The 72,089-nt window shown below is 40.7% G+C and overlaps 1 protein-coding gene and 1 long non-coding RNA gene across 2 annotated transcripts; both read left to right on the top strand.

Annotated features, from left to right (window-relative positions):
• Window positions 1–32,990: 32,990 nt before the first annotated feature.
• LOC124111064 (glucose-dependent insulinotropic receptor-like) lies at window positions 32,991–50,171 on the top strand. The gene is made up of 2 exons (XM_048391507.1): window positions 32,991–33,149; window positions 47,384–50,171. Exon 2 carries the CDS (start codon window positions 47,844–47,846, stop codon window positions 48,828–48,830), a length of 987 nt encoding a protein of 328 aa, XP_048247464.1. The 5' UTR covers window positions 32,991–33,149; window positions 47,384–47,843; the 3' UTR covers window positions 48,831–50,171.
• Window positions 50,172–64,808: 14,637 nt separating this feature from the next.
• Window positions 64,809–67,247, top strand: LOC124111049. Its single transcript, XR_006857375.2, has 2 exons — window positions 64,809–65,259; window positions 67,068–67,247. It is a non-coding gene; the product is annotated as an uncharacterized LOC124111049 (long non-coding RNA).
• The last annotated feature ends 4,842 nt before the right edge of the window (window positions 67,248–72,089 follow it).

Genomic DNA, 72,089 nt, shown 5'->3' with positions numbered 1-72,089 from the left:
ATAAAGCAAAACATATGTTTTGATCAATTAACCATAACATAGGTTTCATCAATAAGCCATAACATATGTTTTATCAATAAAGCATAACATATGTTTTGATCAATGAGCTATAACATATGTTTTATCAATAAAGCATAAGATATGTTTTGATCATTAAGCAATAACATAGCTTTTTTCAATCAAGCATAGCATAAGTTTTTATCAAAAAGGCATAACATAGGTTTTATCAATCAAGCATAACATAGGTTTTGATCAATAAGGCATAACATAGTTTTTTCTTTGTTTTTGTCTAGTTTCCATTATCAACATCGCCTTGATAATCTACAGATATGGCGGAAACCTTTTTGTGTAGGGTCACATTATTTATGAGTAGTAAGCAGTACATAGGATGACGTCACTTATGACAGTGGTGTTGTGTATTAATGCGCTACTGCAATCATGAGAATAGACAAAATGCATCGGTTCGCTGTTAATAAGATGCGATTTGTGGGTGTGTAAGTAACAGATTACTGCACTCGTGCCTGTCAGATACCATTGATCATACAACTCGTTGTTACAAAGCGTATCTAACTCGCTTTCGCTCGTCATATGCGTTTTGTAACAACTCGTTGTAAGATCAATGGTATCTGACAGACACTCTTGTAGTAATCTCTATATCCATAAATTGTGTCAACGTTGTCAGCACAAACATGTATACAAGCGGAGAGGTTTTGCGACTGATATACTTCCATTTTAGGTACCAGAAATTGGTAGGTAAATATCAATATCTGACAGTGTACTTTGTGTAGTTCTCCCGTACGGGTACCCATGCAAATCCCACTCATGGAATACAACTTGCTTAAGGTAGAGATGTAGATTCAGGCCTAGATGTGAGTGTCAACATAACAGTCATTCATTCGAACACTCGTTGATTACAAATAATTGTGAGTTCAGTGGTGTAAGAGGGGCGGTGGGGTAGCCTTGTGGTTAAAGCGTTCGATCGTCACATCGAAGACCCGGGTTCGATTACCCACATGTGTACGATGTGTGAAGCCCAATTCTGGTGTCCCCCGCGATGATATTGCTGGAATAATGCTAAGGGCGACGTAAAAACCATACTCACTAACTCATTCACTCGTCGCTTATGTGTGAATATGTATTTTCATCGCTTTTACGAATATTCCACCCATATCAATGCGGGAGACACACATACAAACATACATACATACATACAGACAGACAGACATAGTACTCTTGTGTGGCATCCAATCTGCTAATGATTTAAAGACAAAGCTATCCCCACCGCGACACATTGTGATGATGTGTCTAAAGAGCATTGCTTTTGATATCATGACTTTCGACTTCGTTGTTGTCACACGAGTTACCCACTAATAACCCTATACTCGAAATGGACTGCCTCCGTGGTCTAGTGGTAGAGCTGTCCGCCCGGAGAGCTAAAGGTTCGGGTTTCGATCCACGGCCGCGTCATATCAAAAGACGTTAAAAGATGGTACTTGTCGGCGCGGAGTCAGTGTATTGTTTCTGAGTGGGGTATTCATGTTAAACTGCGGCATGGTATCTCACTTTTAAATCAGCATTAGTCCGAACTAGTACAAACAGGCGACGTTAAACCCCATTTCACCTCACCAGCTCACTCGAAATGACCCATCCCTTTCATAGCTATCGCTCACACACATAAATGTATGCTCATGATAAACATACATATACATCGTGGGGCGGTGGGGTAGCCTAGTGGTTAAAGCGTTCGGTCGTCCGGGTTCAGTTCGCTCACATGTACATCGTAAAATCGATTCAGATTTTGCAGCGATTATCTCATGGATATGGAAAGGATTTTGTTACTTTTATTTACCTTGTACTCAAGTGACCCACCCCTTACACTTCATTGGAGTCACCCAACACTTACACTACACCCGAATCATCTTCCATTTACCCTACACTCGAGTCTTCCACAACTAACCTTACACTCGAGTCATCCACCACTCAACCTACACTCGAGTCATCCACCACTTATCCTACACTCGAGTCATTCACCACTTACACTACACTCGAGTCATCTTCCACTTACCCAACACTCGAGTCATCCACCACTTACCCTACACTCGAGTCATCCACCACTTACCCAACACTCGCGTCATCCACCACTTACACTACACTCGAGTCATCCACCACTTATCATACACTTGAGTCATCTTAAACTTACCCTACAGTCGAGTCATCCACCACTTACCCAACACTCGAGTCATGCACCACTTACCCTACACTCGAGTCATCCATCACTAATCCTACACTCGAGTCATCCACCACTTAGACTACACTCGAGTCATCTTAAACTTACCTTACACTCGAGTCATCCACCACATTACTTACACTCGAGTCATCCACCACTTACCCAACACTCGAGTCATCCACCACTTACCTTACGCTCGAGTCACCCACCACTTACCCAACACTCGAGTCATCCACCACTTACCCTACACATGAGTCATCCACCACTTACCCTTAACTCGAGTCATCCACCACTTACCCTACACTCGAGTTATTCACCACTTACCCAACACTCGCGTCATCCACCCCTTACACTACACTCGCGTCATCCACCACTTATCCTACACTTGAGTCATCTTAAACTTCCCCTACACTCGAGTCATCCATCACTTACCCTACACTCGAGTCATCCACCACTTACCCTACATTCGAGTCATCCACCACTTACCCTACACTCGAGTCATCCACCACTTACCCTACACTAGCGTCATCCATCACTTACCCTACACTCGAGTCATCCACCATTTACCCTACACATGAGTCATCCACCACTTACCCTACATTCGAGTCATCCATCACTTACCCTACAATCGAGTCATCCACCACTTACCCTACACTCGAGTCATCCACCACTTACCCTACACATGAGTCATCCACCACTTACCCTACACTCGAGTCATCCATCACTTACCCTACACTCGAGTCATCCACCACTTACCCTACACTCGAGTCATCCACCATTTACCCTACACATGTGTCATCCACCACTTACCCTATACTCGAGTCATCCATCACTTACAATACACTCGAGTCATCCACCACTTACCCTACACTCGAGTCATATTAAACTTACCCTACACTCGAGTCATCCACTACTTACCCTACACTCGAGTCATCTTAAACTTACCCTAAAATTGAGTCATCTTAAACTTACCCAACACTCAGTCATCCACCACTTACCCTACACTCGAGTCATCCACCACTTACCCAACAGATTCAGATTTTGCAGCGATTATCTCATGGATATGGAACGGATTTTGTTACCTTTATTTACCTTGTACTCAAGTGACCCACCCCTTATCCTTCATTGGAGTCACCCAACACTTACACTACACCCGAATCATCTTCCATTTACCCTACACTCGAGTCTTCCACCACTTACCCTACACTCGAGTCATCCACAACTTACCCTACACTCGAGTCATCTTCCACTTACCCTACACTCGAGTTATCCACCACTTACTATACACTCGAGTCATCCACAACTTACCCTACACTCGAGTCATCTTCCACTTACCCAACACTCGAGTCATCCACCACTTACACTACGCTCCAGTCATCCACCACTTACCCTACACTCGCGTCATCCACCACTTATCCTACACTTGAGTCATCTTAAACTTACCCTACAGTCGAGTCATCCACCACTTACCCAACACTCGAGTCATGCACCACTTACCCTACACTCGAGTCATCCATCACTTATCCTACACTCGAGTCATCCACATCTTAGACTACACTCGAGTCATCCACCACTTTCCTTACACTCGAGTCATCCACCACTTACCCAACACTCGAGTCATCCACCACTCAACCTACACTCGAGTCATCCACCACTTATCCTACACTCGAGTCATTCACCACTTACACTACACTCGCGTCATCCACCACTTACCCTACACTCGCGTCATCCACCACTTACCCTACACTCGCGTCATCCACCACTTACCCTACACTTGAGTCATCTTAAACTTACCCTACAGTCGAGTCATCCACCACTTACCCAACACTCGAGTCATGCACTACTTACCTTACATTCGAGTCATCCACCACATACCTTACACTCGAGTCATCTACCACTTACCCAACACTCGAGTCATCCACCACTTACCTTACGCTCGAGTCACCCACCACTTACCCAACACTCGAGTCATCCACCACTTACCCTACACATGAGTCATCCACCACTTACCCTTCACTCGAGTCATTCACCACTTACCCAACACTCGCGTCATCCACCCCTTACACTACACTCGCGTCATCCACCACTTATCCTACACTTGAGTCATCTTAAATTTACCCTACACTTGAGTCATCCACCACTCAACCTACATTCGAGTCATCCATCACTTACCCTACACTCGAGTCATCCACCATTTACCCTACACATGCGTCATCCACCACTTACCCTATACTCGAGTCATCCATCACTTACCATACACTCGAGTCATCCACCACTTACCCTACACTCGAGTCATATTAAACTTACCCTACACTCGAGTCATCCACTACTTACCCTACACTCGAGTCATCTTAAACTTACCCTAAAATTGAGTCATCTTAAACTTACCCAACACTCAGTCATCCACCACTTACCCTACACTCGAGTCATCCACCACTTACCCAACAGATTCAGATTTTGCAGCGATTATCTCATGGATTTGGAACGGATTTTGTTACTTTTATTTACCTTGTACTCAAGTGACCCACCCCTTATCCTTCATTGGAGTCACCCAACACTAACACTACACCCGAATCATCTTCCACTTACCCTACGCTCCAGTCATCCACCACTTACCCTACACTCGCGTCATCCACCGCTTATCCTTCAATCGCGTCATCCACCTCTTAGACTACACTCGAGTCATCTTCCACTTTCCCAACACTCAGTCATCCACCACTTACCCTACACTCAAGTCACCCACCACTTACCCAAAACTTGAGTCATCTTAAACTTACCCTACACTCGAGTCATCTACCACTTACCCAACACTCGAGTCATCAACCACTTACCCTTCATTGGAGTCACCCAACACTTACACTACAACCGAATCATCTTCCACTTACCCTACACTCGAGTTATCCACCACTTACCATACACTCGAGTCACCCACCATTTACCCAACACTCGAGTCATCCACCACTTACCTTACACTCGAGTCATCCACCACTTACCCAACACTCGAGTCATCCACCACTTACCCTACACTCGAGTCATCTTCCACTTACCCTACACTCGAGTCATCTACCACCTACCCTACACTCGAGTCATCGACCACATACCCAACCCTTGCATACACCACTTACCCTACACTCGAGTCATCTTAAACCTACCCAACACTCGAGTCATCCACCACTTACCCTACACTCGAGTCATCCACCACATACCCAACACTCGAGTCATCCACCACTTACCATACACTCAAGCCATCTTAAACCTACTCTACACTCGAGTCATCCACCACTTACCCTACACTCGAGTCATCTTAAACCTACCCTACACTCGAGTCATCCACCACATACCCAAACACTCGAGTCATCCACCACTTACCCTACACTCGAGTCATCTTAAACTTACCCTACACTCGAGTCATCCACCACTTACCCTACACTCGAGTCATCCACTACTTACCCTACACTCGGGTCACCCACCACTTACCCTACACTCGAGTCATCTACCACCTACCCTACGCCCAGTCATCTTCCACTTACCCTACACTCGAGTCATCCACTACTTACCCTACACTCGAGTCATCCACCACTTACCCTACACTCGAGTCATCCACTACTTACCCTACACTCGAGTCATCCACCACTTACCCAACACTCGAGTCATCCACCACTTACCCTACACTCGAGTCACCCACCACTTACCCTACACTCGGGTCACCCACCACTTACCCTACACTCGAGTCATCCAACACTTACCCTACACTCGAGTCATCCACCACTTACCCTACACTCGGGTCACCCACCACTTACCCTACACTCGGGTCACCCACCGCTTACCCTACACTCGAGTCACCCACCGCTTACCCTACACTCGAGTCACCCACCACTTACACTACACTCGAGTCACCCACCACGTACCCAACACTCGAGTCACCCACCACTTACCCTACACTCGAGTCACCCACCGCTTACCCTACACTCGAGTCACCCACCACGTACCCAACACTCGAGTCACCCACCACTTACCCTACACTCGAGTCACCCACCACTTACCCTACACTCGAGTCACCCACCACGTACCGAACACTCGAGTCACCCACCACTTACCCTACACTCGAGTCACCCACCGCTTACCCTACACTCGAGTCACCCACCGCTTACCCTACACTCGAGTCACCCACCGCTTACCCTACACTCGAGTCACCCACCGCTTACCCTACACTCGAGTCATCCACCACCTACCCTACACTCGGGTCACCCACCACTTACCCTACACTCGGGTCATCTTCCACTTACCCTACACTCGGGTCATCTTCCACTTACCCTACACTCGAGTCATCCACCACTTACCCTACACTCGGGTCACCCACCACTTACCCTACACTCGGGTCACCCACCACTTACCCTACACTCGGGTCACCCACCACTTACCCTACACTCGGGTCACCCACCACTTACCCTACACTCGAGTCACCCACCACTTACCCTACACTCGAGTCACCCACCACTTACCCTACACTCGAGTCATGCACCACTTACCCTACGCCCAGTCATCTTCCGCTTACCCTACACTCGAGTCACCCACCACTTACCCTACACTCGAGTCATCCACCACTTACCCTACACTCGAGTCACCCACCACTTACCCTACACTCGGGTCACCCACCACTTACCCTACACTCGAGTCACCCACCACTTACCCTACACTCGAGTCACCCACCACTTACCCTACACTCGAGTCACCCACCACTTACCCTACACTCGAGTCATGCACCACTTACCCTACGCCCAGTCATCTTCCGCTTACCCTACACTCGAGTCACCCACCACTTACCCTACACTCGAGTCATCCACCACTTACCCTACACTCGAGTCATCCACCACTTACCCTACACTCGAGTCACCCACCACTTACCCTACACTCGAGTCACCCACCACTTACCCTACACTCGAGTCACCCACCACTTACCCTACACTCGGGTCACCCACCACTTACCCTACACCCAGTCATCTTCCACTTCTTCGCCGGATCTCACGTATGTACATGTACGTGGTTCCCTTACCTTGCACCACATGGTGTGATTCCTGGACCTACAAAGCTTGACTGACATGGTCAATCAGGAGACGGGCCCAGATCATCGATAGAAGCGGACGGATCCAACGGCTGGTCGTGGTGTCGACCACGAAGAAGAATAGCCGTCCGACTTTCTGCCTGTGTGTAAGTGACAGAGCGGGTCACCTCTGAGTTTTGTCTACCGTCGTCCCACAGAGCTACCATCCGAGGGAAACACTTACGCTCATGGACAGAAGCATAGATATGTTATATCTTCCATACAGGTATGACCGAAAGCGAATGAGTGAGTGAGTGATTTGGTTCGGCCTATTTTCAGTTATATGGGCGTTTTGTGGAAGGAAAGTGTGAAGTGATTACTTCTTTGTTGACCATACTACGGAATATTATCAATACGATACCGGAACTCGAAATCTGACAAGAGAAGCGTCTCGAGCGGTTGAGACGACCTGTTGACCAAAACTATTCGCACAAAGTCCCAGCACCTATTGAGCGATGTTTATGGTTATACCACAAGTAATTAGTGTCAATCTATCTGGATTCTTAATGGGCCTTAATCACTACTACTACTACTACTACTACTACTACTACTACTACTATGTTGTTGTTTCTTTAAAAAGTTTAAAGGTCGCCTTTTGTTTTATCAATTTCCCTTTTGGGACTCATGTGTGTGAATAGGGTAAACATATCTATTGTGAGTTTTAGTATTCATTAAATTTCTGTTTTTGTATTGATAAGATTTCTATTTTCGTATATTGATATGATTTCATTTTTTATCTTTTGCTTCTCTGTTTATCTACGTTCGAGCAGCTGTCCATCTCTCAGATTTAGAGTTAGTTTGGCCTTCGCTATTGCATCCCTTGAATGTAGGAGATCAACGACAGATAGCAGACCCAACTGCAGTTCTTGTCATGACATTCAAGTAACAAATGTGCAATGGATGCAGGTTGAATGCAAGAAGGGCGTGCCTTGTCATAGTGCTTTTTGTGACCGAGTCTGATGCATGCTGTCGCTGTTATTATTAGTAGGCGTTAGTCACTGTAGGCATTAGTAGGCCATGCCGTGAGGAGTTATCATTATGATTGGCGTGAAGATTACGTTGATGCGAAGGACTTGTCATCCCTCACATTTGTTCTTTGACTACATACACTCAGCTGAACTGATATTAAAAAGGATGGGATAATTATGTCTGTGTCTGCAAATATTTTAACACCAAGCTTTAATTATAACATGGATTGATATTTTAGCACGTCGATTGCTCTAGTAGTATAATGTTAATATTGTGTCATTATCAGCGGGACTTTGTGTCTGTAACATATGTCGTTCTTATCTTATCTTACCATCCTGCGGATGAACCGACTACACATCCCGTGACACGACTGAACGTAACACACACCTCCTCCACACAATGTATGCTATAACCATCATAAAAATGCATTGCTTCATAGACAGACGTCAACGCCACAGAATAATCATTATCTGCCGAAACAGATAAACAGAGCGTAAACGGAAAACAATAATGAAATTCTAACATTGGATCGCGAAAATGTTAAGCTCTCGTGTCGTGTTCTACCGGTGTTTGTAACCTAACGCCGTACTCTTGCCATACGATGGCAGCGTGTAAACAATCGAGTCTGGACGAGACAATCCAGTGATCAGTACCGCAATGATCACGTGTAGAGACGTATGACGTCACGCTGTCAACCATGTCATTGTTCCGTCTCACTCCTGGAGGGGATCTGGGATCAGATTACCCCGGGTCGGGAGTCTCACTGTTGGCAGCTCAGCTGTCGTTATATTTAATGTTCTTGACTATTGTGCAGAGTTGCGTCCCTTGGGCACGCCAGAAACCTATGATTGTGGGTTCGAATCCCGGTTCGCCCCGATTATGTTTCTAGGTTTGTCAGCACCATACCCGTGCTCGTGGGGTTCCCCGAAGTGGTAAACGTCTGAGAACTGCATCACTTCGGGCTTTTCTCCAACATTAAGCTGTCACGCCGCGATATAACTGGAATACTGTTAAAAGCGGCGTTAAACCCAACTCACTCACTCACTCACCAAATTCGCGAGTTCGCCTGGATCACTTTGCAGTAACTGCCCCAAAAACATTTTTTCTTTAAGACATTCTCAAATGGCTCCGCTTAGCTCCCGTCTATTCATATTCAAATAATTACTTTTAAATGCAATTTGTTCACCCCTAATTTAATGTCAGCTGGATACAAATTATTACCAAGTAAGTGTGTGTAATAATGATTTAAACATGACAGAGCAATCCACAACCGTCTACAACTCGGATTTGTAAAGGAAGCAAAACGACTCTTGAATAGTCTTGAATGAGTGTTCACCAGTCATTTCAATTTTCTTCCTTCAGAGGGGAAATTGGGATCCAGGAATTCAACGTACAGTTTGTTGTAGAAACGCAGAAAAACAAAATCCAAACCGATCCCCTTGATACTTTATCAGACCAGATATCGATGTTTCGGAGCCTTGTGCATGCAATTTATTGTAGGGCACTGGCCACTGTGACTGTATTGACGGTTTGGATGGCACCATAAACTCCACTCTAGAAACCATCTGTAAATGTGTCCTCGTAACATGTAAAACATGTAAACTATCCACAGAGATTTGAAGGCTATTACGAGGTCAGATTTGCAAACAATAATGAAGCGGCAGGAAAATCTCTAAATAAAGCTATAAAACTCATTCCATGATGATGAGAAACAGCTGCTCAAAGCTCCATCCATGTGCGATTCCGATCATATCCGCGCATGTGTTTCTGACTCACTATCACAAAAGGGGTGATACCAGGTGTTCGCAGCATCTTCTATTTTGTTGCAAGTTCTTGGCAAGTTGTGGTCGAATTTCCAGACATTCTTATACCATATCCCTAACAACCTGAACAAATGGTTGTACGTACCAATGGTCATATACTACTGGTTTAACACTATTTATATATGCGTGACTTTTGACGAGTTTTGTCACATAAAGACCATTCAACAAACATTAGTTAGATGATGTTCTTAGTACAAGGTATCTGTATACGTTGTGTCTCGTGTCGGTGTAAACCTTACGTCTCACTCTTGTAACTCACTGACTTATCTCCATTACTATATTATATTGTACTACACGTGGTGAATTTATATGATTTGTTTGTTTGTTGTTTAACGCCTCACTCAGCAATATTCTAGTTATATGACCGCGGTCTGAAAATAATCGAGTCGGGACCTGACATTCCAGTGATTGACATTATGAGCATCGATCTACGCATTGGGATACGATGACATCCATTAACCAAGTCAGCGAGTCTGACCACCCGATCCCGTTAGTCGCCTCTTACGACAAGCATAGTCTCCTTTTACGGCAAGCATGGGTTGCTGAAAACATATTCTACCCTGGATTTTCACGGGTCAGAAGTGATATGAAATGGGGTTTAACGCCGCGTTCAAATTTATTACACGTGCATGTACGTCTGCAGCACGTTGAACTAGTCTGGATGTAATCCGATTTTATCCCCTTCATGGTGAACGCCAGGAAGGGAAACAACAAATACCATCGTCAACGTTTAACAAGGATCATATCAAGTTTCAGATCCTGCAAGTAAAAAATATTTCTGAATTGCGTATATGCAAAATGTATGTATCTTGCATGGACTACAACTGAACATAGCATGTAATATGCAAGGAATTGAACTGTTAACGTACCAACTGTGCATCGTATCCAAGTGTACACAATGCTCATATTTGAAATGAAAACACATTGTCATCAACATAATAGGTAAGTAAAGTTCCACTGCAACGTTCAGTGAATTTAATGAGCTTATAGGTTTTACCACATCGGTTTTATCGACTTTATCCAGAAACCCGAAGAATGGATAACTGCAAAAGTGGTTCTAATTTAGAAGGGCCAGTTTCTGCAGTCCTGGAGAAATGATATTATATATTCTTCTATTCCTTTATTAAAGATTCACTATTGTTTTAAAAGTGTGTATTACTCACAAACAACATCATACAAATGCATATGCAGATTTATTGAATATACAGATGCATATACAGATGAATGGGATATACAGATGCATATACAAATGAATCGGATTTACAGATGCATATACAGATGAATGGGATAAACAGATGCATATACAGATGAATGGGATAAACAGAAGCATATACAGATGAATGGGATCAACAGATGCATATATAGATGAATGGGATAAACAGAAGCATATACAGATGAATGGGATATACAGAAGCATATACAGATGAATGGGATAAACAGATGCATATACAGATAAATCGGATAAACAGATGCATATACAGATGAATGGGATATACAGATGCATATACAGATAAATCGGATAAACAGATGCATATACAGATGAATGGGATAAACAGAAGCATATACAGGTTTATTGGATAAACAGAGCATATTCAGATGAATGGAAATTGAATGCATATACAGATTTATTGGATAAACAGAAGCATATACAGATTTATTGGATAAACAGAAGCATATATAGATGAATGGGATAAACAGATGCATATACAGATGAATGGGATATACAGATGGATATACAGATGAATGGGATCAACAGAAGCATATACAGATGAATGGTATAAACTGACGCACATACACGTTTATTGGATAAACAGATGCATATACGGATGAATGGGATATACAGATGCATATACATATTTATTGGATAAACAGAAGCATATACAGATGAAGAGGATAAACAGATGCATATACGGATGAATGGGATATACAGATGCATATACAGATGAATGGGATAAACAGAAGCATAAACAGATTTATTGGATAAACAGATGCATATTCAGATTTAATGGATAAACAGAAGCATATACAGATTTATTGGATAAACAGAAGCATATACAGATGAATGGGATAAACAGATGCATATCTAGATTCATTGGATAAACAGAAGCATATACAGATTCATTGGATAAACAGAAGCATATACAGATGAATGGGATAAACAGAAGCATATACAGATGAATGGGATATACAGATGCATATACAGATTTAATGGATAAACAGAAGCATATACAGATTTATTGGATAAACAGAAGCATATACAGATGAATGGGATAAACAGATGCATATTCAGATTTATTGGATAAACAGATGCATATTCAGATGAATGAGATAAACAGAAGCATATACGGATGAATGGGCTAAACAGATGCATATACAGATGAATGGAATAAACAGATGCATATACAGATGAATGGGATAAACAGAAGCATATACAGATTAATTGGATAAACAGAAGCATATTCAGATGAATGGGCTAAACAGATGCATATACAGATGAATGGGATCAACAGAAGCATATACAGATGAATGGGATAAACAGAAGCATATACAGAATTATTGGATAAACAGATGCATATACAGATTAATGGGATAAACAGAAGCATATAGAGATGAATGGGATAAACAGATGTATATACAGATTTGTTGGATAAACAGATGCATATTCAGATGAATGGGATAAACAGATGCATATACAGATGAATGGGATAAACAGATGCATATACAGATGAATGGGATAAACAGATGCATATACAGATGAATGGGATAAACAGATGCATATACAGATGAATGGGATAAACAGATACATATACAGATGAATGGGATAAACAGATACATATACAGATGAATGGGATAAACAGATGCATATACAGATGAATGGGATAAACAGATGCATATACAGATGAATGGAATAAACAGATGCATATACAGATGAATGGGATAAACAGAAGTATATACAGATTTATTTGATAAACAGAAGCATATACAGATGAATGGGATAAACAGAAGCATATACAGATGAATGGGATAAACAGATGTATATTCAGATTTATTGGATAAACAGATGCATATACAGATGAATGGGATAAACAGATGCATATACGGATGAATGGGCTAAACAGATGCATATACAGATGAATGGGATCAACAGAAGCATATACAGATGAATGGGATAAACAGAAGCATATACAGATTTATTGGATAAACAGATGCATATTCAGATTTATTGGATAAACAGATGCATATACAGATGAATGGGATAAACAGATGCATATACGGATGAATGGGCTAAACAGATGCATATGCAGATGAATGGAATAAACAGAAGCATATACAGATGAATGGGATATACAGATGAATATACAGATGAAGGGGATAAACAGAAGCATATACAGATTTATTGGATAAACAGAAGCATATTCAGATAAATGGGATAAACAGATGCATATACAGATGAATGGGATAAACAGATGCATATACAGATGAATGGGATAAACAGATGTATATACAGATTTATTGGATAAACAGATGCATATTCAGATGAATGGGATAAACAGATACATATACAGATGAATCGGCTAAACAGATGCATATACAGATGAATGGGATAAACAGATGCATATACAGATGAATGGGATAAACAGATGCATATACAGATGAATGGGATAAACAGAAGCATATACAGATGAATGGGATACACAGAAGCATATACAGATGAATGGGATAAACAGAAGCATATACAGATGAATGGGATAAACAGATGTATATACAGATTTATAAGATAAACAGAAGCATATTCAGATAAATGGAAATTAAATGCATATACAGGTTTATTTGATAAACAGAAGCATATACAGATGAATGGAATAAACAGAAGCATATACAGATGAATGGCACATACATGTACACAGCCACTTCAGATATGTGATATATCCAGACGCATATACAGATGCATGGGACATAGAGACGCATGTACAGATGCATGGGATATTAATATACATCCACATTTTCAGAGCATCTAATATGTCCTGTGAACGAGTTATTATTATGTTCTTATTTGTCTGAGGAAAAACCTTTTACAAACCTTTGCCATTAAATATTTCAAGATATCGTGGCCTCAAAATTGCCCAAGTATTGAAGGATTAAGTAACTCCGGTAGTGAGGTGACTATACTATTTTGGCTATATTTAGCAGCGTGTGCTGCGTACGCGCATTGTCAGTACGAACTGAAAAAGAAAAAATCCCGTGCGAATGTAGAATTTAAAGCGTTATTGACCAAGTTCACTGCTGAATAGAAGTGTACGTAGTCACCTGACCGATTGTTACCCGGATTATCACCACGTGGTCCAAACTCAAAGAAGATGTTTATTGCTAGCGGAATGGATATGTATTGAAAATTATGGACACGTTTTTTAATTCTTTGCAATCGTCTCTGTTTTCTAACACTGGATAATTGACATATCTGGGGTCTACAACTCACAGCGTTATAGTGAGGTATAACACGACTACAGTATACACAAAGCAACTAGTATGTATGTAGTAATATACCAAATATTCATGGTTTCCAATTCTGTGGTTGGTGAACTTTGGAACCTTCTCACTTGTCCACCAAGTTAAATGTTATTCATATCTTGTAGTGCAAACCATTTCATTATTTTAATTTAAAACATCATTCATCTAAAATACCTAATTGTTTCAATATGTTTCCAAAGTCCTTTGTATCATGCAAGCATTCGGCGTATCCACTAATTATAGGGGGCCCTTATTCCCCAGTGCTATCTATAAATGTCATTTTTGGGTGTTCCTAGTTTGTAGCGGGTGTCACCGATGGGGCGGGAAACGGCCACCATTCCGTGAACACCAGGTGTCATCATTATCTGAAAACGATTCATAAACACAAGCTTATGATTTAATCGGAATGGTAGAATGGACACTGTTTACGGACACACATGCACACTCGTACACGTGCATGCACGTAGCTATATAAGTGCAATAATTTTGAACGCAACGTTGAATACTCGCCTGCTCTTTTAAGCAAAGAAAACCACTTATAACTAGCCGAAAACGCAAACACAGTTTATACTAACAGCTGACTAAGCATAAATTTAAATGGAATTTCACAGTTGTTGATGACGTTATGAAATTGACAAAGTCAATTGCTCATAAAAATACCAATAAAAAAGTATCCAAGGTTGTATCTTAAATAAAGCGAGAAAATCCTTTCCATATCCAACAGAAACCTCTGCATAAAACAGAGTTGATTGTACTATTCCGACTATATCATGAAAGTGTTTATGAATCACTATCATATAGTAATGATACCAGATGTTCGCGAAAAGGTAAGCGTATCCTGCCCCCCGGTGACACCCATCACAAACACATGCAAAGGCAATTTAATTGTTCACCTGAAAAAATCACTGGAACATATGGTACAAGTCTAAATATAAGAATTGCATAACTGGCCCAAGTTGCTGTTTTTATTTCTTTTATGTCGAGACGTAGATTTCTCGTCTGGTTTATATTTGTCACTGGCAATTCACACATCAAGTAAAAGTATATACTGCCATCGTACCAAGTACTAGAAATGTCAGTGCTGAATAAAATAAAGTTATCTCAGGTGTCTGGCACAACAAAACCGGCATAAGTGCGCGCACGTATGCACGCACACACACAAACTAACAGGGGCTCTAGGATAGACAGCGTCATTTTGAATTTTTTGCCCGAGGCCTATAGTATCTTTATACATTGCCCCTCATAGAAAGCGAAAACATTTTGACAAGACAGTGCAATTTACAAAACGAATGTATGCGAGAGTGGAAAGTAAACGTTTGGATGAAATGTGTGAGGATAATGATAGAGAGTTCTAGGAGAAGATTGGTAAGATTGGGGTAGGTGGGGAGAGACGAAAACAGATCCCCATGAGAGTGGTTCTAGAGGATGGAAATGTGTCTGAGAAATGGAGTGATGTACTAGATAAGTGGAAGTATGATTATTGTAAACTGTTGAATGGTGACGTCAGGATGCGGAATGTTCAGTGTGACAGTGAGACTGATGACACACATGTATTGTTCGACGCTACAATTACTCTCTTTGAAGTAACTAGAGCGGTTGATAGAAGCAACTGTGGCACGGCTCCTGTTGTTGACGGTATTCCGATGGAATGTATTAAATCACAAAATGTTATTTCCGCTATGCACAATATTTTTGATATCTTTTTTAGCATAAGGAAAATCCCTGCCGTATGGTTAAAGGGCATTATTAACCCCATTCCAAAGTGTTCTACTTTAGAACCTTCGGATCCTATCGTATAGAGGTTTGACCCTCACCAATTCTTTGTACAATTTATATTGTAATATTTTAAATAACCGTCTGCAATCTTGGGCTGAAAGTACAGGAGCTCGAAATGATGCCGGAAATGGGTTTCAGAAGCGTAGATCAACTACGGATCATATATACTCACTTTCATCTTTTATTGAAACAACAAAATGTTTTAAAAAAGACACTTTTTCTGCCTTTATTTACTTTCATAAAACGTATGATAACAGAGGTGTGCTGTGGGAGAAAGTATGTAACATTGGTGTAAAAGGGAAAATGTTTCTCGCACTTCAATCTTTATATGATAATGTGAAATGCAGTGTATGTATAAATGGTATGCTTACACTCGGGTTTGATGTTAATCGGTGTTTAAAACAAGGATGTTTACTCTCGCCAATTATGTTAACTTTTTATTAATGATTTGCTTGACAAGCTAAATGAAACTGGTATTGATGTTTGTGTTGATGATATTACTATTGCAGCCTCAGCATATGCTGATGGTCTGATTTTACAATCAGAATCGGCAGATGATTTGAATCGTCTATTACATGTTATGAATACTTGGTTTGTAGATAATAGTATCCTTTTTAAAATTGACAAATCCAAGATTGTACACTTTAGAAATGTAAGTGTTTCAAGAACAACAGCATTTTTTCAATATTGGTAACTCTGTTTTAGATATTGTTGATTGTTATAATTATCTAGGAACATCTGACTATAATGCTATGGCAAAAGCAGCAGCTAAATCGCCTAACAGAGCATTAGGTCTTCTTATATGTAAATATAAGGCAATCCAGTACTTATTCCAAATTGTATGATACGATGGTCTGGCCAGTGTTGAGTTATGGGACATCTGTTTGGGGTCATCGTGACATTTCTACTGTAAATGCCGTTCACCATCGTGCTTTGAGATTTTTCTTAGGGTTGGGTAAATACGCTCCAAATGTTGCTGTTAATGGGGATATAGGATGGATTCCTTCGATAGTTATTGTTAGACAGTATTGTCGTTTACAAACATGTCATTTAGATTAAATAAGTATGTTTTTATGTGGTCTGAACGGTATGCTGGTGGACGTATGAAAAACTTGAATTTTAGTGTGAGGGCAAAGCTGAACGAATGGGGTCTGAATATTTCTGTGAATGTAAGAATGATATGTGCATGGGGAAGTATGTGTCTGATTGGAATGAACTGTTATGCAAGTTTGGCGTACGAACGGGTGGTGATGAATTACGTACGTATAGGATGTTTAAGATGTGTATGGGTGTGAAAGTTATGTAAGTAGGCCTCGTTCCTACCGCTCTGACTTCTCCAAAGTTAGATCAGGTACTGCTCCTCTAAAGTTGGAAACAAGCAGATATACGGATATGAATGTGAATGAAAGAGTGTGTTTTCAGTGGAGGGAAAGTATTGAGGTTGAATGTCATGTTTTGCTGGATTGCCCTGTGTGCGATGATTTGCGTGTAATTTTATACGAAAAGGTCAGTTTTAGCTATCCCAACTTCGTAGAGTTACGTAATGCTGATAAATTTATTTTACTTTTTATTTTTTGTTGTATATTTTACAGCCAAAACTGCTTTTTAATTCTCCAACGAAGAAAAATTATTTTATATGGCTTGTGACCGGTAGTATAGTTTACTGATGCCAGTGCCAATGATGGTGATCAATGTATCTGACGATATAAGGAACAAGAGTGATACATATAATGGTCACAAGTTAACATAAATATAAGCTTTAGATTTATGCTAATTAACATTTGGAAGTCAATATTTTTGCTGAGAGCTTATCCCCAAATGAGTATGTACTGATTGATGAAATACGATAAATGCTAGGCCCGTTAACCTGTAATATTCAATATATATAAATGTATAGTATTAGATAAGAAAAAGAAAAGATTTAAGGAATATTATTTACTGTAAAGTTTACCTGTTGTCCGGATTAGTCAGTGTCCTGTTTTGACAGAGCCCACTGTAACTAATTTGTCAAGAATTACGCACTGCTACGTGATATATATCACGTTTGTGCCTAATACTGGATATTTACCATCCCCAAACACACAAGCGTGATAACCTCCTTATCATATAATGTCATTCTTCAATTCTGTGCTCGAAAATCTCTTCCCATCTCACACAAACATTACCTAAACATTCCAAGTTTTCTTGGAATGTGCGCATTAATATATATTACGTCAGATGTATGTATGTATGTATGTATGTATGTATGTATGTATGTATGTATGTATGTATGTATGTATGTATGTATGTATGTATGTGTATGCGTGTGTGTGTATGTATGCATGTGTGTATGTATGTATGTGTATGTATGTATGTATGTATGTATGTATGTATGTATGTATGTATGTATGTATGTATGTATGTATGTATGTATGTATGTATGTATGTATGTATGTATGTATGTATTATGTATGTATGTATGTATGTATATATGTGTATGCGTGTGTGTGTGTGTATGTATGTATGTATGTATGTGTGTGTGTGTGTGTGTGTGTGTGTGTGTGTGTGTGTGTGTGTGTGTGTGTGTGTGTGTGTGTGTGTGTGTGTGTGTGTGTGTGTATGTATGTATGTGTATGTGTGTATGTGTATGTATGCATGTGTATGCATGTGTGTGTATGTATGTATATATAAATGTGTGTGTGTGTGTGTATGTATCACGTAGCAATGTGTAGTCCTGGTAAAATTCGGGTAATAAAACATTAGCACATAATACAATATTACTATCAATGAAGCGGATCAATGAAGCGGATCAATATTTCTCATTGCACAGCACTCCTTGTAGAAGGAGTTTATTTAAAGAAACGCCGGAACCCTAGGCCTCTTTATTGGCCTAGCGACAAGCGCGCGTTGCGCTGTTAATGGCCGGCCCTCAATGAACGTGTTTGACGTAAGAGGAAGTAGCTATCATAAACGTGTTAAGTGTAAACTGTCAGGGATAGCGGGAGGAGGCAATTAGTCATCGCGTCTGGTTGATTGTTGTGTATGTTGTGGATGAGTGTTGTGCATGTTGTAGGATGCCAGATTGCGTGGACTGTTCATGGGGTATTTCCAGATATAATTACATCTGTATAATCAAACATGAATGATCCGATGAAAACGTGGCACGTAAATATTTAGCACGTACACCGGTTGTTTCATAGAGGTAGTTTCTAAGTAGTTTTGGTTTGCCGTTTATTGATTGTGGGTATTTCCATCATGACCCCACTAATAATGGCCGTAATTTCATTCATCATACATGACAGGTTAAATAGTGCTCAGGAAAATGTTTGACGAGGTCTGTAAGTGATTGTGATTTAGCAGGAGTCAGCGAAGTCAGCGATCTCTACAGTTTCCATGTAAGTATTCAACTCTGGCCCAGACAAATACAAAGCGATAAAAACACTTTCATAATCTTAAGAAGTCTCCACTAAAAGTAGAGTCAGTCGTATGATTCCAACTATATCAGCATATGTTTATGAAAACCAACCAAAGGATGATAGCATGAGCATTGATCCACGATTTTGTACCATCAGATACATACGACGAACCGAACGTCGGAAGTGCGACTGGTTGACATTCACATCTAAAAATATTTTTATTAACGGTGTTATTATTGTGTATGACGTCGCTATATAAGTGCAATAATCTATGACGCGACGTTAAACCCCATTTCACATCACTTTATGTGTATGAGTGAGTGAGTATGGTTTAACGCCTTTTTTAGCAACACTCCAGCAATATCACGGCGGTGGACACTAGAAAATGGGCTTCACGTATTGTAAGCATTTTCGGGGAATGAAACCAGGGTATTCGTCGTGACGAGGGAACGCTTTAACCACTAGGCTACCCAACCGCCCCTGTATTGTGTATGAAATAGTAATGTAGTTCTGAAATCATCAAAAGTAAGGTTTGTAACGATCTTGTGAGGATGTCTTCCCAGAACGTGTTATATGATGTCACATGATTTGTAAAGTACTATTTCCTCTTCCACTCTCCGTTGAGATGTTGGGTTGGAAAAGAACCCAATGCGTTTTGTACGAGGCGACTTAATGGATTGGGCGGTCAGACTCGAAACTTGTGTCTTATCGTACCCGATGGCGTGGGTCGTTACTCATTGGCCGCCATCACATAGCTGGAATAAAAAGGAGTGTGCCTGGGGTGTTTAAACAAAAAAACAAAACAAAAAAACAAACGCAAACAAACAAACAAACATTAATGCATGACAATTCACTATATACTATATACACGACGGTCAAATCAAACAGCCGCTGTTTCTCTTTCTCCTCCTAGCTCGTCTCACGGCAACGTCATTTCACGCCTCAAGCCGTCGAATCACGTGAGTTATGGCACCACGTGGTGCAAGAAACCATCTGGCAGTTGCTGCAGACTGGTAACATTAGTGGCACGTCTTATGACAGAAACACCTCAACTCGCAGTAACCAGCGACACAGAACCTCAGCTATGTTTACATGTGTAAACTCGGCCCTCTCTTTCAACTCACGTGATTAAACTGATCCAAATTTATATAAAAAAGCTTACTAATTTATATAAAATCCTATTCATTGCGGCATGGTATTTTGGATAACCGCACACTTAACGGATGATAAAATGTGACTTTTTGTTATTCCAAATCTCTCTATTGTATGGGTGTCTAGAATGTATCTTGTCTCTTAACTAAGGGTATAAGCAATAGGTGGAACAGTCAGTATATTAACCCTGTTCGAGGATTTCAATTTACTGCGCCACTTATAACAGATTTGATCGTAAAAAAATATCTAAAAGAATTGTCTTCACTGCGGCATATTTAAAAGCAGTGAAGCTTGCTATACCCAATGTGTAGTCTAATAAGGTAGAAGTTTCCAATGAACTGGCAAGCGTCCTCGTGCTTTAGACCCTTAGCTAAAATAGAGTTGCACTTTCCTTTAAAGATGGGCATCGAGCCATATTAGAAAACTGGAAGACCTAAAGTACGACGTGACCTAATTACGTCACAGTTGAATTCCTTTTCTGCACACGTCAGCAGTGCGCTCTGTTATTGAACATAAAACGCAAAGAACTTTGATTGAGTAAACATCTTACCGCCGTGTGTTTTGTTATAAAAGGAATACACTGAAGTCGTTGATAAAATGGCCGCTCGTAGCCTCCCGATGGTCATAAAGAGTTAGATCAAACAACTAGATTTCTACACGAGCGTAATCAATCCACTGGGTTGTCTCTATGTTTATACAACTGCACACATCTCGATTAACTATAAGGAAATCATCCTAATATCTGTCACTGGGCTATCTCCCCAAAATGTTTGGTTATCATGTAAAGGAGGAAGCCTTCCACATGGCAGGTCCACCGTGGCCTGGGGAGACGCAGATATAACAGGGAGCTGGAAGACAGACGATTGAGTTGATAAACAAACCTAAGCATGCATAAACACAATCAACAAGGGGGGATTTATTCCCCTAGCCACCAGCCTGACAGGACTGTCCTTGATATGAGATCACAAGCTGACACGACAATGAAGGTCAAGGTCGTGTAGGTTATCAGTCTGCGCATGTTGGTTGGTTGGTTTGTTGCTTAACGCCGTACTCAGCAATATTCCAGCTATATGACGGCGGTCTGTAAATAATCGAGTGTGGACCAGACAATCCAGTGATTGATATCATGAACATCGATCCATGCAATTGGGATCGATGACATGCATCAACCCAGTCAGCGAGCCTGACCAGCCGATCCCGTTAGTCGCCTCTTACGACAAGCATAGTCACCTTTTACGGCAAGCATGGGTAGCTGAAGACCTATTCTACACCGGTACTTCACGGGTCATTCTGCGCATGTGCTTGTATTATACACTGTACTCACCGTACACAATATAATGATAATGGTAGAGGGTGCATTTCTGGCGTCAACTACCACGACTGTCCTTATTCTCTTGGCGCTATAGAAGCATGGGTTGCCCAGCCGCCTCGGGCGCAACAGTCTGTGCAGAGTTGCGTCCCTTGGGCACGCCAGAAACCTATGATTGTGGATTAGAATCCCGGTTCGTCCCGATTATGTTATTAGCTCTGTCCGTACCATACTGGTTGCACCAAAGTGATAAACGTCTGTATCACTCCGTGATTTCCTCCCACATCAAGCTGACACGCCGTGATACAACTGGAATACTGTTGAAAGCGGCTTTAAACCCAACTCACTCACTCATGCTGCTTCATAACATGTGTGCTTCATGGTTCATTACCTGTGTGCTTCATTACTTGTGTGCTTTATTATCCGTGTGCTTCATTACCCGTGTGCTTCATAACCTGTGTGCTTCATTACATGTGTGCTTCATGCTTTATTACCTGCGTGCTTCATTACCTGTGTGCTTCATAACCTGTGTGCTTCATTACCTGCGTGCTTGATTACCTGTGTGCTTCATTACCTGTGTTTGATTACCTGTGTGTTTGATTACCTTTGTGTTTGATTGCATGTGTGCTTCATTACATGTGTGCTTCATAACCTGCGTGCTTCATTACCTGTGTGCTTCATTACTCGTGTGTTTCATTACCTGTGTGCTTCATTGCCCGTGTACTTCAATACCTGTGTGCTCCATTACATGTGTACTTCATGCTTTATTACCTGCGTGCTTCATTACCTGTGTGCTTCATAACCTGTGTGCTTCATTACCTGCGTGCTTGATTACCTGTGTGCTTGATTACCTGTGTGTTTGATTACCTGTGTCTTTGATTACCTGTGTGTTTGATTGCATGTGTGCTTCATTACATGTGTGCTTCATAACCTGCGTGCTTCATTACCTGTGTGCTTCATTACTCGTGTGTTTCATTACCTGTGTGCTTCATTACCTGTGTACTTCATTACCTATGTACTTCATTACCTGTGTGCTTCATTACATGTGTGCTTCATAACCTGCGTGCTTCATTACCTGTGTGCTTCATTACTCGTGTGTTTCATTACCTGCGTGCTTCATTACATGTGTGCTTCATTACCTGCGTGCTTAATTACATGTGTGCTTCATTACCTGCGTGCTTCATTACCTGTGTGCTTCATTACCTGTGTGCTTCATTACCTGCGTGCTTAATTACATGTGTGCTTCATTACCTGCGTGCTTCATTACATGTGTGCTTCATTACCTGCGTGCTTCATTACATGTGTGCTTCATAACCTGCGTGCTTTATTACCTGTGTGCTTCATTACCTGCGTGCTTCATTACCTGCGTGCTTCATTACATGTGTGCTTCATTACCTGCGTGCTTCATTACATGTGTGCTTCATTACCTGCGTGCTTCATTACATGTGTGCTTCATTACCTGCGTGCTTCATTACCTGTGTGCTTCATTACTCGTGTGTTTCATTACCTGTGTGCTTCATTACATGTGTGCTTCATTACCTGCGTGCTTCATTACCTGTGTGCTTCATTACTCGTGTGTTTCATTACCTATGTACTTAAGTACATGTGTGCTTCATTACCTGTGTGCTTCATTACCTGTGTTTCATTACCTGCATACTTCATTACCTGTGCGCTTCATTACCTGCGTGCTTCATTACCCGTGTGCTTCATGACGTGTGTCCTTCATTACCTGTGTGCTTGATTACCTGCGTGCTTGATTATCTGTGTGCTTGATTACCTGTGTTTTTCATGCTTCATTACCTGTGTGCTTCATTACCTGCTTGCTTCATTACCTGTGTGTTTCATTACCTGTGTGCTTCATTACATGTGTGCTTCATTACCTGTGTGCTTCACTACGTGCGTGCTTCATTATCTGCGTGCGTCATGCTACACTACCTACAATAACTCTCCGCGACCAACGTTTCCTAAGTTCGATTTATTTGTGACCTCTGTGCTGCACACATGACCCTATGCCACTGTAAAACATACACGATGACACAATGTACACAGGTATGTTTCGATTTTGTTTTGTTGGATTTATGCTCAATATAATATAATTGGATAGTGCGTCTGCCAGCAGAGCGGTCGATGGTTCGAAACGACCTGAGCATTTACAAATATTCTTGTCAATATGGGGACAAAACAGGGTCGGCTCAATCAGTATACTGTGTCTTGGGATATCAAGTTAAACTGATGCATCGTATCTCAATGGACTACCCCTCTAAAACGGCATTAGTCCGGACTAGTACAAGCAGACACACATAAATACGCACACACACGCTCGCACGCACGCCCGCCCGCCGGCACGCACATAAGTACATTAATCATGATCGTAACGGTACAGGCTCCGCTGTCCCATTACGAAAGCCTGTTATATTGGGGCCTAAGTTCTATATCATTTCTCAGACAAGTCCACTTAATTTGGATCGGTTGAGCAGGCCTTGTAACTTGGCTTATGCGCGTCATCGCACCCCGACATCTTCCGAAGGCAAGAGAGTTAACTGACTGAAAAGTCCAGTTTTCACCTTTGCCGAACTAGACTGGAATTCCAGGGCCCGATCGTAGCGCCACCAGTGGTTATTACGAGTGATGTCCCTTCTATGTCTCTCCTATTGACCAATCAGATTCCACCTCTTGTATCACTTACATTTGTTTCAAACAAAAAGGCGGCGCCCAGTGAAGACGATTTGATCGATAATCAGACCTATGTTGTGATAAAACGGGTCTTATATCGCAAAGACTTGGAAAATATCTATTGACAACGAGTTGGCGGTGCACATGCTTTGCAAATCCTGTAATCGACCGAAATCTGCACGACAGTTTACGAACCGGATTTCGATTTCGTTGGGCGATTTTGATTGGACTATGCACAGACTTGTTAGTCCAGCAAAAATGTAACTCTATAATACAAGCAAGGGTGTAAACTGGACTTTTATAGTCAGTTAACTCCCCTGCCTCGGGAAGATGTAGCCCAACGGCGAGGAGCATTGCTAATAGTATCAATCACTGGATTGTCTGGTCAAGACTCGACTATTTTGAGAGCGCCGTCACATAGCTGGAATACTATGGCGTGCGGCGTTAAAAACAACAACAAAACAAACACGATTCTCGACCAATACCATTAAAATGATTATTAAGAAATCAATAATGTGGTGTATGCAAAAATAGTAGGTAGAATTGTATCAAGCTTTTAGTAGTAGATTTTAATGACAAATTACAAGTATGCTCACCGCCAAAAGAAATACGATAACCATACACTGGGTTACTATATGAAGAATTACTCATATTCAAGAGACATTAGATAAGTTCGACGCACAAAACGAACATACTGTTATGTTGCGTGAACCGACGCAACATGTGACGTCATAGATCCACCATTTGTGGATCATGTGTCTCGTGCAGGATAAGCGTGTAAAGTTTGGAAATCACGTGCATCACGTCGTGATAAGAATAAAGAAACGCTGTGGTAACACTTGACTGATTGTTATTTTGTCATTGAGTGGTACACATTGGAAACATCTCTACTTAACGTACATACTGCTATATGTGACCGACCATGAGATACTTATTTTCACTTTTCATCATATTTTGAAACAAAAGTATCTTAGGAACACAAAATACAATTCACAAGCTTTAATTCATATTTATTAAAGATATATATACATGGCACCACAATGTGGATTCATTTTCCGACTAACTATTTATGTAATAAGTGAAGACTATATATAGATATAATGTTTGATTCATTGAAAGTAGACATGTATGCTGAAATGTTTTGAGGACATGTTTATATTTTATTACGAGTGAGTGAGTATGGTTTTACACCTCTTTTATCAATATTCCAGCAATATCACGGCGGGGGACCCCAGAAATGGGCTTCACACATTGTACCCATGTTGGAGATCGAACCCGGGCCTTCGGCGGGACAAGCGAACGCTTTAACCACGAGGCTACCCGACCGCGCCATTACATTACGAAGTTACGAGAGAAAAATAATGTTTGTACAGTCCGTACACTTGGCGATTTGTGCTGATTTAAGTTGTCGTCAAACGTCTTAACAATTGTATTCTGGCACTCATAAGGGCCCTTTTCTTCCAGTGAGTCACATATGTTTCTAAGGTTCGCGTTTGTTTGGCGGTGAGCATATATAGGAAAACATGCATCTTTGCTGGGGCTGATAAGCGTGGATTAAGGCCGGGCGCTGTTTTAACATCGTCGGGTCTGATCACACGTTTATACTATTGACAAACAGATTAAGCAGATTGTCCGACTCCGAATGTGTTCGATTATATATGGCGATATAAATTACTCCATGTTTACCTTACTCTGTGTACATGGTAGGTAAAACTGGATATCGTAGACTGGTGTGTGATAACAGAAGGTTATCGTGTTTGTATTGTGACGGTGGTAATTCTTATTCCTGGTCACGCGTTTGAAGCCCCTGGGTCGTCGACCAGTAACACTAGTTCGCGCGAACAAGTGTTACGAGGTCAAACACAGATTGTGAGTGAGTTGTGTTTTACGCCACTTTCAATAATATCGCAGTTAAATCATGGCATGTCAATTTAAAGGTAACCATCAAGTGATTACATAAGACTGGAGGACCTAAGTAACATGTGACCTTAACACTGACTGAGTGAGTATGGTTTTACGCCTCTTTTAGCACCATTCCAGCAATATCAATGCGCAGGACACCGGAAATGGGCTTCACATATTGTACCCATGTGGGGAGCGGAAGCCGGGTCTTCGGCGTGACGAGCGAACGTTTTAACTACTAGGCTACCCCACCGCCCCTGACCTGAACACAATGGAATTCATGTTTTGGCACACGACACAAGCCTTTTCACAACCAGCTAGGATTTATTCGGGAAAGAATCATACCAAAACAATGGTAGCCTCGCTTGGCGACGAAGCAGTGCTTAAAAGAGCGGTCGACGATAAACTTTATGGTGAGAATACAGTGATGCAGGTTTTTGGTTTTTCTCTCTTTGGGGGGCGGTCGGGTAGCCTAGTGGTTAAAGCGTTCGCTCGTCACGCCGAAGACCCGGGTTCGATTCCCGACATGGGTACAATGTGTGAAGCCCATTTCTGGTGTCCCCCGCCGTGATATTGCTGGAATATTGCTAAAAGCGGCGTAAAACCATACACACTCACTCACTCACTCACTCTCTCTTTGGTGAAAACCAGGAGCACGGATATGGTGTGAGTGAGCGAGGGAGTGAGTATGGTGTTACGCCGCGTTTAGCAATATTCCAGCAATATCACGGCGTGGGACACCCAAAAAAGCTTCACACATTGTACCCATGTGGGGAATCGAACCCGGGTCTTCGGCGTGACGGCCGAACTCTTTAACCACTAGGCTACCCCATCGCTCCTTTATTGTGTGAGAAACCAAGTATCATAACCGGACGTCTCTTGTGGAACCTGCTCCAACTAGGGGACGCAACTCTCTTCTACTCTGTGCGTGTGCATCAACGCTTTCTCTGTGACCTAGGGGAAAAGTTCTTAAAAGTGTTATATTACCAGTTGTCGCTCGGACATTGGTTGAAATATTCATTCAATCTCATTTGTTTGTTTATTTGGTTTTTAAAGCCGGACTCAGCAATATTCCAGCTATATGATGGCGGTCTGTAAATAATCGAGTCTGGACCAGACAATCCAGTGATTGACATTATGAGCATCGATCCATGCAATTGGGATCGATGACATGCATCAACCAAGTCAGCGAGCTTGACCGCCAGATCCCGTTAGTCGCCTCTTGCGACAAGCAGAGTCACGCTTTACGGCAAGCATGGGTGGTTGAAGACCTATTCTTCCCCGGATCTTCACGGGTCGCATTCATTCTAAGTCAGCATCACATAGCTGCCTTCATGTTGATTGGCTGGTAGTAAACAATTGAAGAAGATGCCATCTATTGTTTATGACGTAACAGACAGGTTAACATGACGTCATTTCAATAATATATTGAGTGAGCTCGCAAAAATATAATTACACTGCATTATCGACGGCGTTTGCGCTTTTTCGAGTGGATGTGTTTGATCTTTTCCCTCGAGTTTTAATGTTTAAAGTCCTCAGCCAGGGCTCGGAAGTATCCCCATTATCAAGAACTTATTCAACGGTAGTTTTAGCTAGGTTATTTCAAAAACATTGAAATTTTTCGGGGAGGGATGATCCATTCCATCTCGCAACAAACACTAGAGGGAATCCTGGTTCAAAAGGCAGCCAGTTAGGAAAAAAACATGACTTCCAAACGCATTAGTAATCACAGCGCTAGGAAACACATGATGCAACCACTGTAAGGGTGTTCCAGTCCACCCATAATGCAAGTGTCTGGGCACAAAAATATACATTCTATAAACACATATTCACGAATCACTGAAGATCAACACCGTGGTATCTCCAACATTTTGTCCAAAACCAGTGCACGCAGGGAAGCCACTTTCGGATTCAGCTAGGCCTATGTCAATCAGTCGCATCCCGACCCTTGAACGATCTTCGCATGTTGTTCCTGTATCCGCCTCCCTACAAAAACACGATGTTGTGATTTCTTCACACTCGCAGCAAGCAACAACGGATATGATCCACTGCCTGTTTTCTGGCCCGATCTACGGCGGCGTGTTCAACCGAAGTATTTCCAAGCCTGCCCAGTCGGACGTTAGTTCCACTGCCCCCAAACGTCGGCGCATTGTTGACATATCTTCGGACTCAGAAAGAACTCTTTCTCCAATGGTCTTGGACATTTACGGTTAACTTTCGTGAAAATGCTGCATAAACACTCTGGCCTAGATCTTTCAGTTTAAGGTCAAGGCCACGTCATGTTCCAATGTTCCAGAAATATTTATTGTTGTTTTAAAATGTAAGGCATATGCTCGCTTGAAAGAGTCTGTCAAATAAACCTTATTTGTTGTAGAATCAGTTTACACAGTTTGATGTTGCTGAGAATGTGCAGGCGAAAAGCTTCGGTTATCTGTTCCCAGTCAGTGACCTTGAGGCGACTGACAGCCATGTCAAACAGTTTGAACTACACAAGGCTCGGGACTTTAATTTCACTCGGGACAGATAATCCGTCATTCCTCGTCACTCGTAAATTATTGTCTATTTTACGGATGTCTGAATCCCTTGTCAGTAACCACCCCCTGTACCAAAATTCTACGGAGGCTAAAAAACTCTTTATTTTAAAATACATACGATTATTCAAGTATTATGCATAGTAAAAAACTACATCGTACCCCTTCAGAGAATTCAGGTGAACGAACGGGTGACAACAAACTTGGTTAGAAAAACTTTGCGATAAAATAGTAGACATGATGATTTACCATTTAAATTGTATTTCCTGCAAGGATTGATATTATCGTGTGTATTTTCTCAAAAACTAATCTGAAAAAAAGAAATAAGCTGTACACTGTATTCTTCCAATCTGCCTGTTATTCCTTTAGCAAATATCCAATAATATAACTGCATGGAATTTTGATAAATTGTCTCCGAAACCATTATTGTATCAGGAATAATATATTTCAATATCGTGTTATTTCAGTTGCAGCGTTTAACGCTCAGATTTAGCGGCAAAATGTCTCCCGCAGCATGTGCTACAGCCTTGCGATCATCTGCTCAATACATTGCTGCAATGTCCATATACCTGAGGCAAGGGAGTTAACTGACCATAAAAATCCACCCTTGTCGAACTGGGCTGGAATGCCCAGGCTCGATCGCAGCGCCACCATTGGCTTTTACGAGTTATGTCCCTTCTATGCCCTTCTCCTATCATTTGCATTTCAGGCCTCAGACCACAATTAATTTCCTTCTTTGCTATCTACAGTGACATGACAGCCCACCATAATTATTATCAGTCGTAGGCTGTTCTCCTGTTGCATGCTGACCAACCTGCCACTTGTCACTTAAAACGCAAAGTTACGTCCAGCATCCACCACCTTGCTTTCGCAGTAACCACTGTCAACAATGCTCACCGGAAGTTTCGAGCCGAAACACACACAGCGGCCTTCAACTTGGGGTCAAATCATGGGAAGCTGGAATCAATACCTTCACAGATTGGGGCTAACAAAAAATTGACAGCAAACTACAATGTCTTATCTTTCATTTAAGCTATCACAAGTCACTCCAAAAAAATTGCCACAGGCTGAACAGCCCATTTCAACGGGGTACTATATTCTCCTATTTTCCTTCCGGTTCATGGTAAAACTGAGGGGGGGTAACTGTGGTCTGAGGCCATTTGCTTCAAACAAAATGGCGGGGCCCAGTCAAGACGATCTGTTTGATAATCAAGATCTATATTAAACTAAAATGGGCTTACCCCGCAAATTGCACCTTGATAAAAAATATGAACAGGTTTGCAAAATATCTGTCGACGCCCTGTTGGCGGTACACAATTTGCAAATCCTGAAGTCGACGGAAATCAATGTTGTTAAGTAACTGGATGTCTAGTTCGTTACGCGATTTCGATTGGACTATGCATAGACTCGTAAGGCCAGCCAAAATGTAGCTCCGGAATTCCAGCCTAGTTCGGCAAGGGTGGAAACTGGACTTTTATAGTCAGTGAAAGCCCTTGCTTCGGGAAGATGTGCAATGTCAGGTTGTGGTAGGTTTGCACGCAGTTGGTCTTCTTTGACATCCGTCAGTTAGTGACGGCAGCATTTCATCAGTTGAATTTAACACGAGTGAGTGAGTGAGTGAGTGAGTGAGTATGGTGTTCGCCGCCCTTAGCAGTATTTCCAGCAATAGACGGCAACAGACGGCAATAGACGGCAGGGGACACCAGAAATGGGCTTCACGCATTGTATCCATCTGGGAAATCGAACACAGGTCTTCAGCGTGAGGAGCGAACGCTTTGACCACCAAGGTATACACGGGTGGTGGAGGTGTGTCTACAAACACGTCCAGTATTTACAGTGTTTGACATACTAAGTATCCTTTGCCGTCGTCCCATAAAGAACATTAAAGTATCATTTGCTATCTGCTTATACCACAAAAAAGCATCATTCACTATCGAACACTATTTTGTCATGTTTTTCTGACATGTCAAGATTGTCTGTTCGTCTTCACATCACGGCTTCTATTTCCGGATGTTCACAATTAGACTTAGTCGTGCCAGTATCTATTATTTGGATTCGAATTCCACCATCGTCCTGATTATAATCCTTGGTGTGAGCATTTACTGGTGCTCGTGGGTTTCAACCAAAGCATGACATGCCTGCGCTACACCTGGCTCCCTCCCACCACACCGACACGCCGTGCTGGTATGAAGTATCACATGCATTTATCGACGTTAAACCATTACAATACAACACTTGCAATCAAGACCAGTTCATCTTGATAATACCCCGTTCATTTGTACCTCTATACTGTGGTATATTTGCATGTGTATGTATTTATACACACGTGAATATACCAGTCATGTCAACTCGTTTACTCTTGTGTATATATACAAACTTGCTCCATGTCTGGAACAGGTGCATATGTAAATTGACACAAGTGCAAGTTTGCACTGTTTGTATGATGTTGTGAACGTTTTTGCCATCGCCAGGGAATGATCTAATTGATGTCAGTTGTTTCGCAAACACTAAACAAATGGCAACAGTTTTGGATACTAGTATAGTATTTATAGTAGATATCTAGTATACTGCAATCCCAAATTATATGCGGACATCCAGAGCTGGACGGACACAGTTTCAAGGTGTCAAAGGTTGTGGGCACATGATGGTTCATGGGAAGGTTTTGTAAGGTAACTCTCTGCTCATTCGATTGGAAAAACAACCTTTCATTTTTTTAAATCGCGCTATTTACACACCAGAGTGAGTGAGTGAGTGAGTGAGTGAGTGAGTGAGTGAGTGAGTGAGTGAGTGAGTGAGTGAGTGAGTGAGTGAGTGAGTGGGTGGGTGGGTGGGTGCTTGGGTGGGTGGGTGGGTGGGTGAGTGAGTGAGTGAGTGAGTGAGTGAGTGAGTGAGTGAGTGAGTGAGTGAGTGAGTGAGAGAGTATGGTTTTACGCCGCTTTTAGCAATATTCCAGCAATATCACGGCGGGGGACACCACAAATGGGCTTCACACATTGTACCCATGTCGGGAATAGAACCCGGGTCTTCGGCGTGACGAGTGAACGCTTTAACCACTAGGCTACCCGACCGCCCCCACACCATAGTGAACGTAAACATATTCATGCACACATACATGTATGTACAGTTACACATGTGCACATTCTTATGTCAATAAATATTGTGGCATTACTTACCATGACCCCAATTCCATGGCGAGCGGATCTTTACAACATATGATACCATATGTTCCTATCATCTTACCCCTCCTGTATAGTTCGATGCTCATGCTATCAACCACTGTCTCAACTGGTCCAATTATGTAATGTCCCCAACGACGTAGTTGTTACTCGTTAGTATCCACTGAATACTAGAGTACTGACCATTTGGCGTAGGGGATATATTTCACGAATCATCTACTCTCAGGGAACAAGACATGTCTTGAAGCAGTGACAAAAAAATATTCCTCAGTCGAAAAAAAGTTCAACCAAACCCGCCTCCAGAAAATAAAATGATCGGTCCATAAGTCCCCTTCCGTGATCTAAACTTATATCAACAGCAGATTGTTATCTACGGGTAATGTATATTGGCTATACATCACAGTGGCCTCGCTATGGCTCCGGCCTAAACAGCTCCTTGCACAGCTACAAACACTCACGTAGCCATGTGGGTGCCCCATATAGAATGAAGGTTTGATATAAAGCAACGCGAAGGCTGTCGGCCGGACGATAATGGTAACGAAACCTGGTATCTTGTGTTTGAACGAACTCTTAACGAAGAACCCGAGACGGATACTTGTTGGCAAGGTAAACATTTCTGTGTTTAATAATTGTATATCGACGTGTATCTACAGTGCTGCATTTTATTATGGCAGGGATCACTTAAATTTTCAAACATCACTGTTTGAGTCCAGATAATTAAGTGGGCCTTTACAATTATGACCACATGTTAGGATACAGTTTCTGGGAGATTTTAAATAGATTAGTGAATGATGTGAGATTTTAAGTCATTGTGTGTTTTTATGTTCTGTTTGTTTGGTGTTTAACGCCGCACTCAGCAATATTCCAGCTATATGATGGCGGTCTGTAAATAATCGAGTGTGGACCATACAATCCAGTGATTGATATCATGGGCATCAATCCACGCAATTGGGATACAGTGACATGCATCAACCCAGTCAGCAAGCCCCCGATCCCGTTAGTCGCCTCTTACAACAAGCATAATCGCCTTTTTCGGGAAGTATGGGTTGCGGAAGACCTATTCTAACCTGGATCTTCATGGGTATTTTTATGTATGTGCATTGGGTATAATAACAGTGGATTAGCTAGAGTTTCATCTGTTTCATGCCAAAGGACCTGCGAGATATCAGAGAGCCAAAGGGTTGAATACTTGCGTGTATGACGCATATATACAATATGACAGGTGATGTGTCCCACGCCGTACTCTGTTAGTTTACGTTTACCATTCTTGGCATATTTGGCTTCAGGTAATAAAGGTTCATTGTTGAATTCGCAGCAACAGTTGGGGATTATGTCAGTAGTATGCGAAGCAGCGATATTAGGGTAAGAAGTGGCACGAAATGACTGGTAATGGAAGTTTGAAAAAATAACAGTAGCATTAGAAGCAGCGGTATTGTGGATATGTGTTTGTGATATTGGAAAATGAGGCAGCACTTTTGAGAATACTTGTCTGTAACAGTTACATCTGAATCAGCAGCACTTTTGAGAGTACTTGTTTGTAATATAGAGTGCGAAGTAGCACTTTTACCTCTATTGATGCCACATTCTAATATGACAAACACGTATTCAAAAAGAACCACTATTGGGAATACTTGTTGTCATAGTGGAATGTGAGGCACCACTATTGGGAATACTTGTTGTCATAGTTGAATGTGAGGCAGCACTATTGGGAATACTTGTTGTCATAGTGGAATGTGAGGCAGCACTATTGGGAATACGTGTTGTCATAGTGGAATGTGAGGCAGCACTATTGGAAATACTTGTTTGTCATAGTGGAATGTGAGGCAGCACTATTGGGAATACTTGTTGTCATAGTTGAATGTGAGGCAGCACTATTGGGAATACTTGTTGTCATAGTGGAATGTGAGGCAGCACTATTGGGAATACGTGTTGTCATAGTGGAATGTGAGGCAGCACTATTGGAAATACTTGTTGTCATAGTGAAATGCGAGGCAGCACTATTGGGAATACTTGATGGCATAGTGAAATGTGAGGCAGCACTATTGGGAATACTTGATGTCATAGTGGAATGTGAGGCAGCACTATTTGGAATACTTGTTGTCATAGTAAAATGTGAGGCAGCACTATTTGGAATACTTGTTGTCATAGTGAAATGCGAGGCAGCACTATTGGGAATATTTGATGTCATAGTGAAATGTGAGGCAGCACTATTTGGAATACTTGTTGTCGTAGTGAAATGTGAGGCAGCACTTTTGGGAATACTTGTTTGTCATAGTGAAATGTGAGGCAGCACTACTGGGAATACTTGTTGTCATAGTGGAATGTGAGGCAGCACTATTGGGGATACTTGATGTCATTGAGATTCGAATGTGAAGCAAGAGCAGTATTATTTCAAGCAGCTACATTAGGATACCAGTTGTGTTTATACACGTATGTGAAGCAGAAACACCTGTGAATCAGGACCAGTAGTGTCAGAAGCAAGTAATCATCACAGGCTTCAAAGAAATAGGGTTCACACATTCTACTGGTACGGGGCATACTGCTCCCTGTAACTTTATCGTTTTAGTATTGGCCACACACATTGTGGCAGACTTTGCTGGTGATGTCAGTAGCAGATGCAAGAGTATCAGTTAGCCACAATATTCTAGTTAGAAATGGAAGCTGCAATTGAAGTACATATACATGCACCAGAAACATATAGTCATAGCAATATGATACCGGCTATTGAAGTACATATAGATGCAGCAGAAACATATAGTCATGGCAATATGATACCGGCTATTGAAGTACATATAGATGCAGCAGAAACATATAGTCATGGCAATATGATACCGGCTACTGAAGTACATATAGATGCAGCAGAAACATATAGTCATGGCAATATGATACCGGCTACTGAAGTACATATAGATGCAGCAGAAACATATAGTCATGGCAATATGATACCGGCTATTGAAGTACATATAGATGCAGCAGAAACATATAGTCATGGCAATATGATACCGGCTATTGGAGTACATATACATGCAGCAGAAACATATAGTCATGGCAATATGATACCGGCTACTGAAGTACATATAGATGCAGCAGAAACATATAGTCATGGCAATATGATACCGGCTATTGAAGTACATATAGATGCAGCAGAAACATATAGTCATGGCAATATGATACCGGCTACTGAAGTACATATAGATGCAGCAGAAACATATAGTCATGGCAATATGATACCGGCTACTGAAGTACATATAGATGCAGCAGAAACATATAGTCATGGCAATATGATACCGGCTATTGAAGTACATATAGATGCAGCAGAAACATATAGTCATGGCAATATGATACCGGCTATTGGAGTACATATACATGCAGCAGAAACATATAGTCATGGCAATATGATACCGGCTACTGAAGTACATATAGATGCAGCAGAAACATATAGTCATGGCAATATGATACCGGCTATTGAAGTACATATAGATGCAGCAGAAACATATAGTCATGGCAATATGATACCGGCTATTGAAGTACATATACATGCAGCAGAAACATATAGTCATGGCAATATGATACCGGCTATGGAAGTACATATACATGCAGCAGAAACATATAGTCATGGCAATATGATACCGGCTATTGAAGTACATATAGATGCAGCAGAAACATATAGTCATGGCAATATGATACCGGCTATTGAAGTACATATACATGCAGCAGAAACATATAGTCATGGCAATATGATACCGGCTATTGAAGTACATATAGATGCAGCAGAAACATATAGTCATGGCAATATGATACCGGCTATTGAAGTACATATAGATGCAGCAGAAACATATAGTCATGGCAATATGATACCGGCTATTGAAGTACATATACATGCAGCAGAAACATATAGTCATGACAATATGATACCGGCTATAGAAGTACATATAGATGCAGCAGAAACATATAGTCATGGCAATATGATACCGGCTATTGAAGTACATATACATGCAGCAGAAACATATAGTCATGGCAATATGATACCGGCTATTGAAGTACATATACATGCAGCAGAAACATATAGTCATGGCAATATGATACCGGCTATTGAAGTACATATACATGCAGCAGAAACATATAGTCATGGCAATATGATACCGGCTATTGAAGTACATATACATGCAGCAGAAACATATAGTCATGGCAATATGATACCGGCTACTGAAGTACATATAGATGCAGCAGAAACATATAGTCATGGCAATATGATACCGGCTATTGAAGTACATATTCATGCAGCAGAAACACATAGTCATGGCAATATGATACCGGCTATTGAAGTACATATACATGCAGCAGAAACATATAGTCATGGCAATATGATACCGGCTATCATAATGGGGGTCTTGTTGTAAGAACAGTGATATAAATGCTCGACATCCCAATTGCTGCCCAGGAAAACATCGTTTTAATTTGTAAAACATCTTAAACAGGTATCAAAAACTACAGCAAAAACACATATTGGTAAATGGTAGCTTAGAAATGACTCCGAAGAAATAGTCATGGATTATGAGCTAGAATGTTCATTAACATCACCAGCTTATTTCTATCGAATTAGCCACTGACGGAGTCATTGCAGGGCTAAGGATCATTCCTTCTGTGTGGATCATATTAACATAATCGTATTACTTATCCACAATTTCCGGAACTGAAGAGAAAAATATATTTTAATGTAGACTAGATCTCTACCATGGGAGCCTTATGTCAAAAAGATACTTTTTGTTGTGCAATGTTGGTAATGACATAGATAATTGTACTTGACTGTTTTGAGTAGAGTCTTATTTGAATGAACGAAATGACCTAAGTCGGGTACATTCTTCCATTTGGTCCCACTTTGTTTGTTTGTTTGTCCAACTGTATGATCAGGGTCATTACAGTAATTATCGATTACCTACTTACAGACACACAGTTTCTCAATCAATCTGGATTGCACTTGTCTTGACCTACACTAACTGCAGATCTTATTACTAGTCTCAACCTGTACAACTAGTCTGTACCTACGAGTACAACCGTATTAAGGAAGCGGACATTCTGTCAGTTGACATCTTAATTGTTTATATAATTAAGTACTGATTTTCTCATAGAGCGAGTTCATTGGAGTATGAAACGCCATAAAGAAAAAGTCAAAAGTCGGAGCTATGATGTTTGTTTTGTTGTTTAACGTCGCACTCAGCAATATTCCAGCTATGTGACGGAGGTCTGTAAATAAACGAGTCAGGACCAGACAATCAAATGATTGACATCTTGATCATCGATCCGAGCATTTGGGAAACGATGACATGCATCAATCAAGTCAGCGAGTCTGATCACCCGATCCCGTTAGTCGCCTCTTACGACAAGCATTGTCGCCTTTCACGGCAAGCATGGGGTGCTGAAGACCTATTCTACCCATATATATGTATACTCAAATATGTATACTGGTAGATATAGCTCGGGTGTACATACTGGTAGATATAGCTCGGGTATAAATACTGGAAGATATGGCTGGGGTGTACATACTGGTAGATATAGCTCCGGTTTACATACTGGTAGATATAGCTCGGGTGTACATACTGGTAGATATAGCTCGAATGTGCATACTGGTACATATAGCTCGGGTGTGCATACTGGTAGATATAGCTCGGGTATACATACTGGAAGATATAGCTCGGGTGTACATACTGGCAGATATTGCTCGGGTGTACATACTGGTAGATGTAGCTCGGGTGTACATACTGGTAGATGTAGCTCGGGTGTACATACTGGTAGATATAGCTCAGGTGTACACACTGGTAGATATTGCTCGGGTATACATACTGGAAGATATAGCTCGGGTATATAGACTGGAATACATGTACTTAGTTCGTGTATATAGACGGGGCTTTGTTGCTCATCTATGCACGCAGATTGATATTGTCACGGTGACTGTGATTACCCTGAGGCAGAGGTAACTGTGATGGTGTGAATTTTTTGAAAACTGAAAATGTTTACTTTACTTCTTAAATGTACACATCATTGCCTTTGACAACTGTTATAACACAATTCTGTAAAATTGCGGTCAAGCCTAACACACCTAATGTATTGCGCAGGTATTAACAATTCCAAATTCTTAAGAATAATTGGTTACTGATAATCTTACACGTGAGACCAGTCAAATGACAGCGAAACTGACGTTTATAAGCGTATGAAAGATATATTTTGACGTTAATACGTTTTTCACGAGGTCGTATACTGGAAATGGTGTAAACACTGACAGTTGAGTTCGACATTCATGAATAAACACAGAACCGTTGTTACTGTTTTGGCACTTCAATTCTGAATCGGTTTTTACGTGAACAATTGGAGAAATCATTCGACTTCACAAGCGAATACCTGCTGTTACGAGTGTTTCTCTTTACCTGTAAGCAGCAGAAGTAAATCAAGTTTAACATCTGGTTCTTAGTTTCAACAAGGTCAGTAAACCCGCAATCATGTCTCTGGCGTGTCTGGTCCAGGATCGCTATCAGTCAATTGCCTGGTCCAGATTCGTCCATTGTTCACAGGTCGTCGTCGTAGGGCAAGAATATTGCTGGATGCGGCGTTAGATCATAAACAGTTCGTGGTGATACGGGCATAATACATGCTAACCCTTTTCGAGAAACATCTGCTGTCATCACTGATTGTCATTGATCCATTCATATAATTGCCATCATAATATTGTCTTTTACGCCCAGTGTAATCTATTGCGGCAGGTACTCGAGACTATTGGGGTCTACTTATTAAAGATATTAAGTGAGACTTATTATTCTCTTTGACGTTTTTAATTTGTAATTGGCTGCAAGCCTATGAGAGGACCTATACTGGTGAACAAAGTGAAAGATTGCATTTAAATAACAGTGACAGTCAGACATATTCTGCAGCAATACGTGAACTTACTTCAGCCCATATACAGATCGCCGTCATATAGCTGGAATATTGCTGAGTGTGGCGTTAAACAACAAACAGTGAGTGAGTATGGTTTTACGCCGCCTTTAGCAATATTACAGCAGTATGACGGCGGGGGACACCAGAAATGGGCTTCACACATTGTACCCATGTCGGGAATCGAACCCAGGTCTTCGGCGTGACGAGCAAACGCTTTAACCACTAGGCTGCCCGACCCCCAAAACAACAAACAAATAATAATCATCTTCAAATGATCATCCAAATCACCACACCATTACTGGGATCTTTGAATCTCACATTGATCGTGTCGGCCATAGTGAGATACTCAGGTTGTTCTTATGATGTTTTTATTCAACGGATGTTATGTGAGGACTATGTAGCATACACTGATGTCATTCCTTGTTTAGGGGATCTGTATGTGGTTTCGGTAGTAGTTTATCAATCTCACATGTTAAATCCCCTGCAAATGCCTGAGGGTCAAAAAGGGCCAAAATACAGACATTGGCCCTTTTCACCCTTACACAAATTAAAAACGCAAGTTTATTTCCTTTTTTGAATGTTTTTTACAACAACATTTATATCTCTGCTGTCAGAATGCTTTAACGTCTAGGAATTTATCGGTAAAAAAATGTTCATTAACATACATAATATTATGTGTTTTCATCACTTTTCTCAAAACAGACTCCACATGACATTGGCCCTTATGGCTCTAAGCTCTTCAGTTGATTACAAAGAGTGCTTGTCCATATATTGCTTCCAAATCCTTCGTGTTCTGATATATGAATGTTTGCTCGGCATAATTCACTTGTAATTGAGATCAGGTAAACAGGTGTGTAGACATTGCGCTGGGAAATATTGACGGTCGATAAACTGCGAACCGATACTGTGTTATCCTATTCGATAACAAATTCATTTTCTTTGTTGTGTAACGCTGCAGTCAGCAGTATTCCAGCTATGTGACTGCGGCCGGTAAATAATCGACTTTGATCTACACAATCCAGTGAGAAATATCAATCCAAGCTGTCGGTATACATAACACGTAATCAATTAAATTACCGACTCGTCCAACCAGCATTGTTTACTTCGATCCAGATCTACCCACAGAACGATTAAACGCATAGCGATATATATATATCAAAATGTCAAACACAAGAAATATTTTACTTTATAAGCACAAATGTTTATGACTCACAAACATACTTTTGAGAAAAGGGCCTATTTCCCCACAAATATTCTGATTTTTGTACCAAAGAAACAAATCACAGAATATCAAAGGAATGTGTCATTTTACTTCATTTGTTTCGGAAACCGATTCAAACAAGAAAAAAACCTTGAGGTATTAATTAAGAATTATCATAAAGATGATGTACTTAGGCAATGATATAGATAATGGCTTAAAAGGTGTTAGATCAGGGTTACAATGTTCAAGGCTTCATAAAGTTTTATAGTAGAAATAGGGAGTACAGTAATGGTGTCCGATACAATTCCCTATTTTGACCTGTACCAAGGGTTTCCATGTTTTTGGGGTGAACAATTGATTTGCTTGCGTGACGGGTGCCACCGCTGGGTCAGGATACGCTCATCTTTTTCGCATACACCTGGCAATATCACTATTTGATAGGGATTTATAAACACATGCTCATGATATAGTCGAAATGGTACAATCGACTCTGCTTTTAGCAAATATTGCTACCGAATATGGAAATGGTTTTGTCACTTTGGTTTGCTGGTGGACTGAAGTCCCCGAGTTTCATAATAAACACAGAAGCATTTTTCTAACTTATAAGGAAATGTTTTGGCCTAGACCAGTCGTGGTAGTTGACCCCAGAAATGGACCCTCTGCCATTATCATTATATTGTGTACGGTGAATATAGTGTATAATACAAGCACATGCGCAGACTGACCCGTGTAGTACCGGTTTAGAATAGGTCTTCAGCTACCCATGCTTGCCGTAAAAGGCAAATATGCTTGTCGTAAAAGGCAGCTAACGGGATCGGGTGGTCAGGCTCGCTCACTTGGTTGATGCATGTCATCTTATCCCAAGTGTGTGGATCGATGCTCATGATATTAATCACTGGAATTTCTGGTCCAGACTCGATTATTTAGAGACCGTCGTCATGGAGCTGGAATATAGCGGAGTGCGGCGTTAAACAACAAACCAACCTCTTTACGCCAAATGGAATCTGTTTCGGCAGAAAATGTAGGCTGTTTTTTCTTTTTATATAAAAATACATCTAACACGTCCCATTTTAATTCTGGAAACCCAAAAGTCCAGAAGCTCTACGGTCTTTGCCGACTCTCGGTCAAAGGTATTTACAAAATTAAACATGCTGTTTTCATGGGAACATACCAAGGAAGAAAAAATGAAAAAAAAAATGTTAAAAAACTCAATATTTACACTATCTCGCCCATGGGCAGGCCCATGGGCGAAGTGTTGCCCATGGGCAGGCCCATGGGCGAAGACTGGCCCATGGGCGAGAATATGTTCCTTTACTCAAAACTCATGTTTTTGTTTCGCAAATACATTAAATATATTCATTCAAGTATCAAGACACAAAATTTAACTCATTTTAACTTAATTCAACTATTTTATAGCGATATTGAAATATTTCGCCCATGGGCGAGAAAAAGGTTTGGCCCATGGGCGAGAATATTTTCCTTTACTTAAAACTCATGTTTTTGTATCGCAAATACATGCAGGTGTTCTTACCATTTTCATGGCACATAATGTTACTAAATTTTACTTAATTCAACTATGTAATAGCGTTATTGAAATATTTCGCCCATGGGCGAGAAAAAGGTTTGGCCCATGGGCATGCGCATGGGCGAGAATATGTTCCTTTACTTAAAACTCATGTTTTTGTTTCGCAAATACATTAAATGTATTCATTCAAGCATCAAGACACAAAATTTAACTCATTTTAACTTAATTCAACTATTTTATAGCGATATTGAAATATTTCGCCCATGGGCGAGAAAAAGGTTTGGCCCATGGGCGAGAATATTTTCCTTTACTTAAAACTTATGTTTTTGTTTCGCAAATACATGCAGGTGTTCTTACCATTTTCATGGCACATAATGTTACTAAATTTTACTTAATTCAACTATGTTATAGCGTTATTGAAATATTTCGCCCATGGGCGAGAAAAAGTTTGGCCCATGGGCAGGCGCATGGGCGAGAATATTTCCCTTTGCTCAAAACTTGTGTTTTAGTGTCGCATATACATAGTTTGGCTGAATATCTCACATTCTAACGAAATCTCGAAATAATTATTTAATTACATGCGGTGTCGAACTGACCAGTGGGGATTATGTTTCAATGCGATTGAGGAAAACGTGAGTGAATATTGTGACACTAAAAAAACTTTTACTGCATTGTCACTTTTGGTATGAAAATGGTAATAGTTAAGAAAAACGCAACAGCCTTCTTATGATAATTCTCATATTCTCATTAGTACGTTGTGTCTAATTACAGTGTCGGCCTTATTTACAGGTGATTCTACAATACTTGCTCTCGGTCAATTACAATCTGCCACACCACACGTGAATAAACAGTTATGCAGGTGTTGCTGTGGGCAAATATCTAGCCTGTACATGTATATTTTTTGTGGATACATGTATTACATATTTTCGTTGATATGTGGATATATTAAGCACAAAGACAAAAAAAAACGTTTATGAAAGACGAATTAGTGCCTTGAAATATTCATCGAGATGTGTATCATCGTTTAATGGGGTCATTCAATAAAAGTATGTTGTGATGCGATATCAAAGGAGCCGCTCAATTTACACAGTGTCGTCCGTTTCGCGTGAACTACCACCCCACCCTGTCTGTAAGAGTTATGTAATCGGTACACAAATATATTTGATGCGGTGTCAGTGTGGAAGGAGTTTGAATTACGTCTCAGGTTATTATTGTTTGGAGTTCACATTTTTGGGCATTTCACCTGCACATGTCCACTTTAGTGAGACAGACTGTAACCAAAAATGCAATGAGCCGTAGCTCCTAATCCCTTATAACAACGGTAACGACAACCAGGGTGAGGACACAGTAAGGTTAAACCGTGTCCAACAGACAATCTCAGGTGGCTAACGCCATATCTCCCATCAAGTCAGCTCTGTTTTTAAGCGCATAATTATGTTTTTACATATTGAAATAAAAGGAATTAAAAAAAATTTAATTTAACAAACCTACACATTACCAAATACAAAACCTTATAATCCTTTCTAGACTTCGTTCCAATTAACCTGGATCATTCAACTCGCTCGCGAAGGTCGTATACGACTTTTAAGTGAATACATCTACAGTGTATCATATATACTCATGATAAGCAATTATTTTCGTTCCTAATTCGAATGAGCACATTCTGAGGCTAAATCTGCAAAAGGACAGAAACAATATTTCTTTGTACAATGCAAACGATACAAACGTAGCGGCTGATAATAGAGACAATGATTTAATAATCTGCAATATATCATTTGTTCTCGTTCAATTTATTGTAGAAATTGAAGTGATTGTAAAGTTTCAAGTAGTACTAAAATGTTGTGGTATTATGATGTATTTAGAATATGAACAGCGAAAAACAGTCACCATATCGGATGTACATGTATAACTTGTCTTCCATCACCACGCTTGTGCCGAGGCCCATGGTCATAAAATTAATCGGTCCCATAAAAGGAGCAAATAGTTTCGCAGATAGTACTTGCTATGGTTCACTCCCAATTGACAGACGACCTAATCATCAGACAGACCAGTCAAGTGTGACCAGTGTACCTGCCTGGTTTTACCTCCTTATTACTGAGCTGCCCAATACTGTCATACTGTGGGCAGAATAAGCGGCGCCAACTTGTTGAGTGATACAGATTAACCAGATTATGATTGTGTTTGTAAGTTGCGTTTAATCTGTGTCGGGTTGCAGTTGTTTTATAAGGCAAGACCAGGGGTAGTTTTTTCAATGAAACCTTTTAGCCGTTGAGTTTGTTTTGTATTCATTTCATTAAATACATTGTTAGGTAGAATAATAACACGTTATATGGATTAAACATCTCCCTAACCTGAGTATAATCTCATATGTACTCTAAGTTCCGTACTATATTACTTTGCGGAGACATTGAGTATAAATTTTGAGTTGGCATTGTATGCTGTCTGAATGACTTTACACAAATCCCTGCGTCCATGGACCCGTGAAGATCTTCAACAACCCATTCTTGGCGTAAAAGGGCGACAGCGCTTGTCGTAAGAGGCGACTACCGGGATCGGGTGGTCAGGCTCGCTGACTTGGTTGATGCATGTCATCGTATCCCAATAGCGTGGATCGATGCACATGATTTCAATCACTGGATTGTCTGGTCCAGACTTATTTACAGAAAGCCGTCATACAGCTGAAATATTGCTAAGTGCGGCGTTATACAACTAACAAACAAACAGAATTTTGAGAAATTCACAACAATCACTATGACGAGGTATGCATATCTTGCAATCAACCTGAATCCAGTTACTGGAATGTCAAACCCGCTTGGTTAAATCAAGAATTGCAGTTAGATCCGCTATATGCTGTAGATCTCATGCAGTCAAGAGATGCAATAGCGAGGCAGAACTATGTCAATTTATGAGGGACAGACAGCTACTCGAACATATAAAAACGTAGCAGCCAAAGATAAAAATGAAATCATATCATGTACGAAAATAGAAATCATATCAACACAAAAAGAGAAAGTGTATGAGTACTAAAACTTGCAATAGATATGTGTACCCTACGACAGTCTACATGTACAACACACTGACATCGCATCAAATATATGTGTGTACCGATTACATAACTCTTACAGACAGGGTGGGCTGGTAGTTCACGCGAAACGGACGACACTGTGTAAATTGAGCGGCTCCTTTGATATCGCATCACAACATACTTTTAATGAATGACCCATTAAACGATGATACACATCAGGATCGCGGAGAAAATACAAGATTCGTTCTCGTTGAATACATATATCAAGGCACCAATTCATCTTTCATAAACGTTTTGTGTCTTTGTGCTTAATATATCCACATATCAACGAAAATATGTAATACATGTATCCACAAAAAAATATACATGTACAGGCTAGATATTTGCCCACAGCAACACCTGCATAACTGTTTATTCACGTGTGGTGTGGCAGATTGTAATTGACCGAGAGCAAGTATTGTAGAATCACCTGTAAATAAGGCCGACACTGTAATTAGACACAACGTACTAATGAGAATATGAGAATTATCATAAGAAGGCTGTTGCGTTTTTCTTAACTATTACCATTTTCATACCAAAAGTGACAATGCAGTAAAAGTTTTTTTAGTGTCACAATATTCACTCACGTTTTCCTCAATCGCATTGAAACATAATTCCCACTGGTCAGTTCGACACCGCATGTAATTAAATAATTATTTCGAGATTTCGTTAGAATGTGAGATATTCAGCCAAACGTTATGCAATAAACGAATAGTTTTTTCCATTAAAATACGCGCACTCGTTACTCTATATTGCATACCTAGTGCCATGTAATTGCCCAGTGTGATGTATCAACGGGACATGAAATGGGAAATGAAATAGAAACTAACTAAACTTTAATGTTGTGGAAAATAACTCCAATGAATTGGAGTACACGCACATGAATTCGTATCATAAACTGTCAAAACGTTTTGAGAGGTAAGGCCGGATTCATTAAAGATCGCTACAATATGTAAAACAGGTGAAATTTGTAGAACTTCTATAAAGGAAACATCCAACCAAATGCCCTTTTTAAATAGTAATGTAATGATATAATATAAAGCATATTTCACATGATACAGTATACTTTGCACACAGTTAGTTGATGCTTTAAAGGGACTGACGAAAACATGGGCGAAATATTTTAATAACGCCGTAAAATAGTTGAATTAAGTTAAAATTTGTTAAATTATGTGACATGAAACTTCTAAGAACTATGTATATGCGACACTAAAACACAAGTTTTGAGCAAAGGGAAATATTCTCGCCCATGCGCCTGCCCATGGGCCAAACCTTTTCTCGCCCATGGGCGAAATATTTCAATATCGCTATAAAATAGTTGAATTAAGTTAAAATGAGTTAAATTTTGCGTCTTGATACTTGAATGAATACATTTAATGTATTTGCGAAACAAAAACATGAGTTTTAAGTAAAGGAACATATTCTCGCCCATGGGCCTGCCCATGGGCCAAACCTTTTTCTCGCCCATAGGAGAAATATTTCAATATAGCTATAAAATAGTTGAATTAAGTTAAAATGAGTTAAATTTTGCGTCTTGATACTTGAATGAATATATTTAATGTATTTGCGAAACAAAAACATGAGTTTTAAGTAAAGGAACATATTCTCGCCCATGGGCCAAACCTTTTTCTCGCCCATGGTCGAAATATTTCAATATCGCTATAAAATAGTTGAATTAAGTTAAAATGAGTTAAATTATGTGTCATGATACTTGAATAAATACATTTAATGTATTTGCGAAACAAAAACATGAGTTTTGAGTAAAGGAACATATTCTCGCCCATGGGCCTGCCCATGGGCCTACCCATGGGCGAGATAGTGTAAATATTGAGTTTTTTAACATTTTTTTTTTCATTTTTTCTTCCTTGGTATGTTCCCATGAAAACAGCATGTTTAATTTTGTAAATACCTTTGATCGAGAGTCGGCAAAGCCCGTAGAGTTTCTGAACTTTTGGGTTTCCAGAATTAAAATGGGGCGTGTTAATTATTCTGTAATTACTGCTATAAACAATAAACATATTTGACACTTTTTAAACCACCCATCTTTTAACAGTCTTATCATTTGATGTCACGGTAATAAATTTTTTTACGATTCAATTGATTCGTCTATTTTCTAATTACAGGAGACAAGTAGCCGGTGTTTACAGACGTTTATACATAGGTGTATACACAACGATGTACACAAACCCTGTCTGTCGTGACATCAAGCATATCAACGTTTACGTGAATGATTACAACAGAGAAATAACTGGCAGTAGGTCTGATTAAACATCAGCCATATGCCACAAGGAAGTAATCGGGAATCCAGACTGAGATTGTTCTGTGATTGATGCTCTTGAAACATTCCTGGAGGTCAACTGGCAACTGCTGAGAAGACTCGTGACCGCGTGCCGGCTTCCAAGTGTCTTAATCCTTATCTTGGTGGTATTTATAAAAAAACAAACTCTTTGAATAAAAGGACATCAATGCAGATTGTCAGCGCATGAAGATGTAGTTTTGAATAATTATTGCATTACGTAAACTTTCGATAACGAATATGCTATAAATTCAGGGAATTTGGAGATTGGATGGGATGCCAAGAATATGTTGTTGCTTCATAACCTGACAAGAACATCTGACTCAATGACTTCCCTTGTACCAACACCTCTTCCCGAAACATGTCAACCAGACTGGGACAACGATCACGAACGTGTTAAGAGAATTGTGTTAATACCCTTGTCAATCTGCATCATACTGAGCAACGGGGCAGTGTTACTCTTCATAGCATTACAGAGGAAGTTCCATCGTCCAACTTACTGGTTTGTGACATCACTAGGAATAGCAGACATGTGTATTGGCTTCGTGTCAATAGGTACAGTGGCGACGAAGGCAAATGAGTCAACTTTAAACGTGTGTCTTGTCAGAATAGGATTCACAATCAGTGGAATTCAAGCATCCACGATGTGCGTCATGTGGATTGCCATTGACCGATATATTGCAATAACACGTGCTTTGAGATACACGCAGATAATGACAACGAAGAAAGTCGTCTTTGCCATGGTGTGGATCACCACACAGTCACTTCTCGTGGGATTCGCGCCTCTGATTGGCTGGAATAATGCGACTTATAACCAGTACTGCTCTTTTTTATTCGTGGTATCACCTGGATATGTTGTGCTGATATTCATTATAGGGGTGGTGCCTATTTTGATAGTGTTTGTCATATACGTTCGATTGTACTGCAGTGCAAGAGGCCACATCAAGCGAATCGATGCTTTAGAGCAACTCGGTGTGACCCGGAAGTCAAGTGGAATCTTTGGCATTTCCGCCCGGAACTGGAAGTCAGTGAAAACTCTTCTGTGTGTGATTGGCTGTCTGTTGATCACGTGGTGTCCTTTCTTGATAGCGACTGTTGTTCAGTTGGTCTCCGGAGAGAAAGCTTGTTTCTTAAAGGAAATTATTGGAACATATTTATTGATATTGGGGTTTTCTAATTCGTTTCTTAATCCACTAATCTATGCAGTGGGAACGAAGGATTTCCGGGACAACTTCAAAAGCACAATAAAGCGGCAGTGTTGTCCAGCGTCATAACCCTTCTATAAGAGGACGTACATGCCTTAGTGTAAGGACAACAACCCTTGCTGTGGTCATACGAAATCTCTGCTAAAAGCTGAGGCAATTGTAAAATTCTGATTATACCATAAGCATGCGTTTATGAATCACAACTGTAATGATCCCAGGTGTACGGGAATAGGTGAGCGTATTCTGCCCCACTGATGGCACTCGTAATATAATCATCAGTCTGGATCTTATCAAACAAGAAACAATTGTTGAATTAAGATTATTGATTGTATATAAAATATAAAATAGAAACAAAATATTAATGAAAGAAACTCGGATGATATTGATCTTCTATGGGCGTTTACAATTCCTGACATTTGTAGTCAAATCTAAATTTTATATACGCAGTGGGAACAAAGATTTCAGGGACATTTTCAGAAGCACAAGAAAACCGCAGTGTTGACAAGCGTCAGAACCCTTCTGTTAGATGACGTTTCTGACTGACCTCTAATCTACTGACTTCTACCACTTGGTGAACAAAAACCTTCTAAGATGATTTATTTATAAAAGGAACACTTTACTTTGAACAATTTATGAACAGTTATGGTTTCCCAGACCGATAGGACGTTGTGGCGAATGATGAGTTATTTCATTGTGATTCCATGGGGCACAAACGGCAATCGTTAAGGTATCACAGACGAATGCAGTAATGCAAGAATATGCTGTTATTGATGCCGTGGTTAGGATATCCGCGCGTGTACACACGGCAAAACCTAGACAAATGTTTGCCTTGTTCAGTTAAAGTGACTACAATACCCTCTGTGCCTGGAATTTCGGGCTGTGTGGTGTTAAATCAAAGTTGTATATTTATCAGCGCTGTTTCGCTTAATACAAATATAACTCTACATGTTTACATTCTTGTTGAGGAGATTCCAGGCTGTGATTACGCCAGCGTGTAGGTTAAAAAATATAGTGCAAAATAATGCTCCTTATGCAAACACTTGAAGGGCGAATGTTTTCAATTTGCAGGGAAATTGTCGAGGGCATATTAAGAGTAACATACAACACAAATGTGATATCTTCTTTGGAGGCGTTTAGAAGTAAAGAAAATGGTACAGAATACAGTGTTAGAACCTACACCGAAAATCTCTCCTAATTGTTATAAAATTGGTTGGTTTGTTGTTTAACGCGGCACTCAGCAATATTCCGGCTATATGACGGCGATGTGTAAATAATATATCTTGACCAGACGATCCAGTGATTGATATCATGAGCATCAATTGGGTTGTTATAAAGAAGTTGTTCATCCATGTATCTTTTCGTTACTAAATGTGATATCCTTTTGATATTAAACGTGTCACTAAAAACAAACGTTGTTGCATTAATATCTTCATGTTCCCGATGCAAGATAGCTAACTGACGATAAAAGTCAAGTTTCCAACCTATGGTATTAAGGAATCAAAATCCCGCTATGAAATCGAAATCCGGTTCGTAAACTGAAATGCAGATGTCGGTCGATTACAGGGTTTGCAAAGCATGTGCACCGCCAACTCGTTGTCAACAGATACTTTCCAAATCTTTTCGTGAACTCCGCGACGTAAGACCCATTTTATCACAATATAGACCGTGATTATCGATCAGATCGTCTTGACTGTAAGCCGACATTTTGTTTGAAGCAAAAGCAAGTGATACGAGAGCTGGAATCTGATTGGTCATAGGAGAGGCATGGAAGAGACATAACTCGTAAAGCCACTGGTGGCGCTACGATCGAGCCCAGGAATTCAAGCCAAGTTCGGCAAGGGTGGAAACTGGACTTTTAAGGTCAGTTAACTCTCTTGCCTTTGGGAAGATGTAAATCTTGTTTTGCCCTTCTCTTCAGCGTTTATTTGTTCGTTGTTAACGTCGTACTCGGCAATATTTTAGCTATATGACGGACATCTGTAAATAATCGAGTCTGGACCAGTCAATCCAGTGATTGACATCATGAACATCGATCTACGCAGATGGGACACGACGACATGTATGAATCAAGTCAGCGAGCCTGACCACCCGATCCCGTTAGTCACCTCTCATGACAAGTACTGCCTCAATCAACCAACTCAATGTACCAGCCCACCCTAACAATTAAGTCACCTTGTACTTGGAGGATATAAGTCACCTTGTACTTGGAGGATATAAGTCACCTTGTACTTGGAGGATATAAGTCACCTTGTACTTGGAGGATATAAGTCAACTTGTACTTGGAGGATATAAGTCACCTTGTACTTGGAGGATATAAGTCACCTTGTACTTGGAGGATATAAGTCAACTTGTACGTGGAGGATATAAGTCACCTTGTACTTGGAGGATATAAGTCACCTTGTACTTGGAGGATATAAGTCACCTTGTACTTGGAGGATATAAGTCACCTTGTACTTGGAGGATATAAGTCAACTTGTACTTGGAGGATATAAGTAACCTTGTACGATGAGGATATTAGGTTTTGAGGGGATAATTTCAAACAGGAATTACCGCGGGGAGCTTCTCTTCGGGTTGTTTTCCTGGAACGTATGATACTGTGACCCACCAGGGACCTTATGGGTGCTAGGATACAGTTGTGCTCTGACGTTATAAAGAAATACGTACCTTTGACGTCAACATGCTTCCGTATAAATCGCCACGTGTGCGGACTGTACAAAAATATCTTACTTTTCTCTCGTTAGTTCGTAATGTTATAGAAATAATTATTTCATAACATTTCAGTATACATGTCTACTTTCAATTAATCAGATGAAATATCTAAAAACTGCAACCATTACATTAACAGTTAGAAGACTGAAAATGAGTCCACATGTTTGTTGTTATGTATCTCTGTAATAAATATGAATTGAAGGTAATGAATTGTATTTTGCGGTCCGAGTACAGTAGTTGTAAAATTTAATAAGAAGTCGCAATGTGAATTTTCATCATAAGGTCCCTTGTCTCATGGTTGGTCACATATATTTTTTAAACATCTGACTCGAGATTACCTGATTACAAAATGTTTCAGCTTGCCGGGGTAAATAAATAAACATTGACTCTCACCATGGAGATTTACACATGGGAGATTGATCACATGTATGTGTGTTCACACAAATAAGGCATACTGTGTGACGTTACACTATTGTTTACACAATCCATTTCTTCACGCATGGGGGCGGTCGGGTGGTTAAAGCGTTCACTCGTCACGCCGAAGACCCGGGTTCGATTCCCGACATGGGTACAATGTGTGAAGCCCATTTCTGGTGTCCCCCGCCGTGATATTGCTGGAATATTGCTAAAAGAGGCGTAAAACCATACTCACTCACTCTTCACGAATGGGCAGTGCGTTGTCACATATTCTTGCCAGCATCAACCCACATATTTATTAAAGTACACTTGTAATTGATGGAGCACTTTTTTTATTTTGAGACTGATGTGAATTATTAATTTTTTTTATTGAAAGTACGTGTCGCCAGCAGGGTTCTGTCCGCATCGTGTGACTTGAGGACATGTACTAGTAGGCCTCTGCTGAGGCGACATATCACAGAGTTGTGTGAAAGTAACAATTGAAAATGTCAAATTAAACTATCTAATATGCATATAATCCTCAATAGCTTAGGGAATAGTATGGATAATGGTGTGTTACATCATGCTACTTATGAAAGGGGGTTTAGCTTCGGGTTGAAAATTAATGCACTTTTATGATCTCATATAGCGGCGTCAGTCTACAAATAGTTCGGGAAAGTAGGGATGTGTTTCAAATTCGGGAAAGTAGGGATGTGTTTTAAGTCCGGGAAAGTAGGGGTGGTTTCAAATTTGCTAAAGTAGTGCTGTGTTTCAAGCTTGGAAATGTAGGTGTTTGTTTTAAGTTCAGTGTTTATGTATTTGAAGAATCAGCCATTTTTCCTCACGAACTGACAGGTACTCGTTTGTACGCTTAAGATAACATATCACATGGGGGAATGGGTTAGATATAACGCCAAATAGCGACTAGACCAAGTAGGCATGTTATCAATACATCCAATATATTTTTCAAAACAACCTGACAAACATATTTAGGCATGACAAATACTAGCATACACGTTACTGAAAGGTGTCTTACTGAGTGAGTATTCCAGTATTATCACGGAGCGTCAGCTTCAAGTAGGAGAAAAGCTCGAAGTTTTTCAGGTCTCAGACGTTTATCACTTTGGTTAAACGCACGAGCACGAGTATGGTACTGACAAACCTTAAAACATAATCAGGGCGAACGTGGGATTCGAACCCAAAATCATAGGTGTACGCCGCTTTTAACAGTATCCCAGTTATATCACGGCGTGTCAGCTTAATGTGTGAGGAAAGCCCGAAGAAACATAATTGGGGCGAACGGGATTCGAACCCACAATCATAGGTTTCTGGCGTGCCCAAGGGACGCGACTCTGCACAGCGAACTGCGGCGCCTTTAGACAACTGGGCCATCCGTGCCCTCTAAGGGTGTATTAGCTGGGTGGCCCAGTCTTCTATAACTGGAATACTGTTAAAAGCGGCGTTAAACCCAACTCACTCACTCACTCACTGGGTGAAATGACAGAACGGACTGAGGGTTCACTAGTAGGGTTACCTTCAACCTGAACATATTTTAATGTTAAAATTTAACTACCCATTTCATGACTTAAACATGATAACGAATAGCGCGTTACGTACATCGACACACCGTAGCTTGCTTGCACCCGATGTACCCTAGCTACGCATAGGTCTTGTCTCCCCAGAAACAAGTAGTTAATCTTCTGCAGGAAATGCCCTGTAAATTATCACTGTCAGACGCGAGTGCACAGACACTTTTATTGGCAATAAAACCATAGAGTGATAATATTGTTGAGTGACAAATGTAGAGAGGCGTTTAGGATCAATATCCGTACATAAAACGACCGTATAAAAAACACCCGACTTGAACGATCAGTGACTTGTGTCTCTCCTGACAGACGCTCTATCCACTACACACCGAAGGCTGTCATGTTCATTTTCATCGCAAACTAGAATAGCAGCCTAGCGCGTTGACATGCAAAATATTCTATCGCTCAGGAAGTTTTTTGTGTTGCTTACTGCTCAGCCGCACCGGCGTAATAACTTACCGAGCACCTTCGTTTTGCTTCCTTTTTCATTAATCTACTCCGATGGAGATACATCAATATTAGAGCTGTCGTCTCACGCATGTTCTTATCTGTTATGTACGAGTGCTGCATTGCTGCATTTCTTCACTGACATACATTAGACATGCAACTGCATTCATGGTCTACAGGACAGTGTGCCTGCTCAGAGCGCGGAAAGGTCGACGGTTCGATCCTCTGGCCGCGCCATAAGACATGGTACTTACTGGTACTCTGCCTGGCGCTCAGCATTTAAAGTATAAAACAAGGACTGGCCGACTAGGAGTCGGTATACATTGATTGAGTGGAATATTACTGTTAAACTTTGATCAAACATCCATCAACATACTGTCTTTTCAATGTAATATTTCACAGGTATATGTAGCTGCGTTAAATTGAATTGAACGTCAATGAACATACTGTCTTTTCAATGTAATATTTCACAGGTATATCTAACTGCGCTAAATTGAACTGAACGTCAATCAACACACTGTCTTTTCAATGTAATATTTCACCGGTATATTTAACTGCGCTAAATTGCATTGAACGTCACAGTTGGTCGTCAAAAAGGCAAATTGCATGGTCACTGTTATCCCTAAAACTGAAAATACATTCTCTGTCTACTGTGTTTCCTTCTCAAATTAACATATACTGTGAATATTATAATAACCGCAACACTGCCTTTTGTAGCCTAGCTATAGTTGTAGGCTTTATTATTTCAAAGCGTGTTAAAATAAAAATAATTAAAAATAATTAAGTTTCTCTTATCATATTACATTATGCCTAAATCAGAGGTGGTTACTATCGTTAACAACCTATGATCTACCAATCAGAATCCAGAAGAGTAAGAGTATGCCAGGATGAATAAACCAGAGACAAGATAAACAATGAGATATGCAACATTTACATGCAGAATCAGGTAAACATGGAGATATGCAACTTTGACATGCAGAATCAGGTAAACATGGTGATATATACATTTACATGCAGAATCAGGTAAACACGGAGATATGCAACATTGACATGCAGAATCAGGTAAACATGGAGATATGCAACATTGACATGCAGAATCAGGTAAACATGGTGATATGCAACATTTACATGCAGAATCAGGTAAACATGGTGATATGCCAGATTTACATGCAGAACCAGGTAAACATGGAGATATGCAACATTTACATGCAGAATCAGGTAAACATGGTGATATGCAACATTTACATGCAGAATCAGGTAAACACGGAGATATGCAACATTTACATGCAGAATCAGGTAAACACGGAGATATGCAACATTTACATGCAGAATCAGGTAAACATGGAAATATGCAACATTTACATGCAGAATCAGGTAAACATGGTGATATGCAACATATACATGCAGAATCAGGTAAACATGGTGAAATGCAACATATACATGCAGAATCAGGTAAACATGGAGATGTGCAACATATACATGCAGAATCAGGTAAACACGGTGATATGCAACATTTACATGCAGAATCGGGTAAACACGGTGATATGCAACATTTACATGCAAAATCAGGTAAACACGGTGATATGCAACATATACATGCAGAATCGGGTAAACACGGAGATATGCAACATTTACATGCAGAATCAGGTAAACACGGAGATATGCAACATTTACATGCAGAATCGGGTAAACACGGAGATATGCAACATTTACATGCAGAATCAGGTAAACACGGAGATATGCAACATTTACATGCAGAATCGGGTAAACACGGAGATATGCAACATTTACATGCAGAATCAGGTAAACACGGAGATATGCAACATTTACATGCAGAACCAGGTAGGCCTGCACTTAGTGTTTGTTTGTTTGTTTGTTGTTTAGCGCCGCACTCCGCAATTTTTTCAGCAATATGACTGCGCTCTGTAGATAATCAAGTCTGGACCAGACAATCCAGTGACTGACATCATGAGCATCGATCCACGCAATTGGGATCGATGACATGCATCAACCAAGTCAGCGAGCCTGACCACCCGACCGCGTTAGAAGAAGCTGAAGAACTATTCTACCCCGGATCTCTACGGGCCTCTACGGCACTTTCGTAAATTAGTATTGACTTTTTCATTGTACCGAAAGTGTTAAATACTCAGCTCAGGGTTCAGCCATTAGTATTTACATAATATTCTTATTGGTTTATGTATTTCTCAGTTCCAGCAAGAGAGTGCGAAAAAACAAACAAAATAAATATGTTTTTCACTAATTGGGTAACATCTTTTATGAAATTTAAATTTAGAACACTTGGTTATAGTCGTGAATTTAATTTCTGACGTAGATGAAGTCGCTTTGCTTCGGCACCAAATTTTTTATAAATATAGCTGAAGAAAGATCAAGCTGACTTGGGTTTTTATGAGTGTGCAATGGTAAGAGTATTTTTGTATCACATCGTGGCATCCATTTTCACAGCGGCGAGAAAAATTGAGTAAAACCTTTATTATTTCATGTCGGAATGAAAATTCAGGGCGGGCGAGAAATGGGAAATAGAAAAGAATACGGACAGCCTTAGGAAGGAAAACAGGTAAGTATACCTAATGTGTATAATTGGCATATAGAGGCCGCGTAAGTAACGTGACATCGTTCTTGTCATGTTCAGGAACAACTAGCCACCAGTGTTGTAGGTTATGATTTAGTCTTTAAATAATAGCTTTTAACATTTGTAATCCACCTGGAGTACTAGGAATGATAATATAAGACGCACTTGATCATATATTTAAGATATATTATCTATAATTGATTACATGACATTTTCAATAAGATTAGATAAAGATCGATTGCTTCTACTTCGCGTGTCATCGGAACCCGGAAACACTTGGGGACCATCTCATAACTTTCAGTAGTTCTTTTTAAATGTAGTTTAAGGTAGCGATGCGTTTTTGTTTGAAATTATCAACATATTAGAATGTGTGACAACATGCAAACACGTAGTAAAAAGTAATTCAGGTCTGTAATTTAAACTACTTCAATGATTATGACACAACCTCCGGGGACAGCTAAAGAGACATGAATGATGACACCAATCAAAACTAAGGGATCAGTACACGGCTAGGAGTTCACTCATTAGCATTATACGATAAAAATAATGACATATTCCTAACCGATCAATCAGGGTCAGTAACACCATGAACACCTGTGTCAACATTAATAACGTTGCCAGAGAGACAACGCCATTGAGTGTGTAGATGAACGGTTTGTTTCATGTCCTATTGTGACGTCACTAGACAACCGCTGTACAACCACCAAACTCAGGGAAAGACTGAATACAGTCAAGGTTGCATGGGGGTTGGTTGGTTTGTTGTTTAACGCCGCACTCAGCTATATTCCAGCTATATGACGGCGGTCTGTAAAATAATCGAGTCTGGACCAGACAATCCAGTGATTGACATCATGAGCATCGATCCACGCAATTGGGATCGATAACATGTATCAACCAAGTCAGCGAGCCTGACCACCCGATCCCGTTAGTCGCCTTTTACGACAAGTATAGTCGCCTTTTACGGCAAGTATGGGTTGCCGAAGACCTATTCTATCCCGGTATCTTCCCGGGTCATGCATGGGGGAGGGGTATGAGGGAGTGGTACCAAGATGGCAACACCCAGTACAAGAATGGGTGAGCGAGTTTTACACCACTGATGCCAGCCTCCCTGCGATGCCACGCCGGGGTTACCAAAATGGTGTTTCACACATTGCACCAATGTTGAGCACAGCACCCGGGCTTTCGACGTCATTTCCGAACACTTTAATCGCTTGGCTATTATTGTGCAGAGTTGCGTCCCTTGGGTAAGCCGGGAAACGTGTGATCGTGGGTTTCAATCCCGGTTCATCCGGATTACTTTCTACATTTGTAAGCACCATACTCATACCCGGGGGTTTCACCAAAGTGGTGAACGTCTAAGACCTGCAACTCTTTGGGCTTTTCACCCGCATCAAGCTGACACACTGATATAATTAGAATACTGTTCAAAGCGGCGTTAAACTCACTCACTCACTCTCTCGATGTATATTTGATTAGACTAACTCTTACATAGGGTAAATCATTGTGAAATTCGGAACACACACGATGCACACACACACACACACACACACACACACACACACACACACACACACACACACACACACACACACACACACACACACACACTCTCTCTCTCTCTCTCTCTCTCTCTCTTTCTCACACGCACACGCACTCTCTCTCTCTCTCTCTCTGTCTCACACACACACACACTCACACACACACACACACGTCGCTTCGTAAGTGACCAAACACCATTACCCTTTTCAAACAGAACATGTTCACAGCAATATTTTATCTCCGCTTCATTCACTATCATCACATTGTTTCACTGATAAATCACATGAATAAGAGGCATGGTTTTCCCGATGGTGTGACACACACCTCCCTACTCTGCCACACCCTGGTAGAGAGTTTCCCCCAGTGTGTGTCACAGCTCCCTACTCTGCCACACCCTGACAGAGAGTTTCCCCCAGTGTGTGTCACAGCTCCCTACTCTGCCACACCCTGACAGAGAGTTTCCCCCAGTGTGTGTCACAGCTCCCTACACTGCCACACCCTGGTAGAGAGTCTCCCCCAGTGTGTGTCACAGCTCCCTACACTGCCTCTCCCTGGTAGAGAGTTTCCCCCAGTGTGTGTCACAGCTCCCTACACTGCCACACCCTGGTAGAGAGTTTCCCCCAGTGTGTGTCACAGCTCCCTACACTGCCTCTCCCTGACAGAGAGTCTCCCCCAGTGTGTGTCACAGCTCCCTACACTGCCTCTCCCTGGCAGAGAGTCTCCCCAGTGTGTGTCACAGCTCCCTACACTACCACTCCCTGGCAGAGAGTCTCCCCCAGTGTGTGTCACAGCTCCCTACACTACCACTCCCTGGCAGAGAGTCTCCCCCAGTGTGTGTCACAGCTCCCTACACTGCCACACCCTGGTAGAGGGTCTCCCCCAGTGTGTGTCACAGCTCCCTACACTGCCACTCCCTGGTAGAGAGTCTCCCCCAGTGTGTGTCACAGCTCCCTACTCTGCCACACCCTGGTAGAGAGTCTCCCTCTCTACTATTTGTGATTTGTGATGTTTTAAAATTATTCAATATAATTTCTTTACCCTCCTTTATATCATGACAGCATAACATACCAACTAAAAGCAATTTGATTAATTAAATAACTTTAGAATGTGTAAAAAAAGTAAAAGATGTCAAAAGGGCACGACGTGCATACTTGTGTTTGCCTTTTTGTCACAATTTTAGCTATATAATTATGTTTCGTATATGCTCTCGTTTAGCTGGGTCAAAATAAAAAAAATAATTCAATACACAATTACTAAACACCTCTTTTTGTTGTTGGAAGTTTTATGTTCGTACTTCCTTACCAAAAATCTGTTTAATATTCTGCTTTTACGGTTATGAAAAATAATCCTTTTAATTTCATTTATCTATTTCATCCTTTCACTTTGTAGAATGAGAAGAAATGGAAACCTTTACTTGACATGTGTAACGAATGTCTTGTAGATGTTTTGATTTTTGAAAGTGAATACAACACGCACGATCAAACACAGGGTCTACATGTGGACCAGGGGTGAGTAAACTCTTCAAGTGGCTGGTGAGGTGAGGTGAAATGGGGTTTAACGTCGCGTCCAAAATTATTGCATTTACATAGTGACGTGGATGCACGTGAGTGTGTGTTTGTGTGGCTGCTTGTACTAGTCCGGACTGATGCCGATTGTTAGTGTCAGGACACTGAATACATGAATACCCCACTCAGACACAGTATACTGACTCCGAGCCGACCAGACCTTGTTTTAGCCCCTTAATTCGGAGCGCCAGACAGGGTGACAACAAGTACCATCTTTCAACGTCTTTTGGTATGACGCGGCCGGGGATCGAACCCCGGACCTTCCGCCCTCCGGGTGGTGGCGATTTCAAGTGGCTGGTATAGGAAGACACAGTTCCATGTATCAAGACACAGACATGTCATGTATATATTAAATTATATATTCAAACACTCCTCATGATCTCGGTATAGAAACAGCTGAATATTGGATAAACAAACACCGTTCCCAAAACCCGAGAACCTTTATTATTACCTCGGAACTCATTATCGATAGTAGTAGATGTGTTCTGAACAATATTAAATTGAATTGTGATGCTGCTCATTATGAACAAAATTAAGGCACAGCAACTGGGATAAAAATGGCCCCAGGTTATGTGACATTTGTACTTGGATATTTTGGGGGAAAATTGTACTCACAGATTGATGAACAATTCGGAATTGAATTTGGACAGGGATTTCAAAACAAATGGAAAATATTTTTAGATGATTGTTTTGTTCTGTGGAAACTGACTGAAATTAGAGTGACATTGTTTGAGAGATATTCTACAGAAACTCCACCCACGTATACTTTTTACTTTTGAACGATAAACAGTCTTTCCTTCCTAGGTGTATTGGTTTTAATATCAAACAATATATATACAATGTATAACAATACAATGTATATTATAAACCAACCAATCGCAAACAATATCTCAGTGACACTTTCTCTCATCCCGTCATACAAAAAACAGTGTCTCTTACTCATTCGCACGTAGAATCTATTCAGATCGTACACAATATAGTCTCAATGAATTGATGGATTTACAATTAGAAAGAAACTACCCCAGAAAAAATATTAGAAGACGCAATAAACAAGGCTAAATCACAAAACAGTTGTGATTATCTAAAAACCTAACGTTATAAGTGACGAGAGTGTTCTCCCTTTTGTAACAACCTTCATTCCACCAAAGCCGGAAATATTTGGAAATGTTCGGGAAACATTATTTCTTTAAGTAGGTTTGACGAATTTGAACAAACAAATGTCACTAAATGTACTACAAGTAACAGAAGCCGTAATCTTCAACAAAATCTTACTGGGGCTTCTCTCTCACAAAGAAAACGTCACCATGGATAGATATATGAGAAACATTTTTTGTCCAAACACTGAAAACATACTTTGAGACATATTAAAAAGATGAAACTAGGCAAAACTGATCACCAAGGTTCAAAATGAAAGTGTCGAATGTTCTTAAAGTGAAACACAACACTAGGCTCTGAGAAAATGGCATCACAAGACAGTATCTTGTGTGTCCGCCATGTGCATTGATGACTGCCATGCAACGTCGATACATGGAATGGATGAGGTGGTTGATGAAGGCCATAGGCACTTGAGTCCACACTCTGAGGAACGCCTGATGCAGTTCAGCTGGAGTTGTCGGCCAATTCCACCCCATCCCATGATGCTCGGACCACCCCACGAGTCGCTCTCAACAACACAAGCATCCGAATAACGTTTCCCACGGCGTCGCCAGACTCGGCTCTCGTCCGAGAAGAGGACTCTCATCCACTGCTGGTGGCGCCAATGCTGGTTCTGTGTTGCCCACTGAAGACGGTCTCGGCGATGACGTGGTGTCAGAATGGGTCCTCAGTGTGGCCTGTGACAGTGGAGGCGTATGCTCATCAATCGTCGATGCGCGGTGTCTGCACTAATGTATCGCTGTTGTGTCCCCATGGTCTGTCGAGCAGTTTCCGCAGCGGTAACAAAGCGGTCTTGAAATTGCTGTCGCACAATCGGACGATCCTGACGTCGGTTGGTGACCCTTGGTCTTCCACTACGTGGTCGGTCATCTGTAGTTTTGGTGGTCTGGTACTGTTGCTGGCGCCTGTATATGGTCCTGACGTGGAGTTGAAATGCATTGGCTACTTGCCGGGCGGTTTGTCCAGATTGCAATCGTCCAAGGGCTTGGTGTCGCTGATTTCTTGTCAATCTTGGCACGTGGTAGCAATTCAATAACGAATGAATGATATCCGATCTGGATGGATTTTTAATAGAGCAAAAAATTGGGGAATGCATGTGCATTTCAATTTGCACGGAACTCCCGTGCATCGGGTTTCCATGGCCGTTGCCGTGATGCGTTAGGGCGAGCGGTTTTATTGTCATCAGCTTGGTATTTTGTCAACAAATTTCATTTTTCCGGACAAGGTGATGTTAAATTTTAGAAACTTTGACAAAAATTACCCAGATATTTATGTGACAACTTTTCATGCAATGTTACAATGGGGTGACGTTTCTTTTGCGGTTAAGTATATATATCCGTGTAGAGTATTTTCTTTAGTATTCGTCATATCAGATAAACTGATCATTCTCCTTTGCCAAATAAACTATCATCATATCATATAGGGGCAGTCAAGCGCAAAATACGAGTTCAAACGAGGACGTATTTTTAAAGAGGTCGTAGAAAAACAAATTTGTTCAGGTCGTTGAACACATAAATACAGTTAAAAATTGACATTAAATTGAAGCTATTCCTATTTGCGTAATTGTCTCTTTCACCTTATATTGATATTTATTATAACTGTGCTGTAAATATAATAACAGTTTTATTCCAACTTCGAAAAATATCGTTTTCTTTGCATTAAATCAACAAACAACTCTACTTATTATTGTGCCCTCAAATTCATGTATTAAACGCGTCGAATGATTTCACGTTCATATAAACAAGATTTAAACCATTAATACACAATAACACCTGACGTATAAATAAGTGGTCTACGTGGTTGCACAACAAAGCGGTGCTTGTATCACATGGCGATCGAGCTACGAGTGATGGATGATATGATGATGGAATATGTTTGCTGTAAATGAAAATGTTTTCAAAACTCGTTTAGTTTTGGTTACGAAATGCAGCACAATCTCTGCAAGATAAGGAACATTCCATAACCTGATAGCGAGTCTGTTGTTCCGGATGACAACATGACAGCTTGCTACATATATTCTGGTCACAGCCTGCTACGCAGGGAATCACTTTGCAAACATTCACTTTCGGTGTCAGTGATAATTCTTATTTCCTTTGCATAAAAATATTGCACTTTATAATAACCAGAATGCTATCTACAGGAATTGAGGAACATGACAACAAGTAGTACCAGTAAACAACAAAAGGTAAAATTTATTATTTAACTAAACATTTACCAATGATATACGCCAAATACATAAACAAATATCATACCCTAAATACATCACAATATGAAAGTTAGAAGGAAGGAGTACCGGTGTGCGGCATCTAGCAACGGATTGGGTGAGAGGCATGTGCTTATCCTGTCGCTAACACCTGGGGCGGTATTCATAAAAAACTTAAGTCTGAAAAAAACCTTAAGTCTTGAAAATAACTAAGTTGTTCACCTTTTCTGACTTAAGTCTCGTAACTGAGTTTCGGTGATTCATTCGTATGATTGTCAACACTATTTTTGCTTCCGCCCTTTGGAAGGCAAATAATCGATCCCCTTTATTCCCGGGTGTTAACTTTTAGGATTAACTTGTTAACATTTATTCGGGTAGTTATCAGCACAGGATTGTGTAAAAAATGGTTTACTGGAAGTACTTATAACGTTGTTATTGAGGTAGGTAAAGGATAATATTCTCCTTTTAAATTTGCACTGCATTAGACATGCGTTTTCCAACACCGTAAATGTTGTAATTACAGGAAGTGCTTACCAGGTACAACCAGGTGATCAAACACTGTGTTATATTTTAGTACTGTCATTCTGGATGAATATTGATATGCAAAAATATAACTTTAAGAAATATAGGATTTTTTAGAATTCACCATATGTTCAGGAAAAAGCCTGAAAAGGTTTAAGGCAAATACACTCTCTTATTAAAAACCTATTCTCAACTGTTTGAAGTAATATGTTTTATTGTTTAATTAGCATGTCTCTATCTTAAGGAGATTTATAATATTGTGAGAATGAAAACTACTATAGAAATCCGTTTCTTTGTGACAGATGTAATTTTCAAAATTTTGAATCCGTCTCAAAATGGAATTAAAACATCATTGTACCCATTTTTATTTGTTTTTGTAAGGAAATGGTGTCGATAGCATGATAAAATTTCAATGAGGGGAATGTTAAAATGTTTGAAAGCGTTTACGTGTTAAGAACCCACTCACTGTTTTCAGTGACAATATCAGGCTCGGTCGGAAGAACAAAGACCTCTATACTGGAATCTCTTTTTATTCCACATTGCGGGTCGGCGGTTAAAAACATACACGGGCAAAGGTTCCTTTAACCAAAGGGTAAAACAGGTTAGATGTCTCGTATTGCCTGGAGCTTAGGATGACTAAAATCTGACACGCAGAAATCCACGAAATATTGTTATAATTCCGTAGTAGAAAAACGCCCTTCAGGCAAAACACATAACATGTTCACATAACATGTTCAGCTTCCCTTAAAATCAAGTGCACGTGTACATCTGAACAAGAAAAACGCTCCCCAATATGTCTTAAAATAATTTAATTCTTGAACAGATATATTAATTCAAAATAAGGAGACATATTCCATGCATACATGCATGGAGCACCTAACATGGTTAGTTTTTAAAAGTGTCAAAAAACTTTCAATATTCATAAGAACTGTTTGCTGAAAGCTGAGTTTGTTTATGGTTCCACGTGTTCCTGAATCACTTTCCAATAGTGATGAGTACGTTACAGACGCCAGTAAACGTAAAGTCATCATGATGAACTCATCCCGAGCAAAATCGAAGGCTTGGACTGGTATTTTTCACATGTTGAAATATACCCATTATAAGTACTTAGATCAATATCAAATAAAAAAGTAAGCGCCGTTAGGTAAGTAAAGTACCCGAGCGTATCAAGGATATATCTGGAGTACTTAAGCGTTAGAAAGATGAAGAAATAGCCACAGGGTTACACTTTCTGTACTCTCTCTCTCTCTATCTATCTCTCTCGCTCTCTCTCCCTCTCTCTCTCTCTCTCGTGATCTTATCGTGAGATAGTTTTTGCCGTACGTTCAACCACGTGACCTATTGCAAAATAAGCCAAAACAAACCAAGCTCATGATGACATAGAAATGGCATTTAGAGACGTCCAATCATGCCTACTAACTGTTCTTTATGCCTAATGAGGCACAACGTTACAAGACACGTGATCAGTCAAGGAATACAACATAAACGTTGCTGACCAAGTTTACTATAGCTGTTCGTAGGCTTCAGACAATCGTCACGATGAAGCTCGTCTTGTCCATCCTCTTGTTGGTATCAGCGGTCAGTTGTGACGTTACTAACGATCCGTTCAGCGCCGTTGTCTGCAACAAACCATTTGAAGTTATATCACGAGACAACAATAACCTTGCTCTCTACATCAGATGTCGATTCTACATCCCTCGAATCGAAATCTGTCCAAGAGATCAGATCTTCAGCCAACGCAAAAAGTTCTGCGTGTATCCAGAGAGGCTGGTAAAGTCATGTAACCGTGAGTATTCATTGTATTTTCATCGTGTCTTTACTGTAGTGCTTCCACTAAAACCCACCAGAAGGAGGTGAGGTGACATGGGGTTTAACGTCGTGTCCAAAATTATTGCACTTACACTCTTTAAAAAAAGAAACGCACATGTAGATTTTTAGTAAATGTATTGTACCTAATAAAGTCTTTATATTTAATCATATATCACAGATACAAATATGAAATTTTGGAGCTCGATAGTCACATGTCGTCGTTGTACAAAGGCATTGGAAACTGTTCATTGTCATGTCACATAAGACCACAAAGTTGCGGCAGCAATCACGGCTCTGCATCTCCTCGGCACTGACTGGATAAGTGTACGATTTCTGTCCTGCAGAGTTCTGCGCCATTCTGCTTGTAACGCGTTGGCCAGTTGTCTGAGTGTCAGCGGTGTGTCACGTCGACCGAGTTCATCCCAGAGGTGTTCAATTGGGTTGAGATATGGAGATCTCGACGGCCAGGGAAAGTCGTTGATGTTGGCATTATGGAGGTAGTCTACCGTGACACGAGCTGTGCGCGGTGGAGCGTTGTCCTGTTGAAACAACTCGCTCTGGCGGTCAATGATTGGAAGAAGGTGGGGTTGAAAAATTTGATTCATGTAGCGATTTGCTGTCAAATTTCCCTGAACCACAACCAAGTCAGATCTCGTGGTGTAGGATATGGCCCCCCGACACCATGACACTACCGCCACCAAAACTGTCGAATTCACGTACACAGTGTGGGGCAAAACGCTCATTTCGACGACTATAAACACGTTGTCTTCCATCTCGCCTGTGAACAAGAAATCGTGATTCATTGCTAACCACACCCGTCTCCAGTTTCTCCAATTCCAATTCCAAGGCTGCAAGGTATGGCACCAACGCAAGCGTCGTTGTCGATGGATCTGTTGCAAAACAGGGACGATACCTGGTCTTTTGGGTCGGATTCCAGCCTCGCGAAGATAATTCCCGACAGTCTGGTCCGATATCCTCCTCAAACCAGGGATGAGTCCTGCAGTCTCCCTAGCTGTGGCATTGCGATGACATAGGTGGAACAGTCGAAAGTAGCGATCCTGTGCAGGGTGGTAACTCTTGGTCGGCCGGTTCTCGGACGGTGTGCAGTGGAATTGAACTGTGTGTATCGGTCTCAAAGGCGGCAAATGGTGCTGTGGTGGACTTTGAAGTGGCGTGCAACAGAGAACTGCGATTCCCCTCTTTGGATACGTCCTATGGCGATGTTCCGATCGGCAGCGCTGAGTCTCGACATTTTCGAACTTGAAAAATGTTGACAATTAAATGCCATAATTTGAATAACTTAACAGTTTTCCTCCATGGCACTTTGGAACAAGTGTGAAAACAATGCCATTTAAGTCATTGCAAATTGACAATGGCTGCAAGAATAATCACTTGTGCGTCCCACATTTCAAGTGGTGGTGCTTCAACTTCTCTCAGTCACTTTTCAGCACTCTCTCAACCATTCACTCTGATTTTCAGCCGTTTCAGCCACTGAACAATGTCTCGCAGAGTGTATGTCAACAAACAACATATAGCGTTCATGCCAGGTATATAGACCCTCTCTTATTCACTATTTTCAGCACTCTCTCAACCATTCAATCTGATTTTCAGCCGTGTCTGTCAACGCAACAAGAGGCAGCGTATCAATTACAAGTATACAGCGGCCTATGATCGTGGCATCGTATAAGAGCTGCACCTCTTCTGACTATTCTCACACATTAAGCTGATATCACTGACATACAATTCAAAGAGACATTAAATCAAACTCACTCACTCTTCTTTCAGCCAAGCCATGGTCCGGCATGCAGGTATAAGACTGACCACTACGCCCCACTGATCAATGATGTCGGTCAACATTCAACATGAAGCTGACCTACTTACAATCTAAGGAAATCCAATCTTGGTATCTTCAGCTACTTTCGTGCGACTCATGTGTGTAAATAATAAAGTTGTTCGTCCTACGTTTTCCTTGTTGATATTCAATGCTTATGACCTTACAGACGAGATATTAAGTGCATTGATTAGGACTACGCCCAGTTCCACAAATCAGCCAAAACTTAAGCCTATGGAGACTTAGGATAACATCGCAGTCGTCGATATTGCCAGAAGCCAATGATCAAAGATTCGCTCTGGTTATGTTTCTCATCACAATATCCGTACTTTTGGGTTTCACCAAACTGGTAAGCATTTCCGAGATAGCATTCAGGTGCTTGGCCAACGTTGGCAATGGTTTACAATTTCTTACGTTCAGAAATGTTATTCAAGGGACGCTGCTCTCCACTGACCTCTTTTCACCCCTGAACAATACACGACCAGCGTTCAATGACGTTATCCAGGCAGACGCTTCAAAGTCCAACGAAGACATCAAAGAGTCCGCCACTTGGTACTGAAGTTATGTTGCGAATTAACTTACTTTTTCACCAATGAACATTTTAATCAAACTTGATCTGATGATAATTTTGCATCACAAAACTCGTATGCACCGACGATGTATCGGCTGCTGTTTGTAAACTTTCTGTCTATAATGTCATCTATGTTGGATGGCCCCAGACTTGTCCGGAAATAATGTTTCTTCTTTGAGAGGCATTTAGAAGTGGGAGTACTAGGTAAGGATAATCTATATGTATGAACAACTTCTTTATTTGAACCTGCACCGAAACGTCGCTCCTGGTTGTAATAAAGAAGGGGTTCATCTATATATCTTATCCTTACGTAAAACAAGGTAGTCTGTGTGGCGAGTCTTTTGAAAGGCAGAAAATTACATCAGTTTGTAAGCAGAACCATAACTCAACTATGTCTAACTTTCCTGAATCCAAACTGAATTTATATCTCCCCCCTCAGCTTATTATTATATTGGCATTTTCTCCACGACTCATAACGATGTAACTTTTGGGAAGCGCCTGACCCTAATATTTACTCCGTGGACAAACATTGAAACTGGAACTGACCCCATTTTGTTGTGTCCTCCGACTTCGTCGTTAAGGTTTACAATACGTGAAGATCCTGGTCCGAATAGGTCTTGATCAAACCTTGCTTTGCTGTAAAAGGCGACTGTACGACTAAATGAATCGGGTGGTCAGGCTCCCTGACTTGGTTGATGCATATCAGCGTATCCAAACTGTGTAGAACGATGCTCATGATGGCAATCACTGGATTGTGTTGTCCAGAATGGATTATGTCACACCGCCGTCATATAGCTAGAATATTGCTGAGTGCGGCGTTTAACAAACAAACAAACAAACAAACAAACATTTTTGTTGACAGAGTAAGCCACGTCGATCATATACGGTAAATGAGAACCAACTGTAATTTTATCGAATGTTCAGACATGTATGGTTCAGAGTGATGAGGTGGACTTATTCTATATCGTCATCAACACGTTCAATTCCTATTTTGTATCACTCTGTTCCACAAACAGACACAGTGCAAGACAGAAGAGTATGGGTGACTGAGTGAAATGATGTACGGGTCAGAGAGAAATGACATGGGTATAACGTCGCGTTCAAGGTTATTGCACTTATATAATGACGTGAATGTGCTTATGTATGTCTGTTGATAATGGTAATGAGGTGAGGTGCAACGGAATTAACGTCGCGTTCATGATTATTGCATACAGCAACGTGTGTGTGCGTGCGTGCGTGCGTGCGTGCGTGTGCGCGTAGCTGTACTAGTCCGGGCTAATGCCGATTTTATAGTGCTAGCCAACTGAGATACCATGCCGCAGTTGAACATGGATACTCTGACTCCGAGCCGACTGTCATCGGTTTAGCCCCTTAATGCCGTGGGCCAGCTAGGGTAACAACAAGTCTGATCTTGTAACGTCTTACGGTATGGTGCGGTCGGAGATCGAACCCCGACCTTCCGCTCTCCGGGCAGACGCTGTACCACTAGACCACGGACGCGGTCTGTAATGGTAAATAGTTATACCAGTTTTATAGTGTCTGCCCATTGTCAGCAGGGGTGGTTCATTATGAAAAATGACAAGCTGCGGTTGTTTGTTGAGGTGACATTTATTCCATTATCAATCACAATTGATCAATCAACCCTGTAATAAAATATATAACATTATATACTGTACATAGAATAGCATACGGCTGCATATTAATTATTTCCTAGTTTGAGCAGTCACAATAATCCATATATGCAACGCATACAGTTACACATCACTAGTTCGTTGTAGATAAATTATATTAAATATATTAAACTTTCAAATAGTAATACATATATTAAATGTCTCTTATCATAACTGAATATATCACTTACACACCATATAGTTAGAAGAATACTAGTAGCCGTGTGGCGTCATAAATATATACTTATTATCTCTAAGATTAGGAATATATATAAAATGCTACCATGTTGTGTTAAATTATAACACATAGTTTATACATATAAATTCATTCATAAGTGAGTGATAAGATAAAGGATTTATACATACTCTGTGGGTGACACCGGGTTGTGTCTATAAACCCACATCATATAGGATTATGGCATTCCTATAAAAAGTAAATAACATAACTATCATGCCTGAATATATACATACATACATACATACATACATACATACATACATACATACATACAAAAATCATGACAACCATTTCCTTAAATTATAGAAAACCAACTTCTAATTCAATCCTTACATTCAAAACTCCCAATCAAATCATGCTCTCACACATACTTACATGTTAAACACTTTATACTGATAAAATAGAAGATATCTTGATTATTTGATATCATAGGGAAGTATTTACAATATTTACATTATTTATAACATATTTAAATGATAAGTTAGAATTCTATTTAGGAAAGATAATGTAAATAACTAACCTGAACTATATGTAGTCCATGTCCTGTCTGTGCAGAGTTATAAGCAGAGTGAATAAAAAGTGTGCAAATGTCAGGGAGGAAAGCTGTAGTTACATAATGTTAATCAGCTAGGAAGCTGAAAGCTATTGTATTGACAAGCTAGAGAGTTGGTGACAAAGGGACAGGAATAGACTAACCTGTCCACCCTTCAATAAAATTGGACCAACCGCTTGGACTCTTAACCCAAGCATATACATTTTGAACTACAACTAATGAAGATGTATACAACTACTTGAAATGAAAAGAGCTAAAACTATATTCCTAAAAACTATATATACAATATCCTGTTACATATTTCCTCCCCCAGAGAAATGATGTCCTCATCATTTTCCGGCAATGATGTTGAGAAGTGCGTCCTGGGCCTTGTCCTGAGCATTATCGAGAATACCCTCAGCTATTAGGGAACTGAGATAGCTCGCTCTTGTCATCCATTCTGGCTGTGGCTGTGCGGACAAAACATACTCTTCACTTCTCATCCATTTGGGTTTATGTCTCTCCCGGGTCGATCTTCGGGGCGATGGTGCAGATGGAATATCTCCAGATGAGTCATCTTCTGGGTCTTGTCTCGGGGTAGGTTCCGGAACATCAGGAATGTCTCTTTCTGGGGATGTTTCTTCTCCTGAGCCAGGGTCTGGTGAAGGGGTATCTTCCTGCTCATGACCCTGAGCAGTCTCCTCAGTATCCTCTGTATCCATAATATCCACTTCCTCTATCTCCTCTGCTCTCTCTTCCCCCTCAGCTGGCCTATCAACTGCTCTGACAGTTGATGCTGAGGACCTGGATGTGTGGATCGGGATCATAACTGATTCGTCTTCACTGTCATCAGTTTCTTCTGGCTCAGGTGTCTTAATGGTCTGTGCTCGAGTGGCTGGCTTTCTTCTTGGAGCTGGAATTGGCCTGGCTGGAAGGGCTGGTGTCGGTACTGATGGTGCCTGGTTGGATATGGTACCGATTGGAAGAAGAAGATTTCTATGTAGAGTCCTTCTCTTCCCTTCTCCGGATTCTTTTCCAACAATGTAGACTGGGACAGAAGATGGATTTGGCTTGTCCAACACTGCATAGACATCATTCTCCCACCTGTCAGCAAGCTTGTGACGACCATCGTAGGCAACAATCTTCACAAGGACTCTGTCACCAGTCTCCAGTACTGCCGCTCTTGCCTTCTGGTCGTATTTGGTTTTCTGCCTTTCCTGAGCTTTGGTTGCCATCTCTGCTGCAAGGTCATACGCCTGCTTTAACCTATCCTGTAAAGATTTTGTATACTTCAAGACAGATTTGGGCTTGCTTGGCTCAATGTCAAGCCCGAATGCTATGTCAACAGGAAGCCTTGGGTGCCGACCAAACATCAAGAAGAAAGGAGACTGTCCCGTAGATTCATGCTGAGTGCAATTATAAGCATGCACAAGTGGACCAACATGTGTCTTCCAATCTCGCTTGCTTTCTGGATCCAAGGTTCCTAGCATGTTGCACAACGTTCGGTTAAAGCGTTCACACATCCCGTTGCCCATTGGATGGTAAGGCGTGGTTGAAGATTTTTCAATCTTCAACATTTTACAAAGCTCAGTCATCAGGGTACCAATAAAGTTTGCTCCTTTATCAGAGTGAATCCGCTTCGGTAGGCCATAATGAACAACAAAGTTGTTGAAAAAGAGTTCAGCCGTTGTCTTTGCAGTGGTGTTCCTGCAAGGATAAGCTTGAGCATACCTAGTAAAGTGATCGGTTACCACGAGAACATATTGTTGGCCCCCCTTTGATGTTTATAATCCAAGGAAGTCCATACAAACAAGTTCAAGTGGTTGTGATGTTGTAATATTCACCAGAGGTGCTCGAGATGTAGTTGTCTTACGTTTGATGCAACGATCACAGGACTGCACATGCACTTCAACATCTTTGGTCATTCCAGGCCAGTAGAATCTTTCCCTCTAGAGAGAAACTGTC

Source organism: Haliotis rufescens, unplaced genomic scaffold (genome assembly GCF_023055435.1).
Source record: "Haliotis rufescens isolate VD_foot unplaced genomic scaffold, xgHalRufe1.0.p SCAF_9, whole genome shotgun sequence".
Taxonomy (NCBI): domain Eukaryota; kingdom Metazoa; phylum Mollusca; class Gastropoda; order Lepetellida; family Haliotidae; genus Haliotis; species Haliotis rufescens.
Note: the sequence above shows the minus strand (reverse complement) of the source record. Positions and strands in the feature narration are given on the sequence as shown.

Excerpts from the sequence above, each read along its gene's own strand:
- LOC124111064 (XM_048391507.1), top strand. The coding sequence starts at position 47,844 with ATGTTGTTGCTTCATAACCTGACAAGAACATCTGACTCAATGACTTCC.